We start from the raw sequence: 71,617 nt of genomic DNA, 5'->3' as shown, positions 1-71,617 counted from the left end.
GCTAGTCAAGCAACGATAATATATGGGGAAGAAGTTTCACCATACAAAAGAAGGGAGCCTTATTGGCTCGGGTCGGAGTGTCCCACACTCTAGAGCATCCCATGCTCTCCTCTACTCGCCTACGAACACATAGTAAGTAGGGAGGAGTACTAATAGGCTAGCCAGTAATATAATATATATATATATAACGACCCTGGGTATGGTGGTTAAAAACCGATAAATCAATAAAGCTTCCCCATGTCCCACGTATAAAGAAAACACGGGTACGATTCCCAACCGTACTCGGAAATACTCAAAGAGTCGTATAAATTAACAGCGTGTCCCACACGCTAAAGAAATAAGTAGATTGTCAATGAGGCATTCCCAATGCCAAAAATCGAATAAATAAACAAGAATTTATTCCATCGAAATCCCATTTCGAAAATCTTTCAGAAATCTCAAATCGACGATTATAAAGATAATATAAACAGTATAAATCTCGAAAATCACATCGAAAATCAATTCGTCGAAAATCAACATCATTTATAATTTCGAATCCGAGCATAACATCTTCATAACCAAAACTCACAACCGGTATAAATCATACTTGTTCATGAGAATTATTATTATTTAAAAGCAAATCCATAAGATCATTTGCAATCAACTTTATATGCTCGGAAAAATAATATGTTGATAAAATAGAACATGCTTTAATAAATAAATGCATGCATCACTTATTTAAAAACAAACGTCCACTCACAGTACTATTGGGCAACCACGCAGACGAGTTCCTTCATCTAACCGTAGCTCGCGACATTGCCCTGTACACAATTATATTTCCATAAACGGCAATCCGATAAAATAATTACGAACTTAAACGAAATCCGAAAATCCCTATCTCCAATACTTCTCAAATTCAACCCAAATCTCTTCCACAATTCTAATTCCTCAATTTACATATTCCATAATGAAAACGAGGGAAATCCGACGGCCGGATTTCCCATAATTCCACCACAAAACTCCAAACTTCGAAAATTCACAAACAATTCCAAACTCCTCCAAAATTCACCAAACTTCATATATAAGCTCTATGATAATTATAGAATTTAACTAGCTAAAAATTAAAATTTATAAACTACCCTAGCCGCCGCTACCGCCGCCCACAGTGGCGGCGCCGCCGCCACCATCTCCGATGGCCACCAAAATTTGACAGTAGCACCTTCTCAACACACTGATTCAACTTCTCAACTACAACATTCCCAAATAACAATTAAAAACGGCCGAAATCGATCAATGAACAAAAACCCAGAAATCCTCAAGAACCCTAGAATTTCAATTCGTCGATTCGGCATCTACACAACAAATCGTGATACAAGGCCATAGGGGAAATGATCAGTGATGAAAACCGAACCTTCGACGCCGGAATGAGGACCGGAGGTGGCCGGAATCGCCGGAAATCGGCAAAAGCACCCAACTGCCACCGTAGCTTCCTCTGCTCCAAATCGAGGTTTTCCGGGCAAATCGTCGTGAAATACCTCCACAGACGTGACAAGGGGAAGAAACCGAGCTTGGGGGTGGCCGGATTGTGTCCTGGGTCGGCCGGAGGAGGAAGAAACGGGAGGGGGAAAGAAACCGGCCGAGAGGGGAGAAAGAGTCGGGGAGAGAGAAAGAGGGAACTTACCCGGTTGGGTAGGTTTCCAAATATAGAAATCTACCAACAGTAAATTTCCATATATATATACAACTTACCATGAGTAGTAATTTTCACATTTTCGCTTATAACTTTTGCATACGAGCTCCAATTTTTTACGTACCACATATGCACGCGCTCGGTTTAACGTCCTCTACAACTTCCATGAAGAACATTTTCTCAAATTTTGACCCGAACAAAAAGTCAACTTTTAGGGCCACTAAAAGTATCGAAACAGAATAAAAAGTGAAAGTAATTGTCGTTTACCGTCCAAATGACTAGTAAACAGGTGAATTTAGGTTCGGGACGTTACAATCTCCCCTCCTTATAACAATTTCGTCCTCGAAATTCATACTGTTAAAGTAGAGGTAGCACACATGTACTAATCTGCAATGCAACATCCTCAACGAAGGTAGTACTCAGATCATAACAAAGTGGGGATGATATCGCACGATCGATATGCAAGTCTGCTCAACTCATGCAGAAACTAACTTTAGATCTAGTCCAAGAGGTGGCCAAATAAAATAAGGGAATCGACATATAAAAAGGAACAGTCCTCAAGCAGAAATATGACCAGTCACTGTAATCTTGAATACTGCATAAGGAATAATCGTCTCGCCCGTCAAGAAAACCAAGATATGAAAATAACGATATAACCCACAACTAGAATGAACTTCTTTTCATAGTCCCCAAAAGACTAACCAAAACAATATCTCATCCAATGTTTCCAAAACCTTGAAGCTTGTCGACTTATCCTTGGTCAAATTTTTCTCTTACAATCACAAGTCAACTACTTTGACAACCCAAAGATTTTTCCTATAATCCCAACTACACAAGCAAATCAAAACATGATTATAATTCAGATAGCACGAGGTATTGACGTCACAAGCCACTTGACTGGAATAGACGTATTCATAATCTTGCATATAACTCATACGGTAAAGAACCAAACCGTTCACCAACAACATTGTTATAAGTCATTGACCCCACACACAATACCTTTTTCAAATTACACAGGTGTTAATGGGAAGCCAACACGATTAAGACATCACAACATGGTTACAGAAACCCAAAAGTCTAAAACAAGTAATCTTCGTAACTACCACACACAACAACACTTCCTTCCATTTATTTATATAAAAATTTATGATCGAATGTCGTTCACGTAAAGGTCCCACAATTGTCAAGCATAACAAAGGGTAGCCTCGGACAAACCCATAAGTTCTTAAGCAGGTAGGTTATGGAACCACTACACTTCCTCTTTGTTACCCAGACAACTGATTGGAACATTGATCACGCCTTGAAATGACATTCCCAGTCACAAGAAAACTCATTTAATAGTTATCCCGCTGGCCACACTTATAGCTCTCAAACGGGCAAATTAGCATTGTCCCTCGAAAGCTGCTTATAACTATAATGTGGGGATAAAATTCTTCTAAATCACATGCATTCCAAGAAGTCTACCAATTACCAATGTCTAAAATCGAAACTGCTCACATTATGTACTACATCTTCCGAAACCTGATGCAAAGCAAAATCCATAAATATTCACTCAATTCCAGCCCAAATATTCAAATCTAAGAGGAGATACATCACACCAAAGTTGTTCTTAGCTGAGGCTACACTTCTTAGTCATAGGTCAAAATTTAGTTGAATCCATGTCAATTTCGCTGGCCTCTACGCCACAAATGATAATTCTACTTCGTATGCCAATATAATTCTCACCACCGAAAACAATACTTGATTGGAATTCCGATCAAATTCAAATAAAATAGCATCCCTTGCTGACTCAACAGTTTTAAAGTATAGATATGCCCTCAAGCATTACCAATAACTCTTAGCCACTGCTAAGCAAAAATTCGTAAAAACTCTTTTGCTCAAAATAACCTGGAGAGAAAGTCGAATAAGAGCCCAAATAGAAAAACTTAAAGTCACTTAATTAAACAAATAACACGTGTGTACCACAGAAACGGAGTCCACTTCCCAAGATAGGAAAATATGATATCGAAGAGGTTCATTGTCTGATGTTACAAGAATCAATGGAAATCAGTTATGTCAAACCACGTTGAACTTGCAAATACTAGAATATAGCCAACTCCTTTTATTTAACTTAAGGCCAAAACTGATAAACAACAATTGCCTTTACCAAAAAGAGGATAAGATAACCACAAATCCACTCCTCAATCGACACTTGACTTCTAAAATTTTAGTTACAACAAGGATCTCAATGACTTTCCTGTGCTAACCAAAATTGCACCAAAAACTTTCCAAATCTTCTCACTAAGAATTATTCCAATAACATAACTCAATCATAGTAGCTCAACAAGTAGTACTTAAATATATATTGAACCCATGATAGAGCATAAGCCCAATCAATTCATTCCAACTCAACTCCTACTTCCTCTTCAAGTCATCTTACCTTTAGACAAGTGGTGACCGGATTTCACTCGTACCAACTTCCTATACATTTTCAATTAAGGGTCACCAAGATGGCAAAACTCGCTTAATCCCTCCAAAGGAATCCATTAAATATATTTAATTCAAGCAATAACTAATTCCTCAAGGTAGCTAACACAATTCACAAGCTCTTTCCCGAACAATCCTTAATATAAGACAAAGGACACCCGTCCAACAGCTTGGGCCACACCAATCGATATCCGGATCCGAACGTGGTCCCACCACAATAATGATCCAATTTGCTTAAATAATCATCACTGAAGTACATCACTTAAAACAGACTACAATACCTTCCACCCAAGATAACAAGAGTCTTGGTCAAGCCTTAACTTAAAACATTTCCAGAGCCAACAGAAAACTTATTTCCTTAAAGTTATTCCTTCCACCATCCACTAATATAATATCACAACCCATTCGTCCGGCAAACTTCCACTAAAAGTCTATCACAATTCAACCTTCAAGGCTCCGCGATTTAAAACTCAAATCAGATTCCGTATCACAAAGTAATTTCGTTTGAACTTCTAAGAACACCCAACTATATCACTATCACTATTCCCCAAATTTACGTACAACCGTTTCACTCATAAATGGATAAACAAAAGAATCCATTTGCATAATACCACATACGAAGAGTTGATTCCAACTCTCCCAATTATTTACCGACCAAAGTCGTAACTCTATTATAAAACCTTAAACATTCTTCCGATTCTCGAACTTCAAGTACATAACTGCAAAAGCCCATTCTTGTTAATCTCCCTGTTCGTTATCATCCAATACTCGGGAAGACAAAACTATAAGTTGTGGTATCAAAAATCAATCTCTTTTATTTCGAGCAAAACTATGCTCATACACCTTGATTAGGTCAACGACCCAAAATGACAATTTCTAAAAATCTCATCCTACTTATATCTCTCAATTACTGTCATCACCTCTCACTTGCCATCATCAGTGACCAAAGTCACTTGAAAACAAAGACTCTAGCCATAACAACCCAGAATAATTATTCAATTTTCTCTGTAAATGGTTTCCAACACTGAGGTTCCCAAAGAACCACCAAAAATTTCCTATAATATTTCAAATGTTACTTAACAACCAATCACATCACAAAATATCTTTCCCGAAACTTGGTTCAAAGTCAAAACCACCATTATTACCAAGTCCATTTCCACCCACAATCCTGATTTCCGAAGCAATCATATCATCTAGAGACAGCCTAAAGCTATTGTCGCTCGTCTCAGACACTCAAACACAACTCGAACTCTGGTTTCCGCACCTTAATCCCTACCCCAACAAACTTGTTGGCATCAAAGAAAAGACAACCACAACATTTTCCTCGAATCACATTTCGTAGCACAACTCGAAACTGTAGAGTAGTTTTACTCTACCATCACCAGGGATAGGCGCAAGACAGTTAACCAATGGAATACGCAAAGAAAACCCTAGGAGGTCGGCGTACAAGAGGCATAGCACCAGAAGAAAACCAACTGACTTTGTACCTTACACACTTGATGAATACCACAGCACCGAAGAGCACACGATGGGGAACCGCTGCAGTCGGGCCATCACTCGAGAGGTACTGGGCAACACCAAGTATATAAGGTAACAGAATAGAAACGAGTCTACAGAACCTAACAACCTAATGCTCTGATACCAAATTGACAGGACCCGCCCCGACTTTCACCCTGAAATCCGAGGTGGCCCTGTGGGGCCCACGTTAGGGATAACTCTACCAAAAATTTGGCAGAGTCACCTCTAAAATGGACTACCCAAAAACCTGTAAAACACACTAAACACTTCAAGCAAATCAACCTTATACTCCTGGAGCCACCCTGCTCCCAATTACCAACAACTCCACTTTCACAAAACACAAACTCAAAAATACTAATCCCAAGGTTATGCAGAGCAATACTACTATACACAGGGATATAAAAGAAGAGTAAAGGATCAAGCGATCCTACACTGCGGAAGTAGTGACAACTATGCCTCAAATGTCATGTACGCCCGACCTCCACTAATTTGCCTGCAAACTGGGCATTAGAAACCGAAAGGCCCAGGGGAAAGTAGACAAAAAAAACGTTAGCGTGAGTGGACAAAAATAAACAATTTAAAGGAAAAAGGATTTCATACTTTCCCACATTTATTCTCTTTAACAACCGATGCACGCAACAATTAGAAAAAAATACATTTAGCTTTAAATCCAAGAATTCCAAAACGATAAATCGACCAGCCTCGCTAGTCACCACATTCGAAAACTATATCGTAAAACCGAAATCTCATTTCTCAAGAAAATACGACCAGCCCCGCTGGCTACAGTGAAAATCGGACTAGCCCCGCTAGTCAAGCAACGATAATATATGGGGAAGAAGTTTCACCATACAAAAGAAGGGAGCCTTATTGGCTCGGGTCGGAGTGTCCCACACTCTAGAGCATCCCATGCTCTCCTCTACTCGCCTACGAACACATAGTAAGTAGGGAGGAGTACTAATAGGCTAGCCAGTAATATAATATATATATATATAACGACCCTGGGTATGGTGGTTAAAAACCGATAAATCAATAAAGCTTCCCCATGTCCCACGTATAAAGAAAACACGGGTACGATTCCCAACCGTACTCGGAAATACTCAAAGAGTCGTATAAATTAACAGCGTGTCCCACACGCTAAAGAAATAAGTAGATTGTCAATGAGGCATTCCCAATGCCAAAAATCGAATAAATAAACAAGAATTTATTCCATCGAAATCCCATTTCGAAAATCTTTCAGAAATCTCAAATCGACGATTATAAAGATAATATAAACAGTATAAATCTCGAAAATCACATCGAAAATCAATTCGTCGAAAATCAACATCATTTATAATTTCGAATCCGAGCATAACATCTTCATAACCAAAACTCACAACCGGTATAAATCATACTTGTTCATGAGAATTATTATTATTTAAAAGCAAATCCATAAGATCATTTGCAATCAACTTTATATGCTCGGAAAAATAATATGTTGATAAAATAGAACATGCTTTAATAAATAAATGCATGCATCACTTATTTAAAAACAAACGTCCACTCACAGTACTATTGGGCAACCACGCAGACGAGTTCCTTCATCTAACCGTAGCTCGCGACATTGCCCTGTACACAATTATATTTCCATAAACGGCAATCCGATAAAATAATTACGAACTTAAACGAAATCCGAAAATCCCTATCTCCAATACTTCTCAAATTCAACCCAAATCTCTTCCACAATTCTAATTCCTCAATTTACATATTCCATAATGAAAACGAGGGAAATCCGACGGCCGGATTTCCCATAATTCCACCACAAAACTCCAAACTTCGAAAATTCACAAACAATTCCAAACTCCTCCAAAATTCACCAAACTTCATATATAAGCTCTATGATAATTATAGAATTTAACTAGCTAAAAATTAAAATTTATAAACTACCCTAGCCGCCGCTACCGCCGCCCACAGTGGCGGCGCCGCCGCCACCATCTCCGATGGCCACCAAAATTTGACAGTAGCACCTTCTCAACACACTGATTCAACTTCTCAACTACAACATTCCCAAATAACAATTAAAAACGGCCGAAATCGATCAATGAACAAAAACCCAGAAATCCTCAAGAACCCTAGAATTTCAATTCGTCGATTCGGCATCTACACAACAAATCGTGATACAAGGCCATAGGGGAAATGATCAGTGATGAAAACCGAACCTTCGACGCCGGAATGAGGACCGGAGGTGGCCGGAATCGCCGGAAATCGGCAAAAGCACCCAACTGCCACCGTAGCTTCCTCTGCTCCAAATCGAGGTTTTCCGGGCAAATCGTCGTGAAATACCTCCACAGACGTGACAAGGGGAAGAAACCGAGCTTGGGGGTGGCCGGATTGTGTCCTGGGTCGGCCGGAGGAGGAAGAAACGGGAGGGGGAAAGAAACCGGCCGAGAGGGGAGAAAGAGTCGGGGAGAGAGAAAGAGGGAACTTACCCGGTTGGGTAGGTTTCCAAATATAGAAATCTACCAACAGTAAATTTCCATATATATATACAACTTACCATGAGTAGTAATTTTCACATTTTCGCTTATAACTTTTGCATACGAGCTCCAATTTTTTACGTACCACATATGCACGCGCTCGGTTTAACGTCCTCTACAACTTCCATGAAGAACATTTTCTCAAATTTTGACCCGAACAAAAAGTCAACTTTTAGGGCCACTAAAAGTATCGAAACAGAATAAAAAGTGAAAGTAATTGTCGTTTACCGTCCAAATGACTAGTAAACAGGTGAATTTAGGTTCGGGACGTTACAACCCATCACCGGAGTCCGGCAAGGTCTCCGATGACTTCTCTCTCTGAGTGACAAAGAAGGAGAGGACAAAAATGTCCCAAAAATAAATAAAAATGAATAACAATAATAATTAATTGGGCATTAGGGAAATGATCTTTTAGAGTATTTGGGTAAATAAGCAATCTCTTAGAGTGTTTGAGTAAGTGAGCAATTTTTATCTTAAAATTGTGTAAATAGTCATCATTCCAAAGGGATAATAGAAAAAGAAAGAAGGAAGCTTATTAGCTTGATTAACAGGCGGTTAATAAGAAGCAAAACTTTATAAATACCTGACTTCGTCATTTGGCGCCAAGTTCATTTCACTATAGCGCTCTCAAAAGTCTCAGAGCACCAGAGAGAGAGAGAGAAACAGAGCGATTGTTCGTACAAATTTCTAGGGTTTCAATCCGAGTTCCAAAGATGCAGAAGCTAGGGTTTCCGAGCATCAGGAGCTTGGATCAGTTCAAGTCCCTCTCGAAATCGGTCTTAGGAGGAACTCCGAAGACCTTCGCCTACTCTTCGCGTCCGCCGGAGTCGGCCTCGTCGGGAAGCTTCGCTAACTTGAAGCTCACCGCAGGTTCTTATTGATCGGAATTTCTTGGTTTCCTAGTTGATTTCATCGCTGATTTTGAATTTCTGTGACGATTTCTTGTTCTTTTCTTCGTTTGCAGAGAAATTAGTGAAAGAGCAAGCTTCTGTGAAAACAGATCTGGAAATGGCGGTACTCTCTCTCTCTCTCTCTCTCTCTCTCTCTGTATCTGTATCTATGTTTCTCCGTCTCTTCTGTATGGTGTGCCTGTGAGTGAGTGAGCGAGTATGATTTGCACGCGCTAGCTTGTGCAAATGTGAGTTTGGATTTGTGTTTTACTCTGTGCCTCAATTTGTTAGGGTTCGGTTCAATTTCATTACAATGTAGATGTTTTGTATCTCTTTCTTGAAATTCAAAGGTATTTGAACAAGTAATTTAAAAATAAATGCAGAACACTAAGCTGAAAAAATCAATGGAGCACATCCGTGCATTAGAGGAAAAATTGCAGAACGCTTTCAATGAAAATGCTAAGTTTAAGGTGAAGCAGAAGGAAGATGAGAAGCTGTGGAAGGGATTAGAGTCTAAGTTTTCTTCAACTAAAACATTGTGTGATCAACTCACAGAAACTTTACAGCTCTTAGCTGGTCAAGTTCAGGATGGTGAGTACTTTCTGTGCTGTTTGGCCTTGTATGATTTTGCTTTAGATCACACTTGGTATTGATATTTAACTTGCTCTAACAGCTGAGAAAGATAAAGAGTCCTTTGAAGGCAAACTCTCTGCGAGTGCAGTAGCTCTTGATGGTTTGAGCCAACAAATGAATGATCTGTCTATAAAGCTAGAGTCAGCAGAGGAAACTATAAGGAATAGTAAGTTATTTGCCTTTCATTTGCTTTTTCTGAGAGGATATTCAAAATCTAGAATGTTTGAAGATGTAATGTATAAGTGGACAAAGGTGCATTTACCATTCTGTGATGTTTTTGAATCCTGATTTTAGGTGAAAAGGAGCTGGAGGAACGCAGACTCGAGAAAGGGGAGACAGACAAACTTTACAGAAATGAACAGTGCAGAACTGCAAATCTTATAGAGGAAAAAGGTAAACATGTTATGCATTCTGACTCTAGCTTGCAATTCATGCATTCTGACTCTAGCTTGCAATTTGTGTAGAAATTATAAGCTGGCATATCTGGAGTTAATCTATATATGCCATCAGAAGACAACCTGGAACTAAGTAATTATAGATTACATAACCAGGGAACTTTACTAAGCCCCAATTTTTTTCTATGGTGTTGTTTAGAAGATGATTAAAGCTCATGCATCAGATGCTCTGTATTGTATAAACTCATTTCTTACCTCCAAAATGAAGATGGTATAAATGTGGCACATTGCGCATGTATTAAACTAGGCCTTTCCATATAGGGAACCAGACCACCCAAGTTACTTGGAATAAGGTTTCTTACCCTTCAAGTGATGTTCAAATATATTCTTATGTATGTTGGCATCACCATTGTAACTCCAACATTCTGACTACTAAAGGTAAAGGAAATAATGAACATAGATTCAACTTAGCCCATTCTATCAGTACTCTGACATCTGAAACATATTAAGGTATATGCTTAATATAACTCTGCAATAGTCAGCTTTCTTAAAACTTTGTGGACATGCATAGATAAAATTACTTTCCACCTGAACCAAGACTTTTTCTGTTAGAAAATTTTGTTTCTTTAATAGTCGAAAAAGTATTCTCTAATTAAGTGCATGCATCTTTCCATACAACAGAAAAGTAAAAAGAAGGCTTACATCCATTTTGCAGTCAATGAGAAAACAATTGCACTTTTAGTAAATTGTTTATTCAAGTTTTATTGAACTTTCATTATAACGGCAGTCATATGTCTTTTCCTTGCAGATTCTATGATTAAGAACTTTGAAGAAACTGTAGCAATTAATAGGTTGGCTACAGAGAGTTTGAACACTAAATTGGGTGAGGTGCATCTTGAGATGAAGTTAAAAGAGGATGAAATCAGACGTTTGATAACTGCTCAGGAGAAGTTGGAAGCAGAAAAGCATGATCTCCATCTAAGCAACTATGACCTTGTTAAGAGATTAGATATGTCTGTCCTTGAGATAAAGAACCTTGAAGGTTTTGTTCATGTGTTGGCTGCACATTTGGCTGAATTGGATAAACAAAGTTTAAACTTTCTAAAAAAGTTCGATAAGCTAAACTCTCTCTATGAGGCGTGCTTCCAGTTAGTCAATCAGGAGAGAGATCTTTCTGCTAAGCTTGCTCAGAGACAGTATGATCAACTGCACGACAGGTTCCTGAACTTAACATCAAAAAAAGATGCTATACAATTAGTAAATCAGGAGTTGAACAATAAGGTCATGGAACTTCAGAAAATTCAGGAGTCTATTATGGCACAACTTTTGGAGGAAAGCTGCACAGCCAGAGAGAGGATACAGAAGTTGGAGTTTGAAACTGAAGCTCTGGTCTCAAAGAACATTGAAGCAGAGAAATTGGTGTCTGAATTAGAACTGCAAATTGATTCCCTGTCAGAAAGTTCAAGGTCATCTGAGAATAAAATGGTATGCAAATTCCGACACATACATTTTATATTATGAGATGTGCTTTTGTCATATTAAACTTGTTTTTGTACTATCTTGCAGCAAAATCTGTTGCTGAAAATCTCAGCACTATAAACTGAGAATAAAGATAATACAGAGAAATTACAAGCAGAGATACAGAAGAAAGCGGAACAAATAGATGGTTTACTGAAGGAAGGTGAAACACATGAGCAGCATGCAGATTTGATGGATAAACAAGTCAGCCAGCTTCATAGCACACTAGAGGAAAAGGAGCAACTTATTGTGCGATATAAGGAACGAGAGATGAATCTGGAAGAACAGATCACAGAGGTTTGTAATTCAATATAAATGTGAGATGTTTGTAAAACCATATCTTATGTACTTACAGTTCTGTACTTTGTTGCAGAATCGTGCATCCCTGACTGCTGCTGAAACTAGACTTGTGGAAGATAAGAAGCAATATGACCTCATGCTTGAGAGTAAACAACTAGAACTGTCAAGGCACTTGAAAGACATATCACAGAGGAATGATCAGGTGTGACCTCTTATGATCTAAGCATCTGCACACCATACAGTTTACCTACTTTTGAATTGACATTAAGACAAATTTACTTAGGCAATTAATGACATCCGGAAGAAGTATGAGGTGGAGAAGCTGGAGATAGTTAACACGGAAAAGCAAAAGGTTTGCTCATTTTTACCATCTCCTGGAATATGTTACAGCTAAATCGTGTTCTTGAATTGATCTTCATTTAATTGAATCTTCAGGCAGAAAATCTTGTTCGAGACAGAGAGATAGAATGTGAGAAAAAACTTGAAGAATGCAAAGAAGAATCTAGGCAGCACTTGATGCGTGTTCAGGAGGAACATGCTGCGTTGGTATGTATGGGAAAGTGGTGCATGCTATTAAATATAAAACTGATGATCACTTTTTGCACAAATTACATTTGTTTGATATTACAAAAATTATATTTTTGTTTTTTTCCTACACATTCTCTAACATTATCAAACATTTACATTCAGTAGAGGAGTAATTATATTCCATATGTTAAACACCTCTCATCATGTATTGCATTGAACAGATTTTTCATTCCTCAGCATTCACTATTAGTCTGTAGTATTTGTAAATAATAATTTGACAAGAAAAAAAAAAATTGTTTGGTACTCAAGTCTGTTTGCACCAGTAAAATTCTGCTAAATAGCCTACCTGGAATTTTTTATTGACTGTGCAACTCTTTTCAAAGAATGAATCCAAATTTTTACCTTGGCGCTGTTCTAAGTAGCTCAGTTTTGATCTGGGAAGTGGCTGCTTTTCTGAGGCATTTCTATTACATGCTTCTGACTGTGTTCTCAACTACACTAGCTAGATTGCCAAATATGGAGTAGAATATTATTGACCTTCATATTTGCAGGTCAGTAGTCTTCAGCAGGAACATGATAAAAAGGAACAAAAATTAAAATATAAACACAGTGAACAGCTAAAGCAGATCCAACTTCAAGCTGAAAATGAGTTGAGAGAGGTTTGTAACTTCATGTAGCTTCAAGCTTGAACTAAGTTGGGCCAAATATGCCTAAGTTACTAAATCAGATTACTTTTGTCTTAGAAATTAACATCAATGAGGAATGAACATGAAGCCCAACTGAGAGCTTTGAGGCTTCAGCATGAAGATGAGATTAAGAAGCTTCAGGAGGACTTGGATCTTCAAAAGTCCAAAGTACTTATCTTCCCTATGTTCTTTTTTAATTGAATTTTTTTGTACATTTTTTACATATTCTTGTTATCACAGGAGGAGAAGCAGAGGGCATTACTGCAATTGCAGTGGAAAGTTATGAGCGATAAGCCAGAGGAGGAGCAAGAAGTGAATTCGAAAAAGGTTGGCTTTAAAACCAATGCCTCTCTCTCTCTCTCTCTCTGACACACACACACCTGCACAAAAGTTTTTGAATTTGTATTAACATCTGGATGCAGTGATACTAATCTATGCCAGATAAACCTTACAATTTAAATTTTGAAGTTTGTATTCAACTACTCATATAAGAATAGTGAGATACACAAATTTATTTTATTTTTATTAAAATATGCATGATTGAATAGAGTGATCCTTTATTCAAGAATGCATTGTGCTAAGGTTTCGAAGGGCAATGCAAAATGGCATGGATTTATGCAGTGGGATCGAGAGTGTGTATTTTTCATAGATTTCCTCTTTGGGATCTTGGTTGAAGCATAAAATTTCATAATCTGATAATAGTCTGGAATTTCTATCAATATGATGAGTTCATTCTGTCTCAGGAATACTCTATTTCGTCAAAGAGAAACCCTGTTGTGAGAAGGAGATGTCAGCGCTCTCTAAGAAGACCGGAGCATGATGAGAAGGTGGGACGATATTCTGAAAATAATTTTAATTTCTTTCATGTTTGATCCTTTTCACATGACAATATGACTCACTATGATATTTCATTCTATTTGGTGTGTAGGATTCACCTCTAGTGGGAGCAACACAAACACCGGTGTCAACACTGTTGAAGAAAGCTTCAGAGAATATGAATTCACCAAGTGTAATGAATATTTCGAAGCACCATAAAAAGGTAGAAATTTCCATATTCATAAATAATGCAACTTTAGGTTTAGAGCAACTTCTGTAGTTGAAAACAGATTATTAATATGAATCTTTTTGTTGGTGGCAATAGTATTAATAAGGGTTTAATGTTGCTTATTAAGATTCAATTAAATTCTTGCCTTATCCCATCAACAACCTGAGATTAACTTTTGCTTTATCCCATCAACTACCTGAGACTTACTTCATGCATTGCAGGTAATTCGGGACGAATATGAAGTTGAAACCGGTAATGGAAGAACTATTAAAAGGAAATCAAGAAGCACAGTCATGTTTGAGGTATGAATCTGGTGACTTCTGTGAAGCGATTTGCTCAATCTCTATTTTCACCTTTAGACATACATTTCTCAATACTGAATTTTATTTTCTGTATGACATCAGGATCCAAGAAAACATAAGAGGACAAGTACACCTAAAGTCAAAAGCCCCAGGAGTGTAGTCAAGGTAAGCTAAACCCATTACTTTATTTCAGTTTTGGAATATCTTGTGATTCATCTACTTTCTCATGTCTCAGATTGCTTAGAAGCTTAGGTTGTACTAGTCTTGGACAAAATATATCTGAGTGGATACAGTTAATATTGCTATAAGAATCCGCAAGCATTTAGAATTACAAGTACAAAGATCCTGCAGTTTGTTTCCTCAGATAATGAAAATCAATACCATATAGCTGGAACGTATAGGATAAGTTGGTTTTTTGGAACACATATTGTTAAATCCAAAGATTACAGTATTGACTCATTGGAAAAGCTGGATGCATTGCTTGAGTTATATAATGCAGCACTCATTTTGATTCTGCAAATATTGAATTTGCAATATGTTGTTTTTGGTATATAGGGATCTAAGGGAGAGGGTCAACCACGTCCTTCAAACATCGGTGACCTGTTTTCAGAAGGGTCTCTGAATCCATATGCTGATGATCCATATGCATTTGATTAAGGTATTTCAATTTCAACCAATGATAGTATACATGATTTTACTTTATTTGTTAAAATCAAACCATTAAGATCTCTCTTCTTATTTTCAATTTTTATATATCTGAATCCCTTTAGAAGCAAGATATGATCTTGAATTGGTCAACTAGGTCTTTCTTTCTCAGTTTAGACTCCATTTAGGTTTGATATAATCTTTCATGTTTCTGAAATGCTTTGAAAACCTTTGAGAAAATTTAGAGTGCATGTATACACTACACACTAAACTATACCGAATCGAAGCCTTAATGCAGCTTTTCCTACTTTTGTTTCAGGTCAGGAAAGAAACCGCTATGGTACCTCTTAAATGCCTCACACACTAGCGGGCATGTGATCTGATCGTGTACAGGATTTGGTCTTGCGTATAAGTGGACATAGAACTAGGGCAATTTTTACTGATTTGGATCATCAGTTCTGAATTCTTTGTCAATATGGGATTTTGTAATTAGTTAACATCACACACTTTGTACATATGGGGATCTACTCATTACTGAAAGTGGTACGCACTTGATCTATGTGATCACTGCAAATAGATAGTGAAAAAAAGGTCAAAACCTTAAATGAAAATTTGATTGCTACTTTGCAGATATGCTTCTCTTTTTTTTTTCTTTGTTCCAAGGGATATGAAATGAAGAGGAGGGAGATATAAGAAGACATCAGAGTTTATATAGTTGCAAGATATGGGGTTTGAATTGGCCAAAAGATATTTCTTTCAGTCAGAATAGACTCAAATTTATTTGAGTATGATTCTGTTTTCATGTTTCTGTAAAATTTTGAAAATATTAGAAAGCTGCAGTACAGTACACAGTAAACTAGAAATTTGATTTCATTGATAGATGAAGAATTGATTTACAGTATAAGTAGAGTATCCACCAATCAATTAATTGGCTTCAGAATCAAAATATCTACAATATTTAGGAATAAAAACGAAACTACAAGATGTCAGAATACTGAAATTGATCATCACTATACCGCCATGGCACAGCTCCCAGCTGATCTTCATGAGTGATCAAGAGTCCATTAAATTCATCTGACCATAAGAAGTCGTTATCGAGTGGAATATTATAGTCATGTTGGCCATAAATCACCAGATCGCCATCACCGATGAGCTGCTGCTGCTCATGAGAATGAGAGGGCTGATCATCTTGTTGTTGTACTTGGTCCTCCTCTTGACACCTATTGTCAGGTTCCAATTGCTGTTGCGGCGCAAGTGAATAATCTGAATCTTGTTGTTGTTGTTGCTCACTGGCTATTGATTGATCAACAGAAGCCATAAGCTGAGCATCATCAAACAAGATAGTGGGAGAGAACATTAGATTCTCATCCATACAATCATCATCACTAAAGAGGATCTGCTGCAGCTCGTCATAATCGTAATTGTTCTCCGGAACCACCTGAACCGCTTGATCATCTTCATGATGATAGGGAGAGAGAATTAGCTGTGAAGTAGTAGTAGCAAAGGAAGCACTGCCTTCTTGTTGCTCCTCAGGATCCAAGAAACTAGCTTGATCTCTTCTCGGTTCAACTTTTCGGTTTTTCAAACACTTTTTGCTTCTCACATTCTGATCCTCATTAGTCTCATCAGAACTATTCTTCCTCTTTTTTCTTCCTCCTCCTTTATCATTGACTTTGAGTCGGCACAAAGCCAGATCTGGTGCTTGGTTGATGGTGTACTCCTCCATCAACCAAGCACCGTGATGCTCAAACGTTTTGTCCTTGTTCCTTTCATACCGAAACTTTCTGACTTTCCCAAACGCCTCTTCACTTCCACTGATATACACAGGCCTACCGGCTTCCGTCTCGCTCCACGTTCCTCCATCAGAGCCAACCGTGCGAGAGTTGCGAGATTTGTTGGGGCTCACTTTCTTGGCCCAGGAGAAGAAGTAGAGAAAATCTTGGTGGGGAAACTTGAATTGCTGATATACCCTCCATATCTCCCAAGGTGGTAAGCCTGTCTCGCCGTATATACAAATTTCAGGGAAGGTCTGAATATGATTGCCTGGGTTTGAGGCCATGGAAATCTTGTTGTATAGAAAGAAACCCACCAACTCAGCTTCAGTAGGGTGAAACGTCTTCACCACACCCACATCAAGTTGATCCAGAGTCATGAATTGATCTACGAGAGCCATTACTAATTGATCAAAGAAAATGAATTTGATCAAAGAGAATAAGATGAAAAACAGAACCAGGAAATTATGAGGGAGAAACTCTCTGATTCGTAGAGGGAGAGCTTGATCGTTGAGTCCGGAAATGAGAGGATTTGTGACGTTTATATAGGCGATTGCAGCAGGAGAAATTATTAGGTGGGGGCTTCCCCACCGCGTTGATATAAGATACACCAATCAGACATCAGAAATTTTTTTCTTTGTTCCGAAACTACCCTCCTTTTTAAAATTGAAATACCCAAAAGACTCCATTGCTAGGGTATGATTAGTCGGGCCTATATCCAGCTGGTACGGGTCACACACGCAACGCAAGCCTCTCTCTTTCCTTTCCTTTTTGTTCTTGGTTAACTGAAGGCTCCCTTAACAGATAAGGAAAAGCCAAATTTGAAATTTCCTTCCACTTCTATTTTTCTTTTTCTTTTTCTTTTTTTCTATTTCCTGATTGAAACGGTGTCGGTTTATGTCTTTTGTTTTTTAAATTTTGGTTCTTCCTGACCGAAACGACACCGTTTTACTGTTTCCAGTTATCTTCCCTCCTTCACAGTTTCACTCCAACCTGCAAACTGGAATTCCTCCCCACTGTACGACGCCGTTTTGCTGCAGTTATCTTCTCTTTTACATACTGAAATCCATTCCAGTTATTAAAGCTGAAACAGAGCCGAACACAAAACAGTGATAACAGAGCAGAGTAATCCTTCCCAGCATAGCATATGGGTAGTAACGAAACAACCGGGTCGGGCCAGCAGGCCGGGCCGAGCGGAGGAGAAGCGGGTCCCAGCAGTAGCAGCAACCCGAGCGCAGCACGCCGTTTCCCACTGGCGGCTCAGCCGGAGGTCATGAGAGCCGCCGAAAAGGACGACCAGTACGCCTCCTTCGTCTACGACGCCTTCCGCCACCTCTTTGGTACGTCAATTCTCCATTACAGATTTCAACAAAACGAGCTAATACTAATTCCCAGTCCATTTTTTCAGCCTAAACCCAAAGACGCTGGTCGCGAGAAATAGCAGAACAGAGTTCCAGAACCGATTTCAGCCTTCGCACTCCCAAAACCCAGCAAATTCAAACCTAACCCAGAAAAATGATAAAAATCTGTTAGAACCCATTAGTTTTCTCAAGAATTTGGCTTTAAAGGCGATTCTTTTCTCACTTGGAATTCGAGTTGGAGACTTGGAGCAACCGAGCAAGAGATTTGGATTATGGGAGTTCGGTTGGCGGCAAAAGATTTGAAGGTATGATATGAATTTGATTTTCGCACTTGAATGAGTGATTCAAGGCTTTTCAAAGGCTTTGTGAATATGTGATTGTTGATTGTTACAACTGAGTACTTCTGTTGCTTAATTCAATCAAATTGGCCATAGACGAATGTTTTTGCTTTTTTGCTTTTCATTATTTTACAGATTGCAGCAAAAGAAATTGATTCAGAAGTTCTATATCATTGACTCCTTGCCCAGATTTTGTTTGATAGTCTTCAAATTTGCTGCCCAGATTTCATTTGAGAGTCTTCATATTTGAATGAGTGATTGGATTATGAAATTTTGAATCCTATTATCAAACTTTGAATAGGATTATGAAACTTTAAATATGCTGCCCAGATTTTGTTTGATTGGAATCATAGAATTATAAAACTTTGATGAAATGACTCAACTAGTTAAGCACTTTGAATAGAATTATATACAATGTGTCACTAACCAACAACCCTCAAATAAAAACTTGTCTAGCTGTTAGAATCAAACTTGTCCTTTCTTATCCTAATCTACAGTGGATTTGCAAGATATAGTAATAATCGAATAAGGGAAAGAGCTAGAACTATATGAAATATAATAAGGCAAAAAGCCAAGTCCAGTATTGATAGAATTGACCAAACATGGATGATCAGAATAAGCTGAACATGAAGATACAGAGGAAGGAGAGTCTTGTCTCTCAAGGTCACCAAAAGAAAACGATATCAAAGTCAAGACCCAAGTAACATTCCGAAGGAGAAGCCTAGCCTTGATATGAATTGGTATACATGTGAAGAAATTCTATCTAAGATGACAACATCAGTAGCTTCCACAGAAACACAATCTCACTTAATTTGCCTCTTTCTCGTTGTTATTAATGCAGAGCGTTCCACCAATCCAGCACATGAAACTTGACTAGGTATTACAATATTTGTTCATCATGATCACAAGTGGAATGTGCATACTCTAGAGTAATCAGTTTTGTTGTGTTCTCTAAGCTAGGAGAAGATCATACAATGAAGAGAGTCTTGTCTCCCAAAATGGCTATCTAAATAGAACGATCAAAGTCAAAAACTTTCATCGCAGAATCCTACACACCAGCTCATCTGAATAACTTGAACCATTGGAAATTGAAATACCCTGTGAGGCATGCACTGACTTTTAAATCAGCTGCGCCTCTTCCAACATCTACCTTCATCCGTATTCTGTTATATTTATAAATGACTACTCCTACATCCACAAGCACTCTTCCGAACCGCATTCGATCCAATAGTTCACATCTACTAAATTGATTAGATTCAAGTTGAAGGAAGTACGAAGCAGATGGATTAATTACAAGTGTCCTTCATAAGACAATCGATCTTCTTTCTTGGTTAAAAGTTGAAAGTTAGCATCCATAATTTTACTTCAATCTAATGAGTTGCATATTCAATCCAATCTAATGCACCAAAAAAAGAGGCTATAAGGCACACAAAATAATAAATGGCATTTGGTTTCAACAATGAATTTAATGGATTGTAAGAGACAAAATTAAATATGGGGACATACTAATTGTCCGGGAAAAAATTGTAGAAGACCTCACCAAGTCAAACGTTTACAATGAGAAAAGAAAATGCTATGCGAAATGACACAAATCTGTACAGACTACATTCTCTATTTTTCATCTTTTTTTTTTTAAAAGGGTTTGGAACTCAGCTAAGTTAGGAGGCTCATCCACACTCTTGACTTATTATTTTAAAATTAGAATTGTGCAAAGAGGGGGACATAACACATACCTTGACCTCTAGCACTAGTACATAAATTCTCGTAGAGTACATCCTGGATTATCACATGAGCCTCCTCTAACCAAATATCATCTAGATTATTAAGACTAGCAAGATGAGCTAATCTATGGGCTACACTATTTGCTTCACAAAAAATATGCCTAATCTGAATAGAGTGGAAAGATGTCAAATATGACTTAGAATCATTGATAATACGCCCTATGTCAGATTGATCTTCCACATTTTATTGTAACGCAGGCACCACGAGTGAGCAATCACTCTCAAGGTCGAAGGCATCCCAATATTAGCGAATTGCCAAAAGAAATCCAGCCCTACAAGCCACTGTCTCCATATGCATGCCAAACACCCTTCCAGTACAACCTATTAACGCCACATGACCCATTAGATCCAGACGCCCTAGAATCACATTCAGCTGCCCTTCTAGCTACATGATACCCATTACAGACAGTATAATAGCCCTTCATATCGTAGTGCCATACAAGTCTGTCTTCCGACGCACGCAAACTAAGAAAAGAAGTACCATTTAATGTGAAAAATACTCATAGCTTCTGATTAGTATTTTGATCATGGTTTTGCTTCATGAAAATAGCGATTATAAAAAGTACCTTCAAAGTTACGCAAAAAGGGCTAGTGCCAAACTTTCCCTTTCATCCCATTGATCACGGTCGTATTCGTCCTAATTGACTTGGCTGGATAAACCCTGTCATCCTAGTCTTAGGCTGTAGGTGGGGTTGAAAAGCCAGAGCTCTCTCACTTTAAAATGCAATTTAAAATGCAACACGTTGTCCAACTGGCCGTTAGCTCTCTCACTTTACTCCCATCAAATCCAACCTTTCTTGTAGGGCTGGGATTTTAGACCCGAAAAACCGAGAAACCAGTCCGAACCGACCGATTCGGATCGGTTCGGGTCGGTTTTTCTTTTAATTTAAGTTTTTTTTTTCGGTTCGGTTCTCTTTTGATAGTAACCGGTTCGGTTTCGGTTCCTACAATTAGCTTTTGTCTTTACCCGAACCGAGGTGTTTTTCTCTTTGTTCAGTGTCATAATTCCCTATACTGCTATACTTTTATGCCCATGTGCCATGATTTCTTTAACCTACCTATCTACCCCATCCACATCACTTTCTTTTTCTATGCCGCAGAAACCCACTCCTTTCTATAATTAAACATTTTAAACTAATATATCCTCCCACTTTCTTCTCCCACTCATCCTCCCACTTCCATATATCATTAGTATATTGTTTTTTTTTTTTTGACGAGATAGTAGATTGATTGGACTATGAAGTCCTAGTTCTGGCGCGTCACATGCTTTGCGGCCTATAGCTGTTCTTCTTTCTTCCTTCTTTTTAAAAGCTGCAAACCCATCCCCAGTTCATCTCAGACTGGGTGCTATGAAATCTCATTCCCGATCTCTACCATTTCTAGTCCCAGCTTCTCAGTTCAGATATTCTCCAATTTCTCAAGCGTAGCCGGAAGCCCTATGCCTTATCCCCACAATTTCTCAGTTTATCGTAACTGTTCTTCCTTCTTCCTTCTATTTGAAAAGTTGCAAAACCCAGAAAACTCAGTTCATCTGTGGGTCTGTGCTTCGAACCCCATATTCCTAATCTCCACCATTCCTTCATCTATGGGTCTGTGCTTCGAACCCCACTCCGAACCGAAAAACCGAGGAACCGACCTGAGCATGGTCAGTTCGGTTCTACCTCGGTTCTTGATCTCAAAAACAACAAATCCGAACCGATAAGCAATAGTCGGTTCCGGTTCCGGGTTTAGTACTGGGAGCTGCAGAACCGACCAGAGGCCAGCCCTACTTTCTTGGGCTCCTTTCATGCACTTTCTTTCCTCCAAGTCGATCTTCAGCACTATATATATGCCTCTCCAAATACCATTCCAATCCACCAAACCTTGAGCTCCATACCTCTTTTGTAAAATCACTAAACTCTCAATTCCCAAACTGATAGCTTTGCTATACAAAACCATGGCTGCTTTTGCTTCCTCTTATCTTTTTCTACAACTAGTCCTGCTCATCTCCTTGTTCTATTTTGGCTCAGCAGCTAGGAGCCTTGCTGAGACCTTTGACCAAACCCAGCAGCCTATACTATTCCAATACCACAATGGCCCTCTTCTCACTGGTAAAATCTCCATCAATTTGATCTGGTACGGAAAATTCAAGCCTTTGCAGCGCTCAATTGTTTCTGATTTCATCACCTCCCTTTCCACTTCTTCTCAGTCTACAAACCAACCATCAGTTGCTACATGGTGGAAATCCATAGAAAAATACTACCACCACTCCAATGCCAAGAAAACCTCATCTCTTTACCTCTCATTGGGTAACCAAATCCTCGATGAGAGCTACTCTATGGGCAAGTCCCTATCTGTTGGAAAACACATCAAACAGTTGGCAGCCAAGGGTGACCAGAGTAATGCCATCAATGTTGTTTTAACCTCATCAGATGTTCTTATTGATGGATTTTGCTCTAGCAGATGTGGTACACACGGGTCTTCAAAGAGCTCTTTCATCAGTGGCAAGAGCTCCAAGTTTGCATACATCTGGGTCGGAAACTCAGAGACCCAATGCCCTGGTCAATGTGCTTGGCCATTCCATCAGCCAATTTACGGACCACAATCTCCACCTTTGGTTGCACCGAACAATGATGTGGGTTTGGACGGTATGATCATCAATCTGGCTAGCCTTTTGGCGGGGACTGTGACCAACCCTTTTGGAAATGGATTCTACCAGGGTCCCAAAGAGGTGTTGGAACTTGTGGGACTTTAGTCCCACATGGAAGAAGTGTTAAAGGCTAATGGCCTTTATAGGAAGCTTCCCATGTAAAGAAGTAATTGGATGACATGTATAGAAGTGGGCTTTGTGGGCTTTTCTAGTGGGTTTCCCATTGGATTATGCAAATATATATAAGTCAAAGATGGGCTCGGTTTGACTAAATCTGATTTTATTTTTGCTTAACTGTTCAATTTTCGGATAAAATCTAACAGTTGCAATAGATGGAATCAAACAACGTCAAACAACTGCCGACGCAACTGTTCATCTTGGCTTTTATATAAGGACGACATTCGGTCGTCATTATCTATCGATCGATCTTCTTCTTCCTTTCCCCAAAAAGTTATTCTGAGAAACATAAAGTAGAATTCGTCAGGGTCAAGTTCTTGTGCAAGAACTTGTACCAGATAGTTGTATCCTCTAGATAGACGTCTGAAACTACAGCACAAGTAGGGGCGAATTTCTGTCTTAGGTCACTACATTGCAGGCCTCTATCTGATCAAGTTAGTGATTCAATTTCGAATTAAAGTTATTTGATTTCAATTGATTATTATTATTATATATTCAATTTGTGATTTAGATTATATATATATATATATATATATATATATACACGGTTACTGTTCGTATATACTGATTGGTTCTAACAAGAGGCTCCACTAGAGGCTGCTTCGGCTTGTCTTGGTGTCTATGGGAAAGGAGCTTATCCTGGTTATGCAGGAGACCTCTTGGATGATGCTACAACTGGTGCTAGCTACAATGCCAATGGTTTGAATGGGAAGAAGTATTTGCTGCCTGCTTTGTTTGACCCTTCAACCTCAGCTTGTTCCACTCTAGTTTGAAACTACTTGTCAGTTGAGACCACGTTAGAGTATAGAATGTAAAGGATACAGACATTATGATAATATATATATATATATATATATATATATATATTTTTTTTTATTGTTTTAAACGAAAAATAACAAAGTTTCAAATGCTTTTATCTGCGATTTCTTCACTGAACTAACCACTCACCTTTATGTTATGTAGTTAAAAAAAATAAAAAAAATATTATAAACCATAGTTACAACAATAATAGGTCAAAATTGGAATAGATTTTAATGATTCACAAACCATAGTGTCATGGTGACAACATTATGGACCATACGTACATGCACACCAAGGAGGGGACAAACTTTTACCAAAAACTGATAAAAAAAATTTGATTCAAAAGAGTTAAAAGCAAAGAAAAAATCTTTATCGTTTGATGAGTTTTTTTTATAATAATTAAATAGAGGATTATGCGATATTAGTTCCTTTGCGATAACCGATTTAGGGTGACTAGCACCCACTCACAATCCTGAAAACCAAGAACTCACCGCCCATGCAGCAACCACATATATGGAACACACCCAAAATTTCAGCAACCATGCAGCATAAATCATTATAACCCAATCCCACATCTATGAATGATCACCACCAAACCATTTGTGCATCAAGCATACCAAAATTAGCCAATGTGAAATTCGGTGAGCCCTGCTGATTATGAACAAAAGTAGGCGAAGCACAAGGAGAGCAAGAGTCCCACCAATAATGTCCCCATGATCCATCCCAAAGTTAGCTAAGCAATCAACCACTTGATTCCCTTCTCAATAAATATGTGAAAATCGAACCTTCATGGAGAAGAGAATGGTACAACAATTGACCCAATCAACAGTTAGATGCCAAAGGACTGAGCATCCTTTATTGGTAACAAAGTGATTTGCTAATTTGAATCACACTCAATCCGGAGGGAAGTCCACCCCTTCTCGTTGCCATTGAAATTGTTTGAATAATGAGTTATTGTTGATCAAATAAACATAGTTTTACAAAGTTGTTCTCGGTGATGTACTTGGTGTCGTTTTTTTAATTATTCTCACTATATACCTATTATTGTTGTAACTTAGGAGCGGAGTCAACTATTCAGAGTGAGATTTTTAGTAAGTTATGTACGGGCTTCAAATTTATCAGTTTTGTAAAATTATGCAGCAAAATACCGTAGAATTCATCAATGAATGGAGTTGTGATACCACTATGCAATTAAGAGTAAATCTACCTGTGTAATAAATGAATTTATACAAGAAGTCAAGTTTGTGGATCTGCCACTGCAATACATGGAAGGTAAACTGCATAAGAGTCCTTGAGAAGTCTGGGATGAACAACAAAGAACAAGAATGCAAAGATTAAATAATTAGTTTAGTCTCACTACATCCAACAGCCCACATGAAACTTTGTTGGATATTAGAATCAAACTTCTCCATTAATCTTATCCAATCTGTGTATCAGAGTCTAAAGTGGGATTTGCACGATATATAGTAATCTAGTAATCGAATGTTGCCTTCTATGTGTTGTAGAGAATTGTAATTGTCTATTCATTGATAATAGGAGCCCTTTAAATAGGGAGTTATAAGGTACATAAAAGGTAAGAATCCGAATACAATTGAATACCTAGAACCTCTTCCTATTACAAACTCTAAACCCTAGTTTGTAGAGGTACACATTATGTCGACATCCTTCAACACTCCCCCTTGTGCCACTTAAACTTGGTGATGATGCTTTGATCGTTGCCTCTTTAAAAACCTTGCCAGGTAACAAAAACCCTGTGGGACAAAAATAACCCTAGTCGAAGGACAAAAAGAGCACAACACGTCCTTCACTCTTCGAGACCGAACATGTAGACATCATGCCTCCCCCTAATGTCAATATCCCCTCATGATTGCTACAATCATGGGAGTTCGGATAACTTTCTCAATTCGATGCTCTTCACATGTTTCTCAAAGGTGGATTTAGGTAACGACTGAGTAAATAAGTCCGCTACATTATCCTCAGATCGGATTTGGTTCACTTCATATTTAGAAGTGCTTATTGTCATTTCGATGGAGGGGAGGAGGAGCACGGAAGGTGGTATTTTGCCTTGTGGGGTCCGATCCCACACTTCCATCATTTCTTTTCTCTCTGTAGGGATAGAACAAGCCCATATCAATCGTATCTCTCAATATCGAAAGATTGACTTTATACCAATATAATGGCGTTGCTTTGACGCGGGGCTATATCTAGCCAACAAGTTCATAATAATTGAGGTGTCCGGTCTTGTATTGTGCTAAGTACAATAATGCGCCTATTGTACATAAGTAAGCACTTCTGCTATTAACAAGTCTTCGTCATCATCCCTGGGATGAAACGGATCCCTGTTAGGGCCAAGACTACAGACGACCATGGGAGTGCATTATTGACTTTATGCCTAAGCATCTATTGACACGGTATACAAGTTCTGAATCTAAACAAAACCGTGTTCTCCCAAGGTCCTTCCTCTCAAACTTAGATTTCAGGTGTTTAGCCATTTCCCTTAGCTCTCAAGGGTTTCAATTATGTTTATCAACATAAACCGCGACAATTGCAAATCCGGAACTTATCATGGAAACGCTTGGGCATAGTTCATCATATCGCTTCCCAATCAAGTAGTCATTTTAGTGAGCATTTCAACCTCATTGCAAATAAGCTCCGTGGTCTAGAGCCACTTGACTTGGGTAAATGAAGTCCATAAGAACCTTTATTATATTCCGTATCTAGATCCCCATAGAGATACGCAGTGACCACATCCGTAAGCTGCATGTTCAGTTATTTGGAAACTACCAAACTGACAAGGTAGTGGAGTGCAATGACATCCATTACGAGAGAATATGTCTTCTCGTAGTCAATTCCAGAGCGTTGTGAGAAACCTTGGGCCATAAGGTGAGATTACCATCTCTTTTTCTCATCACGCTATCTAACGAAGACCTATTAATGTCAATAGGTTTTATGTAAGGAGGTGTTGGTATCTCAGGCCCGAAATCCTTCCTCTTCGTTAGTGAATCCAATTCAACTTGGATCACATCTTTCCATTTAGGTCAATTTTCTCTATGTTGGCGTTCTTCAACGGAATAAGGTTCGATGTCATTGGTCTCAATAATTCCACGTCCTCATGTACACTAGTGTAGCTTGTAGAGATCTCTATATTTTCAGGAATTGGTTCTAACATTAAGGCGTCCCCCAACGATGTCTCTTTGACATAACCACAATCCAGAATATTCTCATGAGACGGATTTGAGTATCAATGATCAATGGATCAAGTTGTGCCGAACTCGCTCTCTTCCTTGGGCGAGAATCCATCGAACCTATGGGTCTCCTATGCTCTCTAGCCAAACCCATGGCCTATGACGCCATTATGCCACCTTGTGGTGTCACCATACCACCATCCATGGTGATGGTGCCGTACCCATCTTCTCTGGGTGGCACCATGTACTCCTATAGGGACATCAATCCTTGCAGACATATTTGCAGCAGGTATATGTGATCTCGTCACTTTAGGGGGATCAAGATGAGACATAGTGGGGACAGACCACGACAATTCCTATCGTTCCTGTTGAACATTGACGTTCTAATCTCCCCTAACGACGGGAAGACTGTCTCATCAAGGTGACAATTCGCAAATCCAGCGAAATAGAGATCGCCTGTCAAGGTTTTTACGTAGCGGACTTATAGTTAGAGGCATATGGCCAACACAAATATATATATATATATATATATATATTATATATTATATATATATATATATATGCATTCATTGCAATGACTCATGTTGATGCGCTGTGGCGGAGCAATTGGCATATAAACCGTGCACTCAAATATGCATAAGTACGAGATATTTAGACTCAAACCCAGTCACTAGCTGTAATGCAAATAAAAGTTGAGTGGATGCTATGAGTCGTAGACGAATGAGCATAGCTGCATGCGATATTGCATAACCCAAACGGAAATACTGGTACGCATTACCAAAGTCCGGGCTACCATTGTAGTCTTTTAATGATGGCTTTTTCGCCAGACCAATTGGGTGTGTACATGAGAATATGATACTTGATATCAATACCGAATGATATGCAATAGTCATCAAAATTTTCGATGTAAACTCTCTAGCATTATCAAGTCAAATTGACTGAATGGGATGATCTAGGTAGTGAGCCTGTAGCCATATGTTATGTGCTAAGAGTGTAGTATAAGCAGTATTATGAGTGGATAATGGCACAACACGTGACCAGCGTGTTTGCGTATCTACCAACACCATAAAACATCTATACGGTCCGCAAGTTGGTTGATCAAATCCATAGAATTCCCTTTGATTCTTTGTGAGAATGGAATTATTTCCTCAATCTCCTTTGCATAGGATGGTCTCAATCCTAAATAACAGGCTTTACAGAACGAAACATGGGCCTTATAATCAACCAATGAAGGTTTTGGTTAAGCCACAATGTCACAATGGACTTGAGAAGTAGGGAGAGGAGTTGAATAAAGGTTTATGGTGTCAATGCCATGTATTTGCCGCAGGGGATAGGCGGCGTCTGCCATGTGTGGCCGGTCTTTGCACAATCATGGCGCCATGAGGCACATGTGTAGCTCCTTAAACCAATTTTGGTTCTTACTTTTCTTCGTTCTGAAAATGGATGTTCGTGTAAAGTCTTTAGTACACGGATTATCATGCCAAAGCCTATATGTGTCAGAATCCCATAAGTCGTCTCTCATGATATGGTTGGATTCAATAACTCGAATAGTGGTTGCATACAACCCACTAGAGCGATACATAAGTTTCTCTAATACTCGTTTATGTCCATAGTCATTAGAGGTGATGCAAAGGAACTCTGTCCATTCTCATAATGTGTTTCCACATGAAAACCATTGGCTCTTATATAATAAAGTTCGAATTAAGGTATGTCCAAGACATTAAGTAAAAGAATTGACACTTTATTAATAGCCAACGATTACATCAAAGTTTCCAAAATCTAATCCAAAATAAAATCAAACTAAGACACATTGTAGTCACTCTATCCGTTTGGTAACTCCAATCAAATATGACCAGGAAAGTAGAGAGAGATGTTGGTGGAGCGAGACTCTCTTAAGTACCAATAATCTCAATGACTTTCCTAGACATCACATTTTATTGGGTCCGCTACATAAGAAAGAGTTAATACAATTGTCATTTATTGACTAAGGCATATTGCCATTACAAAAGTTCTTGGAAAACTAAAAGGACTAATCTAATCAAAGTCTGCTGCATCCTTGTGCACTTCATCTTCAGCTTTGAAGTCCTCTATGGTGAGATTGACATCTCCACCATCTTCTTCTTCTTCTTCTGCATGGTACACTTCTTGCTCCTTCAGGTTCCTGTATGCCCTGTATCTTGCAGCTAGTTGTTCGCTTGCCTTGCATTGCTTGAACCAATGCTCAATTGATCCACATCGATGACACACATCATTATGGTTGCCTCCCTTTAATTGAGGTGCACGTTGTGCATGTTGCGGGCGTTCCCTAGGAGGATTGGTGCCACCACCATGACCATGGTGCCACCATTACGGCTAGAGATACCACGACCCCCTCTCCCACGAGTGGCATTACCACCATGTGTATCCACACCAAACTTGCGGTTTCCTTCCTGGTTAGGGCGGTTATATGGGCCATACGTCCCTCATGTCACCCATTCTTAGGGTACTGCTCCTTGCGCCCTCCTTTGGGTGCATTATAATTCGCCTCATAAACGCTTTAGTTCTAATGGGCCTTGAATTATAATTCCTCACGAGTATGTTATCATGTTTCTCAGCTACAGATATAACATTAATAAGCTGACGAAACCTCGTGATCCGTCTAGCATTGACTTAAGTATGGTATTACTTTGATACCATAATGGCTAAAATGGGGAAGGTGGAGAGAGTTTTCTCAATTAGCTCTTGCTCTGTGAGAGGTTGTCTATAAAACGTCAACATAGACTGTATGCGAAGAGCTTCTGAATTATATTCAGCAACAGACTTAAAATCAGCAAAGCGGAGATTGTTCCATTGAACCTTCAAGTCAGGGAGGAGGGAATCTTGGACATTGCCAAAGCGCTCTTCTAGCGCTACCCATAGCTCTCTTGCATTCTTGATTGACATATACTCCAATCTGAGTGCCTTGTCTATATGGTGTCGCATCAAGATAACTGCTTGAGCATGCTTTGTAGGTGTTCGCATGAACACAAGATCCGAGTTAGGTGCCTGGATTATGGGTAATATTCCCTTTGAAGTGAGATGGTTCTCAACATCGGTTACCCAACTGTGGTAATCCGAGCCTGTTGAGTCAAGCATGGGAAAGTCGAGTCTAGGTTTATTCGACATCCTGAAAATAAAAAGAGAAGATATATTAGTTTCGGAGTTAAACTTCCACGAAAACTAAAACAATAAGATTTCCGAGCTATGCTACCAAGAAATCAATTTCCAAGAATCTCTTTTGGATTAGACCAAACAATAATGTTTTAATATGGTCACAATTTGATGCTTGCGGACGCTCTTAGTCCAAGCATTATGAACACTATTAGTTCATACAAACGCTCTTAGTTCATTTAATTATAAACATTCTTAGTTCATACGAACACTCTTAGGTCGTTAAGCGTGAATCCCACAATTCCGCTTTGTTAAACACTCAAAACCATTTGGCAACATATATTCCAATATTCTGCAGAAAATAAAAGGAATTTAAAAGACAAGAAAACATGAACTTTAATCGTAAAAACTTACTTGGTAATTTGAAGCTTTGCTTCACGATTCTTTATACACGGGCTTGTAGCTAAATTAGGATTGCCATAATCTGGTCGGAAATTGGCAGTTGGTGGGCTGCCTTTCTCCCTTCCTTTTTTTTTTTTTTTTTTCTCTTTTAGTGGCCCAGGCCTGCTTCCTTTTTTTTTTTTTTTCTTCTTTCCTTCTTCCTTTCTTTCTGGGCCCACTCCTTCTCCCTCCTTCTACGCGTCTTCTTCTTCTTCCCTCTGTTTTCTGGGTGTTTCTTTCACTGCGGGGGCTGCAGCTAGCGGTGTGGCTAGGCAAGCTGGCTATGGCTGTGAGGCTGCAGGTCTGCGAGGCTGATGGGTTGCGTGGTTGCAAGGCTGTAAGGCTACTATGTAAGGGCAGCAACTAAGGTTGGCTGCTGCGGGGACGGTGCTGCTGCGGGGAGCTGCTGTGAGGCTGCGGTGAGGGTTGTAGCGAGTGGGCTGCAGGGGCAGTAGATGTGCTGCAGGGGCACAGACTACAGGGCAGCAGGCGAGGACTTGTCGTAGGGGTTGCAGGTCATGCGATAGGAAGCTGCAGGCTTGAGCCAGGGAGGCTGCAGTGGTTTGGCTGGCTGCAAGGGCAGCAGGGCTGGGTGTAGTGGAGGCTAGGGTTTTCGGTAGGAGGCTGCAAAGCTTGCGGCAGTTTTGGTTTTTAGGGTTTTTTTCTTTTAGGCTAAGGTTAGAACTCGTGCTGATAACGTGTTGTGGAAAATTGTAATTGTCTATTCATTGATAATAGGAGCCCTTTAAATAGGGAGTTACAAGGTACACAAAAGGTAAGAATCCGAATACAATTGAATACCTAGAACCTCTTCCTATTACAAACTCTAAACCCTAGTTTGTAGAGGCACACATTATGTCGACATCCTTCAACACTATGAGATTTATTCTAGTTATCAAAGCTAGAATAATTAACAATGAAATATATTTAACTAAAGTCAACTGAAAGAATTGACTGAATAATGCATGATCAGAATATACATCAAGAAGCTACAGTGGAAGGAGAGTCCTGTCCCTCACGAGATTACTAAAATAAAATGATATCAAAGTCGAAACCCAAATAACATTCCCGAGGAGTAGCCTAACCTTTATATATTAGTATATGTAAGGAGTAGCCTAACCTTTATATATTAGTATATGTAAAGAAATTTAGCTAACGCTTGTTAAGTCTTTGAACAGCACCGAACCGAACCGAACTGAACCGTCAGTTTCGATTCGGATCTCCCTTTACATGTAACTCCCATCCCGACTGCGATAACAGATCTCTTCATTCTTCGACCTGCAACTTCCATCCAGTTTTGAAACTTCACCAGAACTCAGCAAAGCCTAAGCCAAATCTGGGTAGTTTTAGTTTCGAAACGACAGATTGAAGATCAACTCACCCAGCCGTAGCCCACTCCGACAGCCGGCACCGACACAATCAATTCGTCGTTACACTTGGTTGAGGAAAAGTGAGCTGAATTGAAGTTGGGTTCGGTCTTAGCTCCCCTTCCAGCAAGTTGAGGGTTGTGTTGTGAGTATTTGAACGATGGTTGTGTTGTGGGGATTCGAAGGAGGAGCTAAGCTAGGACAGACTAATGGATTCAGATTTAATGTTTTCCTTTATTCATCAGGACTTGTTGATCAAGGTCGGTTCGGTAGCCTTATAAAAGCCTTGTTCAATTAGAATTTAGATGGCGCAGAGATTCTACCCCGAACGCTGCATCAGTAGCACAGCAGAAACCGTAGCCACACCGAAGAACTCCTTACCCAAATCCTTGTGCGTGTGCCTACTAGGCCTCTGGTCCGATTCAAATGTGTCTCCAAGCACTGGCTCTCTCTTATATCCGACCCTAGATTCTGTCACTGCCACACTCCTATCTCCGCCGTCTTCTTTGACACATCCAAACACCCATTTCGTTTCATCCCTCTTGATGATCTTGATCACATGCGTGGAACTAGTAGTACTGACGCAGTCGGATTGATAACTAGGTTTACCAGCAATAAACCTAACAAAAGGGTTCTGGAGTCCACCAGAGATAAAAGAGAAAATTCTCTATTTTATTGATTAAAAGTTGAAAGATCCGTTTTGCAGCCGCAAGAGAAAAGTAACCCTAGGGCGACTAACAATGAAACCCTAAGCCCCATGGGTAAAAACGAAAACAACCCAAAAAATAACTAGGAAAACCAAAACGGGAGAAATAGAAAAATGCAGTTTTGAGGCCCTAAACTACCCCGAAAGCCTGAAAAAGGCCACAGATCATAGCAAAGCTACGAGTCTTTTTTCTGGCCCAATTTCCTTTCCGGAAAGGGAAGGCACGTCCCAATCGGACACCGAACTGTTTCCTGTCTACTAGTCACTTTTCGTTTTCCTCCTTTAGCACGATCCAACTGTTCTTCGAATTGGGCTGCCATCCGTTCTGCATTAGTCTCCTCCACCTCCGAAGAACTTGACCCCGAGTTCTCATCTGGATAAAGAACCTCATCTTCATGAAACTCATGCAGGTCAACCACATTAAAGGTGTTAGAGATACCTATGGAATCATGAAGGGCAACAACATAAGCATTGTCGTTGATCTTCCGCAGCACCTTAAAAGGACCATATTTTCTTGGCTTCAGCTTGTTATAGGTACCAACAGGAAATCTCTCTTTCCTCAGAAACACCATCATGTCATCACCCTTTTGGAACACTTTTCCTCTGCGATGTTTATCAGCTGCAGCTTTATACTTAGCATTAGTTGCTTCCAGCTTGTCCTTAACTTTGTCTCGAACAGCCTGCATGTCTCTAGCCATACCCTCAGCAGTAACACTAACACTAGGAAGCTTCACTAGATCAACCACATGTCGAGGAACAACAGTATAAACTAAGGAGAATGGTGACTTCCCTGTTGCACTATGCACTGCACTGTTATAAGCAAACTCCACCTGTGGCAAAGCATAATCCCACTGTTTAGGACGATCTTCACAAACACTTCGGACCATGTTACCCAAAGTTTTGTTAGTAACCTCTGTCTGCCCATCAGTTTGAGGATGAGCTGTGCTGCTACGGTTCAAAACTGTTCCAAACATCCTCCACAAGTAATCCAGAAATGGTTAAGGAACTTTGTGTCTCTGTCAGAAGTAATGGACTTGGGAACTCCATGCAAATGAACCACCTCCCTGAAGAACAGTTTGGCTATATGAGAAGCATCAGCAGTCTTCTTACATGCAATGAAATGCGCCATCTTGGAGAACCTGTCAACTACCATAAATACTGAATCCACACCCCGTTGGGTACGGGGTAATCCCAATACAAAATCCATAGCAAGATCCTGCCAAATATCTTCAGGAACATGTAAAGGTAGATAAAGACCTGTGTTTTGGGACTGACCCTTAGAAACCTGGCAGGTGTAACACTTTCTCACGATAGTTTCTGCATCCTTCTTCAACTGTGGCCAGAAATACCTCTCCTCAAGGCTAGCAATAGTTTTGTCTCGGCCCAAGTGCCCACTCGATCCGCCTCCATGAAAATCTCTGATCAGTTTCTCCCTCAATGAAGAACTAGGGATACATAGCCGGTTGCCCTTGAATAAATATCCTTCATTCTCATAAAAATCTGCAACTGTATTATTGTTGCTGCATTTGGCCCAATTCTCCTTGAAATCAACATCTTCCTCATACAACTCCTTTAAGAGATCAAACCCCACAATCTCCTAAGCTAAAGTGACCAGCAAGGAAGCCCTCCTACTCAAAGCATCTGCAACCCGGTTAAGAGTACTAGATTTATGCTGAATCACAAAAGGGAATTTCTACAGAAAACTCACCCACCTTGCATTCATCTTATTCACAGTTTCTGGCTATTAAGGTACTTCAAGGCCTGATGATTAGTGAACAGTACAAACTCCCTCTGAATCAGGTAGTGCTCCCATTGCCTCAATGCCCGGAACACTGCATAAAATTCTTGGTCATAAATACTCCACTTCTGACGAGCTTCACTCAGCTTTTCACTAAAGAATGCTACTGGTTTCTTTTCTTGTGACAACACAGCACCTACCCCCATGCCACTAGCATCACATTCAACCTAAAATACCTTGTCAAAATTAGGAAGAGCAAGAACTGGTGCAGTACAAAGTTTCTCCTTGATTAAGGCAAAACTCTTCTCTTGTTCCTCTCCCCATTAGAATTTGCCTTTCTTCAAACATTCAGTAATAGGGGCAGTAATGGTACTGAAATTCTTCACAAACCTCTTGTAGAAGGTAGCTAAACCATGAAAGCTCCGCACCTCAGAAACTGTTTTTGGAGCTGGCCATTCTCTTATTGCTCTCACCTTCTCTTCATCAACCTAAATGCCTTCTTCTCCAACCACAAATCCTAAAAATAACAGTTTGTTGGTACAGAAAGTACACTTCTTCAGGTTAATGTACAGTATATTTTCTTGTAAAGATCCTAAAACCTGCCTCAAATGTACCAGTTGTTCTTCTTTGGTCCTGCTATAGATCAATATATCATCAAAATACACCACGACAAAGGAACCAATAGAAGGACGAAGAACCTGGTTCATAAGCCTTATAAAAGTCCTAGGTGCATTAGACAACCCGAATGGCATAACCATCCACTCGAACAAGCCATCCTTGCTCTTAAAAGCTGTCTTCCACTCATCTCCTGGCTTGATTGGAATCTGGTGGTAACCACTTTGAAGGTCTATCTTGGTAAACACTTTGGAACCTTCTAGTTCATCAAGCATGTCCTCCAAACGAGGAATGGGAAACATGTACTTCACAGTTATCTTATTTATGGCCCTGCTATCAACACACATCCGCCATTGATTGCCCTTCTTAGGCACAAGGAGGACTGGAACTGCACAAGGACTCATACTTTCACGAATGAACCCTTTTTCAACAAGTCTTCAATCTGCTCCCTCAAAATCTCATTCTCCTTGGGACTCATTCAGTAATGTGGCAGATTTGGTAAACTAGCTCCAGGAACCAAATCAATCTGATGTTGAATGTCCCTCATTGGTGGTAGTTCGTTGGGCAACTCATCTGAAATCAACTCTTCAAACTCTCCCAACATATTCTGCACTTCCTTAGGGATCACCACATCTTCCTTTTCTGCAGCCAACAACCCCTTTATCACCACTGGGCAGAAAACTTCAGATTCTTTAAAGGCCTCCTCCATCTGAAATTCACTACTAGACAAGGTCAGAAAACTCTCCCCTTTCTTTCCAGCAGATTTCTCAAATTGACACACAAGAGCCAGAGCAATTTTATGACTATTCCACATAAACATCATCACATTATCTTTGCCTTTATAAATCACATCCACATCATATTGCTAAGGTCGTCCAAATAAAATATGACAAGCATCCATATCAATAATATCACACAGAACTTCATCTTTATAATGTTTACCAATGGATACCGGTACTTTGCAGGAATCAGTAACTCGAACTTGTGGACCTTTCTTGACCCAACCAAGGGAATAAGGTGCTTCATGAGGCTGCATAGGTAACTGCAAGTATTCCACCAGCTTCTTGGCTACAAATTTTTCACAGCTCCCATTATCCACAATCAAATTGCACACTTTGTTATTGATGGAACAAAATGACCTGAAAATATTGCATCGCTGCCCATCTTCTTGAGGACATAATAAGACCTGCTGCAACACAATATTAACCTTTTCAGGAGACTCCTCCTCCGCAAACTCAGCCCCATCATAATCGTCACCTCTTCCTTCTTCTTCTTCATCTTCATCTTCATCATATTCACCTATAAGAGTAGTTTGTCTCCTCTCAGGACACACATTAGATCTATGCCCAGGTTTGTTGCATCAATAACAGACGTCTGTTGTAGATCTAGCATAAGGATTATTAAGTCTCTGGTTCGGGGTCCTGTTTTGAGCACCACTAGAACTGTTAGAACTGCCAGCCCCTTTAAAAGGAGGATTGGAAGCCCTAAAAGCTTTTTCTGTTTTCTGCAGTGTGGTTTTACCCCTGTCAGTTGAGGAGTTAACCAAATATGTGCTCCTTTGGTAGTTATATCTCTCGAAAGAAGAAGCTCGTGAGGGCTTCTCTAACAACTCTGCCTTCAATGCTAGGTTTGAAGCTTCTGCCACAGTCCACATAGTGACTAACCCAATTTTCTCCTAAATGAAAGGCTTCAGCCTACTGATATAGCGAGCCACCTTCTGGCCTTCAGATTCTCCTAATTCATTACTCTCTAAGTAGGGTAAGAACTCAGCAGTGTACTTAGCCACTGTCCTAGTTCCCTGGACACATTCAATACATAACCTGTACAAAATCTGCTCATAATCATCTGGCAAGAATATCTCCATCATCAACTGCTTCATTCTTCACCATGTTCTAACATCCTGTTTCCTCTGCTGCCTTCGAGTGTTCTGCAATTTATCCCACCAAACTACAGCAGTACTCTTCAATCTCCAGGCAACATGCTTAACCTGCTTATGTTCAGGCACTTCCATAATCTCAAAGAATCTGTCCACCTGAAGCTGCCAATCCAGATAATCTTCTACACCCAAGTTGCTTGAAAAGAAAGGAATCTCAGCCTTGACTTTGTAATCCTGGTCGGCTTGTCCTTGGTGTTCATGTTGCACAATTTCTTCTTCAGACTCAGACTCTGAAGGATTAACAACAACTTCACCACGTGGAGCCCTAACTCGCTGGCCTCCTTCCCCGCCTTTATTTCGATTGTTGTTGTTGTTCCTCTCACCCACCAATCCACGAATTTCTCCAATCTGATTATTCATGGAATTGATGGCAGCGGTAAACGCTGTCGTAAGAGCTTCAATATCTGATTTCGTAACTTCACCCATTGCTACTAAGACAAATAAAAGAGATAGGGAAGACCTGCTCTGATACCACCTGACGCAGTCGGATTGATAACTAGGTTTACCAGCAATAAACCTAACAAAAGAGTTCTGGAGTCCACCAGAGATAAAAGAGAAATTCTCTATTTTATTGAAGCTGCTTGCGGCTGCATAAATAAGAGAAAAGTAACCATAGGGCGACTAACAATGAAACCCTAAAGCCCATGGATAAAAATGAAAACAAAAAAATAACTAGGAAAACCAAAACGGGAAAAATAGAAAAATACAGTTTTGAGGCCCTAAACGACCCCGAAAGCCCCAAAAAGGCCACAAGCCATAGCTAAGATATGAGTCTTGTTTCTGGCGCAATTCCCTTTCCGGAAAGGTAAGGCACGTCCTAATCGGACACCGAGCTATTTCGTGTCTACTAGTCACTTTTCGTTTTCCTCCTTTAGTATGATCCAACTGTTTTTCGAATTGGGCTGCCATCCATTCTGCATCAAGTACTAACCATGAAAACCAAAACCCATCTGGCTCTACTTCACCTATTTGTAATCCTCTCGAGTATGATTACGATACCAAAACTGGCCAGACCTTTCCCGTTGACCCTTTTCCTCTTTGTTGTAACAAAAGCCCATCTCGGTCTGGTTCAACCTTGTTCAATCCTCTTAACTTTGCTCAAAACCAATATGATGATGCCATCAGAATTATCCAGTCCTGCAATGGCCTCTTCTTGTGTAGTCTTTTTCGTTCTGAAAATGTAAACCCCCACCCCCACACCCCACCCCATATTTTATTCTCAATCCTACAACCAATCAGTTCCACACACTTATTCCTCCTCCAACTACTCTTGTTACCACCGCTACCGGTGAACAAGTAGAACCCTATATCATCTCTATTGCTTAGGCCTTTGACCCCTCCAAATCACCTCATTACAAGGTGGTCTATCTTTGGACCATTGATGGATCCAAAAAATGCACCATCTTTCACGTAGTGATATATTCATCCGAGACTCAAAGTTGGAGGTTTCTTGATTCTTTTATTGAGAGGGTATTTAGCATCCCTTATCATGAATGCATGCTAGACTGGAATGGAGTAATTAATTGGTTAGGCATGTATGGTGAGGTAGCATACTTTCACATAGATGAAGAACGGGACGATTTTATTGATAATCCTCCTCACCTTTACGAGAAGGACATTTGCAAGAGGAAATCTAGATACTTTCGGGAGTCTTGTGAGGGGCACCATTTGCATCTTATTGATCTTTTTGATCCCTGTCTTACTAAATTTGAAGTGTTGGAGATGGGAAGAGACTACTCTGGCTGGTTTGTCAAGTACCATGTTGATCTTGATCCCTTGTGCGCTTCTTTCCCGCTCTTTCACTACACCAAAAACGTTAACACACAACACTTTTTGCACAACGAAAAAAAAAAGTGTTGTGTGATGAAGAAAAGTGAATCACACAACACGTTTAGTAAACTTACGTTGTATAAGGTGGTTAAAATTATGAAGTTTTTGTTTAGAAGGTCATTGCACAATGGTTACAAGAATAATCTGTTGTGTGAATGAAAAAAAAAAACAGAGGCAGATTTCCCTCTTAGCCTAACTCAAATTTGGCTCCAAATTGGTACTCCAAAGGACAATAGAATAGTTATATCTGTTGTATGAGTGTAGCTTGCAAAACATCATACAACAGTTTTTTACTTTGTGTTGTCCAAGTAATGAAGATATATACTGGGAAATTTCAATGCATCCAAAATGTCATTCATTCCCCCAAAATGAACAAACTTTGATCGAAATATAGGGTACATATATGTACTCCTACAACGTAATTTCTTATTTGTGTTGTTTGAATGAGAGATACATATTTCTAGCGCCAAAACTGGTACTATGATTGCACATAGGCGGGAACTATCCCTCCTTGCTCCCTCAGCTCAAATTTAAACTATGTATAATCAGACAACATAACTTCATATATGTGTTGTCTGATTCATGAATACAAAATTTTTTTTTAAAAAAAACCAAACCCCCGCGCAAGATAGCTATTATCTCCCACTAGCACAAAATAACAAAGGACCTTTTCTTCGAGCATCTCTCCTCAAAACATCATCTCCTCTCGCGTTTTACTGTCCCTTTTCCTAGATTGCTCCTCTCCCTATTGTCTCCGCAATCCCTTCCTCCATCTACATCATGATCTTCGCCTACACACATCACCGCCGAGATTAGGGTTCTATTATCTCGATTCAGCCATCACTCAATTCCATTTGTGAAGAAATAGGGTTCTGCGTATTAGGAACTGGGAAGAAGGAGGAGGTTCTTCAATCCGCTGAAGATTAGGGTTCTTCGATCTCTAGGTTTACAACGTCAATTTGGGGATTTGGGGGTTTCACAGCTACTCGATTTGGGGTTTTTACGGCTCTTCGTCCTCTCTTCGATTTGGGATTTCTGGGCTTGTGTTGGTCTTCGAATGAGAAAGGTAATGGAGCCTGGGCTTTCGTCTGGGTGGCAAGGCGACTAGGCTGGTTTTTTTTTTTTTTTCCTTTTCGCGACATCTAAAACGGCCTAAACCATTCGATCCCCAAATCAATGAGACATTGAGTCCTAATCTGCCTAAACCATTCGATCCCCAAAACTCCTATTCGCTCTCCGGTCTCTCCATACCAAGCCACCACGCCTCTGCATCACTCGTCCACGCCTTCATGGCAGCTCCCTCGAACCACCGCAGCTCTCCCCAAGCCACTACAGCTCCAGTGCTTTATCTCGGCTGCTTCAGACTCGCTTTGTAATGCGCACCGCCTTCAATCTCTAACTCTGTAAGTCCCTCTATTCCCTTGAATTGGAAGTTTGAATTGGTATTTTGAATATTTGATTAGTGGGTACTTGGGTAATGACCGTAATGAGTACTTCACTCTGTAATGGGTAATGGGTATTTCACTCTGTAAGTCCCTCTTCAGTTCTTCAGTTCTTCGTTCTTCACTTCTTCATATCGGCTAATGCTCTGCAGTTCTGCTTATAAAGATGTGATCTTTATATGAAGGTTGTTTTGATTCGTGCTTCAAAAGAGCAAACGATTTATGACTTGCAATAAGAAATGTCATTGTTTGCTGCAATTCCCTCCTCTCCCGGAATGACTGTTTGCTACAAGTTGATTTACTAGAGAGATGATAGCTTTTGCTTCATAATGTAGATTTGCCTATGCTGTGTTTTTAAAAAAAATGCATGAATGTAAAACATTAGAAAAGAAAAATTATAGTTGCAAGTAAACTTGCGATGGGAAAGAGGCAAAGAGCATATGGTATAATAATAAAAACTTAACACTGAGTATCCTAGAACAACTAAAGTATATGAAATAGTATATGAAGTCGTGGAATAAGAGAGGCTCATTTATTCAAGCACTTGATGAGCAGGCACAGACAAATCTCAAAAAATCTTGAACCTTCCACTTTAACTGTTCTGTATAATTTGACACTTCCACAATTGTTAGTTTTATGTGTGCCGTATTATTTGTGAGTTTTTGGTTGTCATATTCAAATTATCATGTAGTTTCTGTGATTAGTGCCTTGTCTTTCTATTATTCGGCTTCTTCAAAGATAGTGGAGGTGGACCTTTATTTTTTACAATCTGCAGTTTTTGTTTATGTGATTATGACATCTCAATTGAACTGAATCCTGGATAGGAGCAGCTTTTATCGATGCTGCTATTATTTTTGCTTTTATTTTTTTAAGCCATTGAGATGATGTTGAGTTTTCTACTACTATGTTTGGAACTTTGGATATATCTGTTCTCCCAATTTAACACATGTATTATTCTTCAGACTACTCCGTTGGACAATTTTATGACGATGCAAGGCAAGCTACAAGGTGTATTCTTGATAATGGGCGTGTTCCCATAGTTACTAGTGGCACTGGATTGTACTTGCGATGGTAGGTGCTACTATGTTCTTGTGTAAATATTTTCTACAAAATTTTCTCTGTCTTATTATTAGTGTATATGTTAATTATGTTAAAGTTAGAATGTTAAGTCACAGAAATGCCACTTAGTTGTTGATAAAATAGCCTTCCTGGTAAACAAATATATTTTGAAAAGACAACTCTATGTTTGTTGGTGATATTGGCACCATTTAACTCTGTCTCTTTAGGTTGAATTCAGATACACTCTGGAATTTAGAGGGATGCTATTATTTATGTGTTTTTCTCTTCTTTTCGGTTGTATTCATAACAGTACTTGTTGTTATAAATATCAGGTTAATATATGGAAAACCAGATGTTCCCAAAGCCTCAAAAGAGATCGCATCTGAAGTGTCTTTTGAGTTGGCAGATTTAGAAAGAAATGGACACTGGGATGCAGCTGTGCAGTTGGTGATCAAAGCAGGTGACCCTAAGGCTCAATTTTTGGCTGCTAATGATTGGTACCGATTAAGACGCAGCCTGGAGATCATCAAAGTTGATCTGTAATGTTTCTGCTTATATATGTGAATAATGGAATATCCCCCTAGCCCCACCCCAAACAAAAAAGATAGGGACTTAAACTATACATTCTTTAAACAGAGAGACACATGACAAACATAAGTGTTTTGTTGATAACTTAAATCATTGTTGTCTCTCTGGTTGAATATTTTTTTTTTCATGAAATGACAGTCTAGTAGATCACCTCCATCTGCCTTCGAAGTACCGTATGATTCTTTCCGCAAAGAATGTGATTCTAGTGTAGTAGACACTAATGACATTAGTTCCTCTGCTGATGTTGTGGAGGAAGTTAAATCAAAGGAATTGGACTATGACTTCATTTGCTTTTTCCTCTCAAACCAAAGGGTTGATCTATACAGATCAATTGATTGGCGATGTGAAGATATGGTGTCAGGTAAGTCATATTGGGGTACATTACTATAGATTGATCATCCATCTTTGTGTTCTTGAATCAAATAAGAAAATTTCATTTGTTTTACATAAGCTCATCATTTAGTTTACTGCAGGAACTGATGGTATCTTGTCTGAGGCTAGATGGCTTCTTGATGCAGATCTTATTCCAAATTCCAATTCAGCAACCAGAGCAATTGGTTACAGAAACTTTATTATTATTCAAACAATCATTCTTGATTTTTTTCATTAGAATCTTATGCACTTTGTTATATCATGTTATTATTGTTTGCAATGGATGGTAACACTCGAAATTATTTCAGGCTATGGAGTATTTGTTAGTGTGTAGGGAGCAAGGAGGTAGTTCTTCACCAAGAGAGTTCTACAACTTTTTGACTGAATTTCAAAAGGCATCTAGGTAATGCATTTTTTCTCTACAATTCTGTCTTGAAAGCTCATTTGAATAATATATATATATATATATGTATAAAATAAATAAATCTGTAAAAAAATCCATAAGCCAACTTTTTGGACATGCTCAATAAATATTGCTAATACCTTTTATAAAAGAAACATCTGATAAAACCATTGGGTTAGGGGGAACAAAGAGACATTTTGCAAATATCTTTTAGGAGTTATTCATTTGAATTTACTTGGTGAAAGATCAAGTAATACAAGAAAGAAAAGTACATGAGTGCCACCATCTTCAACATTAGTACTTGTTGCTTTCAAATTTGTTCCAAAGGGTAGCATTCTCATATTGTTATCATTTAGATTACATTTGTTAGGCCAAGGATTTTGTTTTGTTCATTATCATATTTGATTCTAGGAACTTGTAGAGGACCAGAGGTTGATGTAGGAGAACACAATTAAGCATTGTGGGTTTGTCAGTAATGGTGTTCATAGTGACTATTCTGATACCTAGAATTCTAAATAGGCAATGAAGCCGAAAATAATTTCACTAGGACTTTTGGATGAGGCCTTTGGGCCGTTAGAAATCATAGTGGGAATTCAAAATAGGCAACGTGCTGGAGAGATCTAGGGTATATTTTGGTTTCTGAATCTAAAAATAATTTCACTAGCACTTTTCAATGAGGCCTTGGGCCGTTAGAAATCATAGTGTTTTGGCAGTTGTTATTATAATGTAGATGGAATTTTGTATGCTGTTATTGAGCCATTGTTATTACATTGACATATAATATCCTGCTTTTTAATGCTCCAGAGTCCGATGTCAAAATATATATTCATTGTGATATTGTACTCAATGCAGAATCTCTTGATGTACTTGAGAATTGGGTTTTGGAATTGTTTGGTAACATCATAAAAGGTCCCCATGTAAATCTGGAATTCAAGGCAGAAGGTCCAATTTGGAAAGCTGGAAAACTTTATAGGCTAGAGGCTGTTAAAGATGTTCAGTGGGAGAGGAGAGGCAGCAGCCAATACACCCAAGCGGATATTGATCAAGTGCGAAATAAGTGGGGGAAGTTTGTTGTCAACACATGAGCAAGAGTCATGAAGTAGCGCGCTTGTTGCTGGTACATTTTAGATAAGGAAAGCATATTTTTTGTGCTTCTCTGCTGGTACATTGTCATGCACCATGTGTGGCATGGTTTGGAACAATATGTATATATATGTGTATCAATTTTTTGATGTCCCAAGTAGATGGGCATGCACTAGAATGCTTTTGTGTAAAATGTTGGCTTCAATGATTGGGAAATGCACCCCTTTTGCTTTTGAAGTTTAAAGTATTGGTTATATGAATCATTTGATGGTTCGCTATGTTTGTATTTGGTAAATGGACCAAATGAATGCACAATGTAATTTAGTAATGAGATGTTCAAATGATCACACAACAGATTAGATATAATGATCATTGCCTGTTGTCTGAATGGCCAAAAATGGGACAAAAACACATTGTAATCAATCATATCACACATCGGTTTTTAACGAATTAGTGTCTTCTGATTTATACTCAGACAACAGAATTAATTGAACTCTGTTGTCCTAAAGTTAATCACACAACAGATATAGTCCAAGAACTGAAGTTTGAAGATCAATCAGACAACAGACAAAATAAAAAAATGTTGTCTGATATGCTTAACATACAACAGCTTAAAACTGGCACTGTTGTCTGAAGACAACGCCTCAATTGCTGCGCAGCTGCGCTTCGCATCTGCCGAGCTATCACACAACAGTTATAACACAAACCTGTTGTCTGTATGTTTATCACACAACTGTGTTCCACCGTTGTCTGATTTTTCATCAGACAACGGCTCACTCTACAACGGTGGGACTCCAAATCCCACATCGGTTTTCTGCCGTTGTCTGATGCGATTTTTGGTGTAGTGTTTGTTTATGGACAATTTGTTGTTCTCTCTCCATCGAGACGAAAATGAAGAAGAGGAAAGTTCGTCTCTGTTGCTGCATACTCCTGGTAAACTCATTTCTTATAATCTTGAGAGCAAGACCTTCAAATCTGTTGAGTTAACTCCCAAGGCCGGAGTTGATGATTCTCTCTTACGAGTTGACGCAGCTTATTATCCTAAAGCATCTAATAATCCATATATGGAGACTTTGGCCTGTGTGATATAATTTATATCCTCTTGCTGCTGCTGTGTGGTTTTTGTTTCTTGTTGTAAGATCTTTGTATTAGAAAAGTGCTATTTATTTGTGTGGATTACTGGATTTGACACTTTACTTCAAAAAAAAAATAAAAAAAAAAGCTAAGATCCCTATTATGCCCACCTTATTATCACTAGCTTCTACAGAAACACCATTATGCTTAATCTGCAATTTTTGTTGCTCCTATTAATGTATAGTGTTCCACCAATCATCCACATGAAACTGGGGTAGCTAGCTCTCATGTAATGGTGAGCAATTAAATATATCGATTGGACTAAAGTGATAGAATTTATTCACATGATTGGGATAATTGGATAAACATCAGGATGACAGAGAGAAGGAGAGTCATATCTCTCAGAAGGTTATCAACCAAAACCTCTCATGGCAGAAGCCTACACCAGCTCATCTGAATAACTTCACTCCATTGGAATTTGAAACCCTGGTCTGAGAGGCATGCACTGACTTTTAACTCAGTCCCTCTATTACCCGGCTATACATCTTCCCATATCTACCTTCCTCTGAATTCTGTATCATATATAAATAAATACTCCCACATCCACAAACACATACTTAAATTTAACTAAACCCTAGCCAACAGCCAAATCAGATACTCTTCCACTGAACCCTAAACAACAGCCAAATCAATCACTCTAATCCTCATTATTTACCCACTTGAGTCACAATGTCAAAGTAAAATTTAGAACTAGGAGCTGATTTTTAGGCAACTCCAAGTAAAATTTTGAATACTATTTACTTGGCAAGCTCCAAAGTGGACTTGTATGGGGACAAGTAATTAACTTTCCATTTCATGTCCCAAATAGGTCCTGTTTGGTGTTGAGAATCTGGGGGCATGGAAACTCACTAGATTCAAGCGGTATTGCAATAAGAAATGGAAGTTAAATTCCAACACTTGCCCAAGTTGAAGGCTATACAAAAACACAAAATAAAAATTGATTTTTGGTGAACTCGGCCGTACACATTCGTGCAGACAAAGATAGCGCCCATAATAAGACAATAAATAGAGAGAAGAAGGAAGGCACACTCTCCTAACACACTCATAACCTTTCCAGTTTCTCTGACAAAAACCCCCCAAAACCAAAGCACCCTTCATTTCATTCTCTTCTCTCCCATTTCTCCTCAAAACCCATTTCTCTCTTTTCTTTCTTTCTTCACCAAAATTCCCATTTCCAAGAAGTGAAAAGCCATTTGCTCTGTTCAAGCACCTGACATGGATCCTCCTCAAAATCCCGATGTGGGTTCTTCTTCTTCTCGAAGACCTGAAGTGGGTTCTTCTTCTTCATCTTCTTTGAGCTTACCGAGATTCAGTCTCAACGTGAGGATGGGCACCACACAATCAATTACACCAGTCTTCGGCTGCAGAATCGACCCCACAGCTCGTGTGCCCAAGAAGGACGATGAAGTTCCCCCGAGCACGAGTTCAGTTTCAAATGGTCAGTCTTTCATTCTTTTCTTTCATTCTTTTTTATGTTAAAGAACGTGAATTTATCATCTTTATGGTGTTTCTTTATCTGGGTATTGATCAATGTATTGCTGAGAAAAACAGAGGAAAATTGTTTGTAAGAAGTGAAATCGTTTCCATTTGATGTTAAAGAATGTAAATTTATGATCTTTTTGGTGTTTCTTTATCTGAGTATTGATCAATGCATGGTTGTATGTGTGTTTTTTCTTACATGAAGGTCTTATTTGGTTTATATAATCAAAGTAACAGAGGAAAATAGTTCTTCCTGCGGAGTCAAATTCAGCCCCAAATGTTGGTCTCATTTTAATTTTTCCTTCCTCCTTTTTTTTTTTTTTCAATGTAGGAGAATGTGAATTTGTGATCTTTTTGTGTTTCTTCAGCTCCTAATGTGTGGCTTTCCATATGCTTTCTTTAATTGAAGGTCTGTTTGGTTTACTAGAAAAACAGAGGAAAAAGTACTTTTGTGTTTAGTAAATTTCCCTATGAATGAAATTTTTTCTTGATTGTCCCATTCTCTTCTGGTTAGTCTCCTTTTTAACAGTCTTTTCTTTTTTGTTCCCTGTCCTACATGAAAGAATGTATAGCTGAGAAATGTGGCTTCATCTGTCCCAGTGGGAGTGGATATTGACTCTTAAACAATACCAGCTCTGTTTCATTTATTTATTATAAGTGCCTAAATCATTTCTGTTTTGATATAATATTATAGTCCAATGTTTAATTTGATTAGTTTTCCAAGTATTTTAGTTTCTTCTGAAGTGAATTCGAAAAAGGTTGGCTTTAAAACCAATGCTTCTCTCTCTCTCTCTCTCTCTCTCTCTCTGTGACACACACACACACACACACACACCTGCACAAAAGTTTTTGAATTTGTATTAACATGAATAACATCTGGATGCAGTGATACTAATCTATGACCGATAAAACTTACTATTTAAATTTTGAAGTTTGTATTCAACTACTGATATAAGAATAGTGAGATACACGAATTTATTTTATTTCTATTAAAATATGCATGATCGAATAGAGTGATCCTTTATTCAAGAATGCATTGTGCTAAGGTTTAGAAGGGCAATGCAAAATGGCATGGATTTATGCAGTGGGAGAGCGTATATTTTTCATAGATTTCCTCCTTGGGATCTTGGTTGAAGCATAAAATTTCATAATCTGATAATAGTCTGGAATTTCTACCAATATGATGACTTTCATTCTGTCTCAGGAATACTCTATTTCGTCAAGGAGAAACCCTGTTGTGAGAAGGAGAGGTCAGCGCTCTCTAAGAAGACCGAAGCATGATGAGAAGGTGGGACGATATTCTGAAAATCATTTTAATTTCTTTCATGTTTGATCCTTTTCACATGACAATATGACTCATTATGATATTTCATTCTATTTGGTGTGTAGGATTCACCTCTAGCGGGAGCAACACTAACACCAGTGTCAACACTGTTGAAGAAAGCTTCAGAGAATATGAATTCACCAAGTGTAATGAATATTTCAAAGCACCTTAAAAAGGTAGAAATTTCTCTCATGCATTTAACTGATGGTATATTCATAAATAATGCAACTTTAGGTTTAGAGCAACTTCTGTAGGTCAAAACAGATTATTAATATGAATCTTTTTTCTAGTGGCAATAGTATTAATAAGGATTTAATGTTGCTTATTAAGATTCAATTAATTCTTGCCTTATCCCTTCAACAACCTGAGACTAACTTTTGCTTTATCCCATCAACTACCTGGGACTTTCTTCATGCATTGCAGGTCATTCGGGACGAATATGAAGTTGAAACTGGAAATGGGAAGAACTAATAAAAGGAAATCAAGAAGCACAGTCATGTTTGAGGTATGAACCTGGTGACTTCTGTGAAGCTATATGCTCAATCTCCATTTTCACATTTAGACATACATTTCTCAATACTGAATTTTATTTTCTGTATGACATCAGGATCCAAGAAAACATAAGAGGACAAGTACACCAAAAGTCAAAAGCCCCAGGAGTGTAGTCAAGGTAAGCTAAACCCATTACTTTATTTCAGTTTTGGAATATCTTGTGATTCATCTAGTTTCTCATGTCTCAGATTGCTTAGAAGCTTTGGTTGTACTAGTCTTGGACAAAATATATCTGAGTGGATAGAGTTAATATTGCTATAAGAATCCGCATGCATTTAGAATTACAAGTACAAATATCCTGCATTTTGTTTCCTCAGATAATGAAAATCAATACCATATAGCTGGAACGTATAGGATAAGTTGGTTTTTTGGAACACATATTGTTAAATCCAAAGATTACAGTATTGACTTATTGGAAAAGCTGGATGCATTGCTTGAGTTATATAATGCAGCACTCATTTGGATTCTGCAAATACTGAATTTGCAATATGTTGTTTTTGTAATCTAGGGATCTAAGGGAGAGGGTCAACCACATCCTTCAAACATTGGTGACCGGTTTTCAGAAGGGTCTCTGAATCCATATGCATATGCGCTGACTTTTCCTAAATTGTTTGTTCAAGTTCTCTTGGACTTTCATTATGACGGCAGTCATATGTCTTTTCCTTGCAGATGCTATGATTAAGAACTTTGAAGAAACTCTAGCAACTAATAGGTTGGCTACAGAGAGTCTGAACACTAAATTGGGTGAGGTGCATCTTGAGTTAAAGTTGAAAGAGGACGAAATCAGACGTTTGATAACTGGTCAGGAGAACTTGGAAACAGAAAAGTATGATCTTCATATGAGCAACAATGACCTTGTTAAGAGATTAGATATGTCAGTCCTTGAGATAAAGAATCTTGAAGGTTTTGTTCATGTGTTGGCTGCACATTTGGCTGAATTGGACAGAGTTAGTTTGAACTTTCTAGAAAAGTTTGATAAGCTAAACTCTGTCTACGAGGCTTGCTTCCGGTTGGTCAATCAGGAGAGAGACCTTTCTGCCAAGCTTGCTAATAGACAGTATGATCAACTGCACGTCAGGTTCTTGAACTTGACATCAGAAAAAGATGCTATACAATTGGTAAATCAGGAGTTGAACAATAAGGTCATGGAACTTCAGAAAGTTCAGGAGTCTATTATGGCACAACTTTCAGAGGAATGCCGTATAGCCAGGGAGAGGATACAGAAGTTGGAGTTTGAAGCTGAAGCTCTGGTCTCAAAGAAGATTGAAACAGAGAAGTTGGTGTCTGAATTAGAACTGCAAATTGATTCTCTGTCAGAAAGTTCAAGATCATCTGAGAATAAAAGGGTTTGCAAATACCAACACATACATTTTATATTACGAGATGTGTTTTTGTCATATTAAACTTGTTTTTGTACTATCTTGCAGCAAATTCTGTTGCTGAAAATCTCAGCACTAGAAACTGAGAATAAAGATAATACAGAGAAACTACAAGCAGAGATACAGAAGAAAGCGGAACAAATAGATGGTTTACTGAAGCAAGGTGAAACACATGAGCAGCATGTAGATTTGATGGATAAACAAGTCAGCCAGCTTCATAGCACACTAGAGGAAAAGGAGCAACTTATTGTGCAATATAAGGAACGAGAGAAGAATCTGGAAGAACAGATCACAGAGGTTTGTAATTCAATATAAATGTGAGATGTTCGTAAAACCATATTTTACGTACTTACAGTTCTGTACTTTGTTCCAGAATCTTGCATCGCTGACTGCTGCTGAAATTAAACTTGTGGAAGATAAGAAGCACTATGACCTCATGCTTGAGAGTAAACAACTAGAACTGTCAAGGCATTTGAAAGACATATCTCAGAGGAATGACCAGGTCTGACCTCTTATGATCTAGGCATCTGGACACATTACAGTTGTTTAACTACTTTTGGATTGGCATTATGACAAATTTACTTGGGCAATTAATGACATCCGGAAGAAGTATGAGGTGGAGAAGCTGGAGATAGTTAACATGGAAAAGCAAAAGGTTTTCTCATTTTTACCTTCTCCTGGAATATGTTAGAGATAAATCATTTTCTTGAATTGATCTTCGTTTAATTGAAACTGCAGGCAGAAAAACTTGTTCGAGAAAGGGCGATAGAATGTGAGAAAAAACTTGAAGAATGCAGAGAAGAATCTAGGCAGCACTTAATGCATGTTCAGGAGGAACATACTGCGCTGGTATGTGTGGGAAAGTGGTGCATGCTATTAAATATAAAATTGATAATCACTTTTTGCACAAATTACATTAGTTTAATATAACAACACGACGGAATTTTTTTTTTTTTCTACATATTCTCTGACATTATCAGACATTTACATTCAGTAGGGGAGAAATTATTTTTCATATGTTAAATACCTCTCAACATATATTGCATTGAACGGAGTTTTCATTCCTCAGCATTCACCATTAGTCTATAGTATTTGTAAATTATTAAGCTGACAAAACATAAAAAAGCAGAAAAAATTGTTTGGTACTCAAGTCTGTTTGCACCTGTAATAATTCTACTAAATAGCCTACCTGCAATTTGTTACTGGCTGTGCAACTTTTTTCAAAGAATTAATCCTAGTTTAACCCTTGGCGTGTTCTACGTAGCTCAGTTTTGATCGGGGAAGTTTCTCCTTTTCTGAGGCATTTCTGTTACATGCTTCTGATTATATTCTCAACTACACTAACTAGAGTGCCACATTTGGGGTAGAACATTATTGACTTTCACATTTACAGGTCAGTAGTCTTCAGCAGGAGCATGATAAAAAGGAACGAAGTATAAAAGCTAAACACAGTGAAGAGCTAAAGCAGATCCAACTTCAAGCTGAAAACGAGTTGAGAGAGGTTTGTAACTTCGTGTAGCTCTAAGCTCGAACTAAGTTGGGTCTTATACGCCTAAGTAACTAAATCAGATTACTTTTGTCATAGAAAATTTCATCAATGAGGAATGAACATGAAGCCCAACTGAAAGCTTTGAGGCTTCAGCATGAAGATGAGATTAAGAAGCTTCAGGAGGACTTGGATCTTCAAAAGTCCAAAGTACTTATCTTCCTATGTTCTTTCTGAATTTATTTTTTGTACATCTTTTACATATTCTTATTATCACAGGAGGAGAAGCAGAGGGCATTACTGCAATTGCAGTGGAAAGTTATGAGTGATAAGCCAGAAGAGGAGCAAGAAGTGAATTCAAAGAAGGTTGATTTTATAACCAATGCATCTCTCTCTCTCTCTCTCTCACAGACACACACACACACCTACACACCTACACAAAATTGTTTGAATTTGCATTAACATCTGGATGCAGTGATACTAATCTATGCCAGATATACTTACTATTTAAATTTTGAAGTTTGTAATCATATAAGAACAGTGATACACAAATTTATTTTATTTTTATTAAAATATGCATGATTGAATAGATTGATCCTTTAATCAAGAAAGTATTTCACTAAGATAGAAGACAACACAAAAAGGCATGGATTTATGCAGTGGGAGGGCGTATATTTAAAAGATTTCTTTTTTGTGATCGTGGTTGAAGTATAAAATTTCATAATCTGATAATAGTCTGGAATTTCTATCAATATGATGAGTTCATTCTGTCTCAGGAATACTCAATTTCGTCAAGGAGAAACCCTGTTGTGAGAAGGAGAGGTCAGCGTTCTCTGAGAAGACCAGAGCATGAGAAAGTGGGACGATATTCTGAAAATCATTTTATTTCCTTTTCACATGACAATATGACTCTCATTATGATATTTCATTCTATTTGGTTTGTAGGATTCACCTCTAGTGGGAGCAAAACAAACACCTGTGTCAACACTGTTGAAGAAAGCTTCAGAGAATATCAATTCACCAACTGTAATGAATATTTCAAAGCACCACAAAAAGGTAGAAATTTCTCTCGTACAGTTTTACTGATGGTATATTCATAAATAATGCAACTTTAGCTTTAGAGCAACTTCTGTAGTTGAAAATGGATCATAAATATGAATCTTCTTGCTAGTGGCAATAGTATTAACAACGGTTTAATGTTGCTTGTTAAGATCTGATTAATTCTTGCCTTATCCTATCAACATCCTGAGATTAATTTTTCCCTTATCCCATCAACTACCTGAGACTTACTTCATGCATTTCAGGTAATTCGTGACGAATATGAAGTTGAAACTGGTAATGGAAGAACTATTAAACGGAAATTAAGAAGCACAGTCATGTTTGAGGTATGAACCTGGTGGCTTCTGTGAAGCTATATGCTCGATCTCCATTTTCACCTTCAGAATTATGTATCTTTATGTGTACATACATTTCCTAATAACTGAATTTTATTTTCTGTGTAACATCAGGATCCAAGAAAACATAAGAGGACAAGTACACCAAAAGTCAAAAGCCCCAGGAGTGTGGTCAAGGTAAGCTAAACCCATTACTTTATTTCACTTTTGTAATATATCTTGTGATTCATCTACTTTCTCATGTCTAAGATTGCTTGGAAGCTTCAGTTTTCTTGGATAAAATATATCTGAGTGGATACAGTTAATGTTGCTATAAGAATCCGCATGCATTTAGAATTACAAGTAAAAAGATCCTGCTTTTGGTTTCCTCAGATAATGAAAATCAATACCATGTAGCTGGAACATATAGGATAAGTTGGTTTTTTGGAACACATATTGTTAAATCCAAAGATTACTGTATTGAATTATTGGAAAAGCTGGATGCATTGCTTGAGTTATATAATGCAGCACTCATTTTGATTCTGCAAATACTGAATTTGCAATATGTTGTTTTTGTTATGTAGGGATCTAAGGGAGAGGGTCAACCACGTCCTTCAAACATCGTTGACCTGTTTTCTAAAGGGTCTCTGAATCCATATGCTGATGATCCATATGCATTTGATTAAGGTATTTCAATTTCAACCAATGATAGTCTACATGATTTTACTTTATTTGTTAAACTCAAACTAAATCTGCATTAAGATCTCCCTTCTTGTTTTCAATTTTTATATATCTGAATCCCTTTAGAAGCAAGATATGATCTTGAATTGGTCAACTAGGTCTTTCTTTCTCAGTTTAGACTCCATTTAGGTTTGATATAATCTTTCATGTTTCTGAAATGCTTTGAAAACCTTTAAGAAAATTTAGAGTACATGTATACACTACACACTAAACTATACCGAATCGAAGCCTTAATGCAGCTTTTCCTACTTTTGTTTCAGGTCAGGAAAGAAACCGCTATGGTACCTCTTAAATGCCTCACACACTAGCGGGCATGTGATCTGATCGTGTACAGGATTTGGTCTTGCGTATAAGTGGACAAAGAACTAGGGCAATTTTTACTGATTTGGATCATCAGTTCTGAACTCTTTGTCAATATGGGATTTTGTAATTAGTTAACATCACACTCTTTGTACATATGGGGATCTGCTCATTGCTGAAAGTGGTACGCACTTGATCTATGTGATCACTGCAAATAGATAGTGAAAAAAAGGTCAAAACTTTAAATGAAAATTTGATTGCTACTTTGCAGATATGCTTCTCTTTTTTTTTTCTTTGTTCCAAGGGATATGAAATGAAGAGGAGGGAGATATAAGAAGACATCAGAGTTTATATAGTTGCAAGATATGGGGTTTGAATTGGCCAAAAGATATTTCTTTCAAATGTATAGACTCAAATTTGAGTATGATTCTGTTTTCATGTTTCTGTAAAATTTTGAAAATATTAGAAAGCTGCAGTACATGTACACAGTAAACTAGAAATTTGATTTTATTGATAGATGAAGAATTGATTTACAGTATAAGTAGAGTATCCACCAATCAATTAATTGGCTTCAGAATCAAAATATCTACATTTAGGAATAAAAACGAAACTACAAGATGTCAGAATACTGAAACTGATCATCACTATCCCGCCATGGCACAGCTCCCAGCTGATCTTCATGAGTCAAGAGTCCATTAAATTCATCTGACCATAAGAAGTCGTTATCGAGTGGAATATTATAGTCATGTTGGCCATAAATCATCAGATCGCCATCACCGATGAGCTGCTGCTGCTCATGAGAATGAGAGGGCTGATCATCTTGTTGTTGTACTTGGTCCTCCTCTTGACACCTATTGTCAGGTTCCAATTGCTGTTGCGGCGCAAGTGAATAATCTGAATCTTGTTGTTGTTGTTGCTCACTGGCTATTGATTGATCAACAGAAGCCATAAGCTGAGCATCATCAAACAAGATAGTGGGAGAGAACATTAGATTCTCATCCATACAATCATCATCACTAAAGAGGATCTGCTGCAGCTCGTCATAATCGTAATTGTTCTCCGGAACCACCTGAACCGCTTGATCATCTTCATGATGATAGGGAGAGAGAATTAGCTGTGAAGTAGTAGTAGCAAAGGAAGCACTGCCTTCTTGTTGCTCCTCAGGATCCAAGAAACTAGCTTGATCTCTTCTCGGTTCAACTTTTCGGTTTTTCAAACACTTTTTGCTTCTCACATTCTGATCCTCATTAGTCTCATCAGAACTATTCTTCCTCTTTTTTCTTCCTCCTCCTTTATCATTGACTTTGAGTCGGCACAAAGCCAGATCTGGTGCTTGGTTGATGGTGTACTCCTCCATCAACCAAGCACCGTGATGCTCAAACGTTTTGTCCTTGTTCCTTTCATACCGAAACTTTCTGACTTTCCCAAACGCCTCTTCACTTCCACTGATATACACAGGCCTACCGGCTTCCGTCTCGCTCCACGTTCCTCCATCAGAGCCAACCGTGCGAGAGTTGCGAGATTTGTTGGGGCTCACCTTCTTGGCCCAGGAGAAGAAGTAGAGAAAATCTTGGTGGGGAAACTTGAATTGCTGATATACCCTCCATATCTCCCAAGGTGGTAAGCCTGTCTCGCCGTATATACAAATTTCAGGGAAGGTCTGAATATGATTGCCTGGGTTTGAGGCCATGGAAATCTTGTTGTATAGAAAGAAACCCACCAACTCAGCTTCAGTAGGGTGAAACGTCTTCACCACACCCACATCAAGTTGATCCAGAGTCATGAATTGATCTACGAGAGCCATTACTAATTGATCAAAGCAAATGAATTTGATCAAAGAGAATAAGATGAAAAACAGAACCAGGAAATTATGAGGGAGAAACTCTCTGATTCGTAGAGGGAGAGCTTGATCGTTGAGTCCGGAAATGAGAGGATTTGTGACGTTTATATAGGCGATTGCAGCAGGAGAAATTATTAGGTGGGGGCTTCCCCACCGCGTTGATATAAGATACACCAATCAGACATCAGAAATTTTTTTCTTTGTTCCGAAACTACCCTCCTTTTTAAAATTGAAATACCCAAAAGACTCCATTGCTAGGGTATGATTAGTCGGGCCTATATCCAGCTGGTACGGGTCACACACGCAACGCAAGCCTCTCTCTTTCCTTTCCTTTTTGTTCTTGGTTAACTGAAGGCTCCCTTAACAGATAAGGAAAAGCCAAATTTGAAATTTCCTTCCACTTCTATTTTTCTTTTTCTTTTTCTTTTTTTCTATTTCCTGATTGAAACGGTGTCGGTTTATGTCTTTTGTTTTTTAAATTTTGGTTCTTCCTGACCGAAACGACACCGTTTTACTGTTTCCAGTTATCTTCCCTCCTTCACAGTTTCACTCCAACCTGCAAACTGGAATTCCTCCCCACTGTACGACGCCGTTTTGCTGCAGTTATCTTCTCTTTTACATACTGAAATCCATTCCAGTTATTAAAGCTGAAACAGAGCCGAACACAAAACAGTGATAACAGAGCAGAGTAATCCTTCCCAGCATAGCATATGGGTAGTAACGAAACAACCGGGTCGGGCCAGCAGGCCGGGCCGAGCGGAGGAGAAGCGGGTCCCAGCAGTAGCAGCAACCCGAGCGCAGCACGCCGTTTCCCACTGGCGGCTCAGCCGGAGGTCATGAGAGCCGCCGAAAAGGACGACCAGTACGCCTCCTTCGTCTACGACGCCTTCCGCCACCTCTTTGGTACGTCAATTCTCCATTACAGATTTCAACAAAACGAGCTAATACTAATTCCCAGTCCATTTTTTTCAGCCTAAACCCAAAGACGCTGGTCGCGAGAAATAGCAGAACAGAGTTCCAGAACCGATTTCAGCCTTCGCACTCCCAAAACCCAGCAAATTCAAACCTAACCCAGAAAAATGATAAAAATCTGTTAGAACCCATTAGTTTTCTCAAGAATTTGGCTTTAAAGGCGATTCTTTTCTCACTTGGAATTCGAGTTGGAGACTTGGAGCAACCGAGCAAGAGATTTGGATTATGGGAGTTCGGTTGGCGGCAAAAGATTTGAAGGTATGATATGAATTTGATTTTCGCACTTGAATGAGTGATTCAAGGCTTTTCAAAGGCTTTGTGAATATGTGATTGTTGATTGTTACAACTGAGTACTTCTGTTGCTTAATTCAATCAAATTGGCCATAGACGAATGTTTTTGCTTTTTTGCTTTTCATTATTTTACAGATTACAGCAAAAGAAATTGATTCAGAAGTTCTATATCATTGACTCCTTGCCCAGATTTTGTTTGATAGTCTTCAAATTTGCTGCCCAGATTTCATTTGAGAGTCTTCATATTTGAATGAGTGATTGGATTATGAAATTTTGAATCCTATTATCAAACTTTGAATAGGATTATGAAACTTTAAATATGCTGCCCAGATTTTGTTTGATTGGAATCATAGAATTATAAAACTTTGATGAAATGACTCAACTAGTTAAGCACTTTGAATAGAATTATATACAATGTGTCACTAACCAACAACCCTCAAATAAAAACTTGTCTAGCTGTTAGAATCAAACTTGTCCTTTCTTATCCTAATCTACAGTGGATTTGCAAGATATAGTAATAATCGAATAAGGGAAAGAGCTAGAACTATATGAAATATAATAAGGCAAAAAGCCAAGTCCAGTATTGATAGAATTGACCAAACATGGATGATCAGAATAAGCTGAACATGAAGATACAGAGGAAGGAGAGTCTTGTCTCTCAAGGTCACCAAAAGAAAACGATATCAAAGTCAAGACCCAAGTAACATTCCGAAGGAGAAGCCTAGCCTTGATATGAATTGGTATACATGTGAAGAAATTCTATCTAAGATGACAACATCAGTAGCTTCCACAGAAACACAATCTCACTTAATTTGCCTCTTTCTCGTTGTTATTAATGCAGAGCGTTCCACCAATCCAGCACATGAAACTTGACTAGGTATTACAATATTTGTTCATCATGATCACAAGTGGAATGCGCATACTCTAGAGTAATCAGTTTTGTTGTGTTCTCTAAGCTAGGAGAAGATCATACAATGAAGAGAGTCTTGTCTCCCAAAATGGCTATCTAAATAGAACGATCAAAGTCAAAAACTTTCATCGCAGAATCCTACACACCAGCTCATCTGAATAACTTGAACCATTGGAAATTGAAATACCCTGTGAGGCATGCACTGACTTTTAAATCAGCTGCGCCTCTTCCAACATCTACCTTCATCCGTATTCTGTTATATTTATAAATGACTACTCCTACATCCACAAGCACTCTTCCGAACCGCATTCGATCCAATAGTTCACATCTACTAAATTGATTAGATTCAAGTTGAAGGAAGTACGAAGCAGATGGATTAATTACAAGTGTCCTTCATAAGACAATCGATCTTCTTTCTTGGTTAAAAGTTGAAAGTTAGCATCCATAATTTTACTTCAATCTAATGAGTTGCATATTCAATCCAATCTAATGCACCAAAAAAAGAGGCTATAAGGCACACAAAATAATAAATGGCATTTGGTTTCAACAATGAATTTAATGGATTGTAAGAGACAAAATTAAATATGGGGACATACTAATTGTCCGGGAAAAAATTGTAGAAGACCTCACCAAGTCAAACGTTTACAATGAGAAAAGAAAATGCTATGCGAAATGACACAAATCAGTACAGGCTACATTCTCTATTTTTCATCATTTTTTTTTTTAAAAGGGTTTGGAACTCAGCTAAGTTAGGAGGCTCATCCACACACCTGACTTATTATTTTAAAATTAGAATTGTGCAAAGAGGGGGACATAACACATACCTTGACCTCTAGCACTAGTACAGAAATTCTCGTACAGTACATCCTGGATTATCACATGAGCCTCCTCTAACCAAATATCATCTAGATTATTAAGACTAGCAAGATGAGCTAATCTATGGGATACACTATTTGCTTCACAAAAAATATGCCTAATCTGAATAGAGTGGAAAGATGTCAAATATGACTTAGAATCATTGATAATACGCCCTATGTCAGATTGATCTTCCACATTTTATTGTAACGCAGGCACCACGAGTGAGCAATCATTCTCAAGGTCGAAGGCATCCCAATATTAGCGAATTGCCAAAAGAAATCCAGCCCTACAAGCCTCTGTCTCCATATGCATGCCAAACACCCTTCCAGTACAACCTATTAACGCCACATGACCCATTAGATCCAGACGCCCTAGAATCACATTCAGCTGCCCTTCTAGCTACATGATACCCATTACAGACAGTATAATAGCCCTTCATATCGTAGTGCCATACAAGTCTGTCTTCCGACGCACGCAAACTAAGAAAAGAAGTACCATTTAATGTGAAAAATACTCATAGCTTCTGATTAGTATTTTGATCATGGTTTTGCTTCATGAAAATAGCGATTATAAAAAGTACCTTCAAAGTTACGCAAAAAGGGCTAGTGCCAAACTTTCCCTTTCATCCCATTGATCACGGTCGTATTCGTCCTAATTGACTTGGCTGGATAAACCCCGTCATCCTAGTCTTAGGCTGTAGGTGGGGTTGAAAAGCCAGAGCTCTCTCACTTTAAAATGCAATTTAAAATGCAACGCGTTGTCCAACTGGCCGTTAGCTCTCTCACTTTACTCCCATCAAATCCAACCTTTCTTTGGCTCCTTCCATGCACTTTCTTTCCTCCAAGTCGATCTTCAGCACTATATATATGCCTCTCCAAATACCATTCCAATCCACCAAACCTTGAGCTCCATACCTCTTTTGTAAAATCACTAAACTCTCAATTCCCAAACTGATAGCTTTGCTATACAAAACCATGGCTGCTTTTGCTTCCTCTTATCTTTTTCTACAACTAGTCCTGCTCATCTCCTTGTTCTATTTTGGCTCAGCAGCTAGGAGCCTTGCTGAGACCTTTGACCAAACCCAGCAGCCTATACTATTCCAATACCACAATGGCCCTCTTCTCACTGGCAAAATCTCCATCAATTTGATCTGGTACGGAAAATTCAAGCCTTCGCAGCGCTCAATTGTCTCTGATTTCATCACCTCCCTTTCCACTTCTTCTCAGTCTACAAACCAACCATCAGTTGCTACATGGTGGAAATCCATAGAAAAATACTACCACCACTCCAATGCCAAGAAAACCTCATCTCTTTACCTCTCATTGGGTAACCAAATCCTCGATGAGAGCTACTCTATGGGCAAGTCCCTATCTGTTGGAAAACACATCAAACAGTTGGCAGCCAAGGGTGACCAGAGTAATGCCATCAATGTTGTTTTAACCTCATCAGATGTTCTTATTGATGGATTTTGCTCTAGCAGATGTGGTACACACGGGTCTTCAAAGAGCTCTTTCATCAGTGGCAAGAGCTCCAAGTTTGCATACATCTGGGTCGGAAACTCAGAGACCCAATGCCCTGGTCAATGTGCTTGGCCATTCCATCAGCCAATTTACGGACCACAATCTCCACCTTTGGTTGCACCCAACAATGATGTGGGTTTGGACGGTATGATCATCAATCTAGCTAGCCTTTTGGCGGGGACTGTGACCAACCCTTTTGGAAATGGATTCTACCAGGGTCCCAAAGAGGCTCCACTAGAGGCTGCTTCAGCTTGTCCTGGTGTCTATGGGAAAGGAGCTTATCCTGGTTATGCAGGAGACCTCTTGGATGATGCTACAACTGGTGCTAGCTACAATGCCAATGGTTTGAATGGGAAGAAGTATTTGCTGCCTGCTTTGTTTGACCCTTCAACCTCAGCTTGTTCCACTCTAGTTTGAAACTACTTGTCGGTTGAGACCACGTTAGAGTATAGAATGTAAAGGATACAGACATTATGATAATATATATATATATATATATATTCTTTATTGTTTTAAACGAAAAATAACAAAGTTTCAAATGCTTTAATCTGCGATTTCTTCACTGAACTAACCACTCACCTTTATGTTATGTAGTTAAAAAAAATAAAAAAAATATTATAAACCATAGTTACAACAATAATAGGTCAAAATTGGAATAGATTTTAATGATTCACAAACCATAGTGTCATGGTGACAACATTATGGACCATAGGTACATGCACACCAAGGAGGGGACAAACTTTTACCAAAAACTGATAAAAAAATTTGATTCAAAAGAGTTAAAAGCAAAGAAAAAATCTTTATCGTTTGATGAGTTTTTTTTTTATAATAATTAAACAGAGGATTAGGCGATATTAGTTCCTTTGCGATAACTGATTTAGGGTGACTAGCACCCACTCACAATCCTGAAAACCAAGAACTCACCGCCCATGCAGCAACCACATATATGGAACACACCCAAAATTTCAGCAACCATGCAGCATAAATCATTATAACCCAATCCCACATCTATGAATGATCACCACCAAACCATTTGTGCATCAAGCATACCAAAATTAGCCAATGTGAAAATTCGGTGAGCCTTGCTGATTATGAAGAAAAGTAGGCGAAGCACAAGGAGAGCAAGAGTCCCACCAATAATGTCCCCCATGATCCATCCCAAAGTTAGCTAAGCAATCAACCACTTGATTCCCTTCTCAATAAATATGTGAAAATCGAACCTTCATGGAGAAGAGAATGGTACAACAATTGACCCAATTAACAGTTAGACGCCAAAGGACTGAGCATCCTTTATTGGTAACAAAGTGATTTGCTAATTTGAATCACACTCAATCCGGAGGGAAGTCCACCCCTTCTCGATGCCATTGAAATTGTTTGAATAATGAGTTATTGTTGATCAAATAAACATAGTTTTACAAAGTTGTTCTCGTTGATGTACTTGGTGTCGTTTTTTTAATTATTCTCACTATATACCTATTATTGTTGTAACTTAGGAGCGGAGTCAACTATTCAGAGTGAGATTTTTAGTAAGTTATGTACGGGCTTCAAATTTATCAGTTTTGTAAAATTATGGAGCAAAATACCGTAGAATTCATCAATGAATGGAGTTGTGATACCACTATGCAATTAAGAGTAAATCTACCTGTGTAATAAATGAATTTATACAAGAAGTCAAGTTTGTGGATCTGCCACTGCAATACATGGAAGGTAAACTGCATAAGAGTCCTTGAGAAGTTTGGGATGAACAACAAAGAACAAGAATGCAAAGATTAAATAATCAGTTTAGTCTCACTACATCCAACAGCCCACATGAAACTTTGCTGGATATTAGAATCAAACTTCTCCATTAATCTTATCCAATCTGTGTATCAGAGTCTAAAGTGGGATTTGCACGATATATAGTAATCTAGTAATCGAATGTTGCCTTCTATGTGTTGTAGAGAATTGTAATTGTCTATTCATTGATAATAGGAGCCCTTCAAATAGGGAGTTATAAGGTACACAAAAGGTAAGAATCCGAATACAATTGAATACCTAGAACCTCTTCCTATTACAAACTCTAAACCCTAGTTTGTAGAGGTACACATTATGTCGACATCCTTCAACACTCCCCCTTGTGCCGCTTAAACTTGGTGATGATGCTTTGATCGTTGCCTCTTTAAAAACCTTGCTAGGTAAAAAAAACCCTGTGGGACAAAAATAACCCTAGTCGAAGGACAAAAAGAGCACAACACGTCCTTCACTCTTCGAGACCGAACATGTAGACATCATGCCTCCCCTAATGTCAATATCCCCTCATGATTGCTACAATCATGGGAGTTCGGATAACTTTCTCAATTCGATGCTCTTCACATGTTTCTCAAAGGTGGATTTAGGTAACGACTGAGTAAATAAGTCCGCTACATTATCCTCAGATCGGATTTGGTTCACTTCATATTTAGAAGTGCTTATTGTCATTTCGATGGAGGGGAGGAGGAGCACGGAAGGTGGTATTTTTCCTTGTGGGGTCCGATCCCACACTTCCATCATTTCTTTTCTCTCTGTAGGGATAGAACAAGCCCATATCAATCTTATCTCTCAATATCGAAAGATTGACTTTATACCAATATAATGGCGTTGCTTTGGCGCGGGGCTATATCTAGCCAACAAGTTCATAATAATTGAGGTGTCCGGTCTTGTATTGTGCTAAGTACAATAATGCGCCTATTGTACATAAGTAAGCACTTCTGCTATTAACAAGTCTTCGTCATCATCCCTGGGATGAAACGGATCCCTTTTAGGGCCAAGACTACAGACGATCATGGGAGTGCATTATTGACTTTATGCCTAAGCATCTATTGACACGGTATACAAGTTCTGAATCTAGACAAAACCGTGTTCTCCCAAGGTCCTTCCTCTCAAACTCGGATTTCAGGTGTTCAGCGATTTCCCTTAGCTCTCAAGGGTTTCAATTATGTTTAACAACATAAACCGCGACAATTGCAAATCCGGAACTTGTCATGGAAACGCTTGGGCATAGTTCAATAGTTCATCATATCGCTTCCCAATCAAGTAGTCATTTTAGTGAGCATTTCAACCTCATTGCAAATAAGCTCCGTGGTCTAGAGCCACTTGACTTGGGTAAATGAAGTCCATAAGAACCTTCATTATATTCCGTATCTAGATCCCCATAAAGATACGCAGTGACCACATCAGTAAGCTGCATGTTCAGTTATTTGGAAACTACCAAACTGACAAGGTAGTGGAGTGCAATGACATCCATTACGAGAGAATATGTCTTCTCGTAGTCAATTCCAGAGCGTTGTGAGAAACCTTGGGCCATAAGGCGAGATTACCATCTCTTTTTCTCATCACGCTATCTAACGAAGACCTATTAATGTCAATAGGTTTTATGTAAGGAGGTGTTGGTATCTCAGACCCGAAATCCTTCCTCTTCGTTAGTGAATCCAATTCAACTTGGATCACATCTTTCCATTTAGGCCAATTTTCTCTATGTTGGCGTTCTTCAACGGAATAAGGTTTGATGTCATTGGTCTCAATAATTCCACGTCCTCATGTACACTAGTGTAGCTTGTAGAGATCTCTATATTTTCAGGAATTGGTTCTAACATTAAGGTGTCCCCAACGATGTCTCTTTGACATAACCACAATCCAGAATATTCTCATAAGACGGATTTTGAGTATCAATGATCAATGGATCAAGTTGTGCCGAACTCGCTCTCTTCCTTGGGCAAGAATCCATCGAACCTATGGGTCTCCTACGCTCTCTAGCCGAACCCATGGCCTATGACGCCATTATGCCACCTTGTGGTGTCACCATACCACCATCCATGGTGATGGTGACGTACCCATCTTCTCTGGGTGGCACCATGTCCTCCTATAGGGACATCAATCCTTGCAGACATATTTGCAGCAGGTATATGTGATCTCGTCACTTTTAGGGGATCAAGATGAGACATAGTAGGGACAGACCACGACAATTCCTATCGTTCCTGTTGGACATTGACGTTCTAATCTCCCCCTAACGACGGGAAGACTGTCACATCAAGGTGACAATTCGCAAATCCAGCGAAATAGAGATCGCCTGTCAAGGTTTTTACGTAGCGGACTTATAGTTAGAGGCCTATGGCCAACACAAATATATATATATATATATATATATTATATATATATATATGCATTCATTGCAATGACTCATGTTGATGCGCTGTGGCGGAGCAATTGGCATATAAACCGTGCACTCAAATATGCATAAGTACGAGATATTTAAACTCAAACCCAGTCACTAGCTGTAATGCAAATAAAAGTTGAGTGGATGCTATGAGTCGTAGACGAATGAGCATAGCTGCATGCGATATTGCATAACCCAAACGGAAATACTGGTATGCATTACCAAAGTCCGGGCTACCATTGTAGTCTTTTAATGGTGGCTTTTCCGCCAGACCAATTGGGTGTGTACATGAGAATATGATACTTGATATCAATACCCAATGATATGCAATAGTCATCGAAAATTTTCGATGTAAACTCTCTAGCATTATCAAGTCAAATTGACTGAATGAGATGATCTAGGTAGTGAGCCTGTAGCCATATGTTATGTGCTAAGAGTGTAGTATAAGCAGCATTATGAGTGGATAATGGCACAACACGTGACCAGCGTGTTTGCGTATCAACCAACACCATAAAACATCTATACGGTCCGCAAGTTGGTTGATCAAATCCATAGAATTCCCTTTGATTCTTTGTGAGAATGGAATTATTTCCTCAATCTCCTTTGCATAGGATGGTCTTAATCCTAAATAACAGGCTTTACAGAACGAAACATGGGCCTTATAATCAACCAATGAAGGTTTTGGTTAAGCCACAATGTCACAATGGACTTGAGAAGTAGGGAGAGGAGTTGAATAAAGGTTTATGGTGTCAATGCATGTATTTGCCGTAGGGGGTAGGCGGCGTCTGCCATGTGTGGCCGGTCTTTGCACAATCATGGCGCCATGAGGCACATGTGTAGCTCCTTAAACCAATTTTGGTTCTTACTTTTCTTCGTTCTGAAAATGGATGTTCGTGTAAAGTCTTTAGTACACGGATTATCATGCCAAAGCCTATATGTGTCAGAATCCCATAAGTCGTCTCTCATGACATGGTTGGATTCAATAACTCGAATAGTGGTTGCATACAACCCACTAGAGTGACACAGAAGTTTCTCTAATACTCGTTTATGTCCATAGTCATTAGAGGTGATGCAAAGGAACTTTGTCCATTCTCATAATGTGTTTCCACATGAAAACCATTGGCTCTTATATAATAAAGTTCGAATTAAGGTATGTCCAAGACATTAAGTAAAAGAATTGACACTTTATTAATAGCCAACGATTACATCAAAGTTTCCAAAATCTAATCCAAAATAAAATCAAACTAAGACACATTGTAGTCACTCTATCCGTTTGGTAACTCCAATCAAATATGACCAGGAAAGTAGAGAGAGATGTTGGTGGAGCGAGACTCTCTTAAGTACCAATAATCTCAATGACTTTCCTAGACATCACATTTTATTGGGTCCGCCACATAAGAAAGAGTTAATACAATTGTCATTTATTGACTAAGGCATATTGCCATTACAAAAGTTCTTGGAAAACTAAAAGGACTAATCTAATCAAAGTCTGCTGCATCCTTGTGCACTTCATCTTCACCTCTGAAGTCCTCTATGGTGAGATTGACATCTCCACCATCTTCTTCTTCTTCTGCATGGTACACTTCTTGCTCCTTCAGGTCCCTGTATGCCCTGTATCTTGCAGCTAGTTGTTCGCTTGCCTTGCATTGCTTGAACCAATGATCAATTGATCCACATCGATGACACACATCATTATGGTTGCCTCCCTTTAATTGAGGTGCACGTTGTGCATGTTGCGGGCGTTCCCTAGGAGGGTTGGTGCCACCACCACGACCCATGGTGCCACCATTACGGCTAGAGATACCACGACCCCCTCTCCCACGTGTGGCATTACCACAACGTGTATCCACACCAAACTTGCGGTTTCCTTCCTGGTTAGGGCGGTTATATGGGCCATACGTCCCTCATGTCACCCATTCTTAGGGTACTGCTCCTTGCGCCCTCCTTTGGGTGCATTATAATTCGCCTCATAAACGCTTTTAGTTCTAATGGGCCTTGAATTATAATTCCTCACGAGTATGTTATCATGTTTCTCAGCTACAGATATAACATTAATAAGCTGACGAAACCTCGTGATCCGTCCAGCATTGACTTAAGTATGGTATTGCTTTGATACCACAATGGCTAAAACGGGGAAGGTGGAGAGAGTTTTCTCAATTAGCTCTTGCTCTGTGACAGGTTGTCTATAAAACGTCAACATAGACTGTATGCGAAGAGCTTCTGAATTATATTCAGCAACAGACTTAAAATCAGCAAAGCGCAAATTGTTCCATTGAACCTTCAAGTCAGGGAGGAGGGAATCTTGGACATTGCCAAAGCGCTCTTCTAGCGCTACCCATAGCTCTTTGCATTCTTGATCGACATATACTCCAATCTGAGTGCCTTGTCCATATGGTGTCGCATCAAGATAACTGCTTGAGCATGCTTTGTAGGTGTTCGCATGAACACAAGATCCGGGTTAGGTGCCTGGATTATGGGTAATATTCCCTTTGAAGTGAGATGGTTCTCAACATCGGTTACCCAACTGTGGTAATCCGAGCCTGTTGAGTCAAGCATGGGAAAGTCGAGTCTAGGTTCATTCGACATCCTGAAAATAAAAAGAGAAGATATATTAGTTTCGGAGTTAAACTTCCACGAAAACTAAAACAATAAGATTTCCGAGCTATGCTACCAAGAAATCAATTTCAAGAATCTCTTTTGGATTAGACCAAACAATAATGTTTTAATATGGTCACAATTTGATGCTTGCGGACACTCTTAGTTCATACAAACGCTCTTAGTTCATTTAATTATAAACATTCTTAGTTCATACAAACATCTTAGGTCGTTAAGCGTGAATCCCCACAATTCCGCTTTGTTAAACACTCAAAACCATTTGGCAACATATATTCCAATATTCTGCAGAAAATAAAAGGAATTTAAAAGACAAGAAAGCATGAACTTTAATCGTAAAAACTTACTTGGTAATTTGAAGTTTGCTTCACGATTCTTTATACACGGGCGTGTTGATGTAGGCGTGTAGCTAAATTAGGATTGCCATAATCTGGTCGGAAATTGGCAGTTGGTGGGCTGCCTTTCTCCCTTCCTTTTTTTTTTTTTTTTCTCTTTCGTGGCCCAGGCCTGCTTCCCTTTTTTTTTCTTCTTTCCTTCTTCCTTTCTTTTCTGGGCCCACTCCTTCTCCCTCCTTCTACGCGTCTTCTTCTTCTTCCCTCTGTTTTCTGGGTGTTTTTTCTTTCGCTGCAGGGGCTGCACTAGCGGTGTGGCTAGGCAAGCTGGCTATGGCTGTGGCTGCTCGGCTGCAGGTCTGCGAGGCTGATGGCTGCTGGTTGCAAGGTGTGAGGCACTGTGCAAGGGCAGCATCTAAGGTTGGTTGCTGCGGGGAGCTGCTGTGAGGCTGCGGTGAGGGTTGTAGGGAGTGGGCTGCAGGGGCAGTAGGGCTGCTGGCAGTAGATGTGCTGCAGGGGCACGGACTACAGGGCAGCAGGCGAGGACTTGTCGTAGGGGTTGTAGGTCATGCGACAGGAAGCTGCAGGCTTGAGCCAGGGAGGCTGCAGCTGCATGGTTTGGCTGCTGCAAGGACAGTAGGGCTGGGCGTAGTGGAGGCTAGGGTTTTCGGTAGGAGGCTGCAAAGCTTGCGCAGTTTTGGTTTTTAGGGTTTTTTTTCTTTTAGGCTAAGGTTAGAACTCATGCTGATAACGTGTTGTGGAGAATTGTAATTGTCTATTCATTGATAATAGGAGCCCTTTAAATAGGGAGTTACAAGGTACACAAAAGTAAGAATCCGAATACAATTGAATACCTAGAACCTCTTCCTATTACAAACTCTAAACCCTAGTTTGTAGAGGCACACATTATGTCGACATCCTTCAACACTATGAGATTTATTCTAGTTATCAAAGCTAGAATAATTAACAATGAAATATATTTAACTAAAGTCAACTGAAAGAATTGATTGAATAATGCATGATCAGAATATACATCAAGAAGCTACAGAGGAAGGAGAGTCCTGTCCCTCACGAGATCACTAAAATAAAATGATATCAAAGTCGAAACCCAAATAACATTCCCGAGGAGTAGCCTAACCTTTATATATTAGTATATGTAAAGAAATTTAGCTAACGCTTGTTAAGTCTTTGAACCGCACCGAACCGAACCAACTGAACCGTCAGTTTCGATTCGGATCTCCCTTTACATGTAACTCCCATCCCGACTGCGATAACAGATCTCTTCATTCTTCAACCTGCAACTTCCATCCAGTTTTGAAACTTCACCAGAACTCACAAAGCCCAAGCCAAATCTGGGTAGTTTTAGTTTCGAAACGACAGATTGAAGATCAACTCACCCAGCCATAGCCCACTCCGACAGCCGGCACCGACACAATCAATTCGTCGTTACACTTGGTTGAGGAAAAGTGAGCTGAATTGAAGTTGGGTTCGGTCTTAGCTCCCCTTCCAGCAAGTTGAGGGTTGTGTTGTGAGGATTTGAACGATGGTTGTGTTGTGGGGATTCGAAGGAGGAGCTAAGCTAGGATAGACTAATGGATTCAGATTTAATGTTTTCCTTTATTCATCAGGACTTGTTGATCAAGGTCGGTTCGTAGCCTTATAAAAGCCTTGTTCAATTAGAATTTAGATGGCGCAGAGATTCTACCCCGAACGCTGCATCAGTAGCACAGCAGAAACGTAGCCAACATCGAAGAACTCCTTACCCAAATCCTTGTGCGTGTGCCTACTAGACCTCTGGTCCGATTCAAATGTGTCTCCAAGCACTGGCTCTCTCTTATATCCGACCCCAGATTCTGTCACCCCACACTCCATCTCCGCCATCTTCTTGACACATCCAAACACCCCTTTCGTTTCATCCCTCTTATGATCTTGATCACATGCGTGGAACTAGTAGTACTGACGCAGTCGGATTGATAACTATGTTTACCAGCAATAAACCTAACAAAAGGGTTCTGGAGTCCACAAGAGATAAAAGAGAAAATTCTCTATTTTATTGATTAAAAGTTGAAAGATCCGTTTTGCAGCCGGCATAAATAAGAGAAAAGTAACCCTAGGGCGACTAACAATGAAACCCTAAACCCCATGGGTAAAAAGAAAACAACCCAAAAAATAACTAGGAAAACCAAAACGGGAGAAATAGAAAAATGCAGTTTGGAGGCCCTAAACTACCCCGAAAGCCCAAAAAGGCCACAGATCATAGCAAAGCTATGAGTCTTTTTTCTGGCCCAATTTCCTTTCCGGAAAGGGAAGGCACGTCCCAATCGGACACCGAGCTGATTTCTGTCTACTAGTCACTTTTCGTTTTCCTCCTTTAACACGATCCAACTGTTCTTCGAATTGGGCTGCCATCCTTTCTGCATTAGTCTCCTCCACCTCCGAAGAACTTGACCCCGAGTTCTCATCTAGATAAAGAACCTCATCTTCACGAAACTCATGCAGGTCAACCACATTAAAGGTGTTAGAGATACCCATGCAATCAGGAAGGGCAACAACATAAGCATTGTCGTTGATTTTCCGCAGCACCTTAAAAGGACCATATTTTCTAGGCTTCAGCTTGTTATAGGTACCAACAGGAAATCTCTCTTTCCTCAGAAACACCATCACGTCATCACCCTCTTGGAACACTTTTCCTCTGCGATGTTTATCAGCTGCAGCTTTATACTTACCATTAGTTGCTTCCAGCTTGTCCTTAACTTTGTCTCGAACAGCCTGCATATCTCTAGCCATACCCTCAGCAGTAACACTAACACTAGGAAGCTTCACCAGATCAACCACATGTCGAGGAACAACAGTATAAACTAAGGAGAATGGTGACTTCCCTGTTGCACTATGCACTGCACTGTTATAAGCAAACTCCACCTGTGGCAAAGCATAATCCCACTGTTTAGGTCGATCTTCACAAACACTTCAGACCATGTTACCCAAAGTTCTGTTAGTAACCTCTGTCTGCCCATCAGTTTGAGGATGAGCTGTGCTGCTACGGTTCAAAACTGTTCCAAACATCCTCCACAAGGTAATCCAAAAATGGTTAAGGAACTTTGTGTCTCTGTCAGAAGTAATGGACTTGGGAACTCCATGCAAATGAACCACCTCCCTGAAGAACAGTTTGGCTATATGAGAAGCATCAGCAGTCTTCTTACATGCAATGAAATGCGCCATCTTGGAGAACCTGTCAACTACCATAAATACTGAATCCACACCCCGTTGGGTACGGGGTAATCCCAATACAAAATCCATAGCAAGATACTGCCAAATATCTTCAGGAACATGTAAAGGTAGATAAAGACCTGTGTTTTGGGACTGACCCTTAGAAACCTGGCAGGTGTAACACTTTCTCACGATAGTTCCTGCATCCTTCTTCAACTGTGGCCAGAAATACCTCTCCTCAAGCCTAGCAATAGTTTTGTCTCGGCCCAAGTGCCCACTCAATCCCCCTCCATGAAAATCTCTGATCAGTTTCTCCCTCAATGAAGAACTAGGGATACATAGCCGGTTGCCCTTGAATAAATATCCTTCATTCTCATAAAAATCTGCAACTGTATTATTGTTGCTGCATTTGGCCCAATTCTCCTTGAAATCGACATCTTCCTCATACAACTCCTTCAAGAGATCAAACCCCACAATCTCCTGAGCTAAAGTGACCAGCAAGGAAGCCCTCCTACTCAAAGCATCTGCAACTCGGTTAAGAGTACTAGATTTATGCTGAATCACAAAAGGGAATTTCTACAGAAAACTCACCCACCTTGCATTCATCTTATTCACAGTTTTCTGGCTATTAAGGTACTTCAAGGCCTGATGATCAGTGAACAGTACAAACTCCCTCTGAATCAGGTAGTGCTCCCATTGCCTCAATGCCCGGAACACTGCATAAAATTCTTGGTCATAAATGCTCCACTTCTGACGAGCTTCACTCAGCTTTTCACTAAAGAATGCTACTGGTTTCTTTTCTTGTGACAACACAGCACCTACCCCCATGCCACTAGCATCACATTCAACCTGAAATACCTTGTCAAAATTAGGAAGAGCAAGAATTGGTGCAGTACAAAGTTTCTCCTTGATTAAGGCAAAACTCTTCTCTTGTTCCTCTCCCCATTGGAATTTGCCTTTCTTCAAACATTCAGTAATAGGGGCAGTAATGGTACTGAAATTCTTCACAAACCTCCTGTAGAAAGTAGCTAAACCAAGAAAGCTCCGCACCTCAGAAACTGTTTTTGGAGCTGGCCATTCTCTTATTGCTCTCACCTTCTCTTCATCAACCTGAATGCCTTCTTCTCCAACCACAAATCCTAAAAATAACAGTTTGTTGGTACAGAAAGTACACTTCTTCTTAATGTACAGTATATTTTCCTGTAAAGATCCTAAAACCTGTCTCAAATGTACCAGATGTTCTTCTTTGGTCCTGCTATAGATCAATATATCAT

The 71,617-nt window shown here is 39.2% G+C and overlaps 6 protein-coding genes across 7 annotated transcripts; all 6 read left to right on the top strand.

Moving 5' to 3' along the window:
* Window positions 1-8,879: 8,879 nt before the first annotated feature.
* LOC112175531 (synaptonemal complex protein 1-like) lies at window positions 8,880-15,664 on the top strand. The gene is given in 19 exon segments (XM_024313207.2): window positions 8,880-9,036; window positions 9,131-9,180; window positions 9,440-9,647; window positions 9,730-9,855; window positions 9,984-10,082; window positions 10,893-11,569; window positions 11,651-11,899; window positions 11,976-12,104; window positions 12,186-12,254; window positions 12,338-12,448; window positions 12,982-13,089; window positions 13,174-13,284; window positions 13,357-13,443; window positions 13,860-13,943; window positions 14,045-14,155; window positions 14,383-14,463; window positions 14,566-14,628; window positions 15,019-15,121; window positions 15,428-15,664. Coding segments are annotated over 18 exon segments (2,622 nt in total). The 3' UTR covers window position 15,121; window positions 15,428-15,664.
* A 6,020-nt stretch (window positions 15,665-21,684) lies between these two features.
* LOC112175532 (protein PHOSPHATE-INDUCED 1) lies at window positions 21,685-23,939 on the top strand. Its single transcript, XM_024313208.2, has 2 exons — window positions 21,685-23,070; window positions 23,751-23,939. Exons 1-2 carry the CDS (start codon window positions 22,297-22,299, stop codon window positions 23,937-23,939), a joined length of 963 nt encoding a protein of 320 aa, XP_024168976.1. The 5' UTR covers window positions 21,685-22,296.
* Window positions 23,940-41,156: 17,217 nt separating this feature from the next.
* LOC121050707 (tRNA dimethylallyltransferase 9-like) lies at window positions 41,157-41,958 on the top strand. The gene is made up of 2 exons (XM_040511580.1): window positions 41,157-41,427; window positions 41,748-41,958. The coding sequence occupies exons 1-2, from the start codon at window positions 41,303-41,305 to the stop codon at window positions 41,956-41,958; spliced, it is 336 nt and encodes a 111-aa protein (XP_040367514.1). The 5' UTR covers window positions 41,157-41,302.
* Window positions 41,959-42,145: 187 nt separating this feature from the next.
* Window positions 42,146-43,908, top strand: LOC112175533. 2 transcript variants are annotated; one of them, XM_040511903.1, is made up of 4 exons: window positions 42,146-42,364; window positions 42,477-42,521; window positions 42,684-42,778; window positions 43,631-43,908. In XM_040511903.1, exons 1-4 carry the CDS (start codon window positions 42,224-42,226, stop codon window positions 43,638-43,640), a joined length of 291 nt encoding a protein of 96 aa, XP_040367837.1. In that variant the 5' UTR covers window positions 42,146-42,223; the 3' UTR covers window positions 43,641-43,908. The 2 variants fall into 2 exon arrangements, with proteins under 2 accessions (XP_040367837.1, XP_040367836.1); XM_040511902.1 differs by having other exon boundaries at window positions 42,477-42,560.
* A 3,717-nt stretch (window positions 43,909-47,625) lies between these two features.
* On the top strand, window positions 47,626-53,805 carry LOC112178501 (synaptonemal complex protein 1). Its single transcript, XM_040511900.1, has 18 exons — window positions 47,626-47,762; window positions 47,864-47,974; window positions 48,222-48,303; window positions 48,406-48,468; window positions 48,859-49,696; window positions 49,778-50,026; window positions 50,103-50,231; window positions 50,337-50,384; window positions 50,468-50,578; window positions 51,123-51,230; window positions 51,315-51,425; window positions 51,495-51,581; window positions 51,992-52,072; window positions 52,161-52,271; window positions 52,520-52,600; window positions 52,724-52,786; window positions 53,173-53,275; window positions 53,590-53,805. The coding sequence occupies exons 5-17, from the start codon at window positions 48,989-48,991 to the stop codon at window positions 53,272-53,274; spliced, it is 1,989 nt and encodes a 662-aa protein (XP_040367834.1). The 5' UTR covers window positions 47,626-47,762; window positions 47,864-47,974; window positions 48,222-48,303; window positions 48,406-48,468; window positions 48,859-48,988; the 3' UTR covers window position 53,275; window positions 53,590-53,805.
* Window positions 53,806-59,334: 5,529 nt separating this feature from the next.
* LOC112175149 (protein PHOSPHATE-INDUCED 1) lies at window positions 59,335-60,437 on the top strand. The gene has a single exon (XM_024312812.2). It carries the CDS (start codon window positions 59,475-59,477, stop codon window positions 60,435-60,437), a length of 963 nt encoding a protein of 320 aa, XP_024168580.1. The 5' UTR covers window positions 59,335-59,474.
* Window positions 60,438-71,617: the final 11,180 nt, after the last annotated feature.

The sequence above is a fragment of the Rosa chinensis genome, chromosome 7 (assembly GCF_002994745.2).
Source record: "Rosa chinensis cultivar Old Blush chromosome 7, RchiOBHm-V2, whole genome shotgun sequence".
Lineage (NCBI taxonomy): Eukaryota > Viridiplantae > Streptophyta > Magnoliopsida > Rosales > Rosaceae > Rosa > Rosa chinensis.
Note: the sequence above shows the minus strand (reverse complement) of the source record. Positions and strands in the feature narration are given on the sequence as shown.

What these genes read in the sequence shown, in the direction of transcription:
- LOC112175533 (XM_040511902.1), top strand. Translation starts at nt 42,224, where the DNA reads ATGACATTAGTTCCTCTGCTGATGTTGTGGAGGAAGTTAAATCAAAGG. An exon ending in ATGTGAAGATATGGTGTCAG is followed by an intron (nt 42,365 to 42,476) that starts GTAAGTCATATT and finishes AGTTTACTGCAG; the next exon opens with GAACTGATGGTATCTTGTCT. An exon ending in TTCAGCAACCAGAGCAATTG is followed by an intron (nt 42,561 to 42,683) that starts GTTACAGAAACT and finishes AAATTATTTCAG; the next exon opens with GCTATGGAGTATTTGTTAGT.
- LOC112175149 (XM_024312812.2), top strand. Translation starts at nt 59,475, where the DNA reads ATGGCTGCTTTTGCTTCCTCTTATCTTTTTCTACAACTAGTCCTGCTC.
- LOC112178501 (XM_040511900.1), top strand. Translation starts at nt 48,989, where the DNA reads ATGACGGCAGTCATATGTCTTTTCCTTGCAGATGCTATGATTAAGAAC. An exon ending in TGGAAGAACAGATCACAGAG is followed by an intron (nt 50,027 to 50,102) that starts GTTTGTAATTCA and finishes ACTTTGTTCCAG; the next exon opens with AATCTTGCATCGCTGACTGC. An exon ending in GAAGCACAGTCATGTTTGAG is followed by an intron (nt 52,601 to 52,723) that starts GTATGAACCTGG and finishes GTGTAACATCAG; the next exon opens with GATCCAAGAAAACATAAGAG.
- LOC121050707 (XM_040511580.1), top strand. Translation starts at nt 41,303, where the DNA reads ATGTATTATTCTTCAGACTACTCCGTTGGACAATTTTATGACGATGCA. An exon ending in ACTGGATTGTACTTGCGATG is followed by an intron (nt 41,428 to 41,747) that starts GTAGGTGCTACT and finishes TATAAATATCAG; the next exon opens with GTTAATATATGGAAAACCAG.
- LOC112175532 (XM_024313208.2), top strand. Translation starts at nt 22,297, where the DNA reads ATGGCTGCTTTTGCTTCCTCTTATCTTTTTCTACAACTAGTCCTGCTC. An exon ending in TCTACCAGGGTCCCAAAGAG is followed by an intron (nt 23,071 to 23,750) that starts GTGTTGGAACTT and finishes TTCTAACAAGAG; the next exon opens with GCTCCACTAGAGGCTGCTTC.